The sequence below is a fragment of the Hemicordylus capensis genome, chromosome 7 (genome assembly GCF_027244095.1).
Source record: "Hemicordylus capensis ecotype Gifberg chromosome 7, rHemCap1.1.pri, whole genome shotgun sequence".
Taxonomy (NCBI): Eukaryota; Metazoa; Chordata; class Lepidosauria; order Squamata; family Cordylidae; genus Hemicordylus; species Hemicordylus capensis.
Genome location: NC_069663.1, coordinates 20,032,563 through 20,103,704, shown reverse-complemented (window position 1 = coordinate 20,103,704; position 71,142 = coordinate 20,032,563). Strand labels below are relative to the sequence as shown.

General features: G+C 47.3%; 3 protein-coding genes across 3 annotated transcripts in view; all 3 read left to right on the top strand.

The window, feature by feature from the left end:
• Positions 1–4,763, top strand: part of LOC128333108 (sulfotransferase 2B1-like) — a 9,071-nt gene extending 4,308 nt beyond the window's left edge. The window contains exons 4-7 of the mRNA XM_053268196.1: positions 442–574; positions 2,721–2,815; positions 3,315–3,495; positions 4,654–4,763. Of these exons, the coding sequence (XP_053124171.1) occupies positions 442–574; positions 2,721–2,815; positions 3,315–3,495; positions 4,654–4,763 (519 nt within the window). The remainder of the gene's footprint in view (positions 1–441; positions 575–2,720; positions 2,816–3,314; positions 3,496–4,653) is intronic.
• An 8,925-nt stretch (positions 4,764–13,688) lies between these two features.
• LOC128332827 (alpha-tectorin-like) lies at positions 13,689–24,959 on the top strand. The gene is made up of 8 exons (XM_053267587.1): positions 13,689–13,745; positions 14,992–15,026; positions 17,325–17,377; positions 18,322–18,366; positions 19,147–19,277; positions 19,642–19,923; positions 22,088–22,225; positions 24,381–24,959. The coding sequence occupies exons 1-8, from the start codon at positions 13,689–13,691 to the stop codon at positions 24,957–24,959; spliced, it is 1,320 nt and encodes a 439-aa protein (XP_053123562.1).
• A 9,422-nt stretch (positions 24,960–34,381) lies between these two features.
• Positions 34,382–39,030, top strand: LOC128332826 (alpha-tectorin-like). Its single transcript, XM_053267586.1, has 4 exons — positions 34,382–34,543; positions 36,064–36,345; positions 37,138–37,275; positions 38,848–39,030. The coding sequence occupies exons 1-4, from the start codon at positions 34,382–34,384 to the stop codon at positions 39,028–39,030; spliced, it is 765 nt and encodes a 254-aa protein (XP_053123561.1).
• Positions 39,031–71,142: the final 32,112 nt, after the last annotated feature.

Below are 71,142 nucleotides of genomic sequence, written 5' to 3'. Positions count from 1 at the left end.
TGCCAGTCAGTGTAGACAATACGGAGCTAGCTGGTAGGGATGTGCGCAGAACTGGTTCAGAGGCCTTTTATGGGCCCCCTTTGTGCGCCCCCTTTCCTTCCAGGTACTTCCAGTCAAGGGGGCAACGGGACAGCAGGAAGGTATGCTGCTGCCCCAAAGGACTTTAAAATAACCCAGCGCCGGCAGGAGGAACAAGTGGAGGGAGGGGTAAGTGCACCCTCCCCCAGTCTTAAAGACAGACACAAACATCCCACCTTCAAACATCCCCCGCGTGATTCCATGCACATCCCTACTAGCTGGACCCATCGTCTGACTCTGAATGAGGCACTTCTTGTGTTTCTATGCTCCTGAGAAAGAACTGCATGCTGTTTGAAAGCTGGGGGTCCTGGTGGTGGTTTCTATCCTACCTAAATCAAGCCCAGGTCCCTGCTTCTCCTGCAGATTATCTACACCGCACGGAATCCCAAGGATGTGCTGGTTTCATCTTACCACTTTGGCAAAGCCTTGAAAATAATTAAGGATCCTGGATCTCTGGAAGAATTCCTGGAGAAGTTTCTGAATGGGAACGGTTTAAGTAGGCACATCTATCTATCTATCTATCTATCTATCTATCTATCTATCTATCTATCTATCTATCTTCTAACTCTGTGATTGGCAGCCTATGGCACGTGTCAAAAGTTGAATGTGAAATGATTTTGAGTGTCACTCATAGAGTTGTTCTTGTAATAGTAAGCATGAATTGGTGAATATGGGTATATTTTTATAGGGACATAGGGACATTAGAACCTGCTGTATACTGAGTCAGACCATTGGTCTATTTAGCTCAGTATTGCCTTCACAGACTGGTAGTGGCTTCTCCAAGGTTGCAGTCAGGGTTCTCTCTCAGCCCTATCTTGGAGAAGCCAGAGAGGGAACTTGAAACCTTCTTCTCTTAAGAACATAAGAACAGCCCTGCTGGATCAGGCCCAAGGAAGGCCATCTAGTCCAGCATCCTGTTTCACACAGTGACCCACCAGATGCCGTTGGGAGCCTACAGGCAGGAGTTGAGGGCATGCCCTCTCTCCTGCTCTTGCTCCCCTGCAACTGGGACTCAGAGGCATCCTGCCTTTGAGGCTGGAGGTGGCCCACAGCCCTCTGGCTAGTAGCCATTGATAGACCTCTCCTCCATGAAGTTATCCAAATCCTTCTTAAAGCCATCCAGGTTGTTGGCTGTCACCACATCTTCCCAGAGCATCTCCATCCCCTCTGGAGAATATCTTACAGTGCTCACCTGTGGTCTCCCATTCAAATGCAACCAGGGCAGAACCTGCTTAGCTAGGGGGACAAGTCATTCTTGCTACCACAAGACCAGCTCTCCTCTCCGATAGAATGGACATATGGTAGGAAAAGACTTGTAGACTCCCAAAAATGATCTATCATTCAGCACAGAAGTATATAGAAGATGTTATTTCTTATGAAGAACAACTTGAACTTTTATGAACACTTGGAAAAGTCTATCAAAACAGCAAACATTACCGTTAAGCTGTTGTGTTTACACACTTAGTTAATATCATACTGTTCTATTGTTCTTATGTTCATATTTCTATTGTTATTTGGAGGTCATATCTTATTGATGTGAATGATTTATTCATATTACTGTGCACATGTTTGTTTCACTTTCAGTATAATCTATATTTATATATATTCAGTTACAGAGATGAGCAGTATCTAAAATACATGTATTTTGAAATTCATATTTTCAAGACTTTTGTATTTTGTATCTAAAATACCTTTGTTCGGGTATTTTGTATTTTTAAAATACATTGCCGAAATCAAAATACATCAGCCAATATTTGCTTTAGTTTTTTGCTCCAGGAGCTACTTTTTTATTACAAGCAAGTCGCCCATCAGCATCAGCAAGCTCCATTATTGTGGATTTTCCAGGGCCACACAGTTCACATTTTGCTTTCACTTTCTCGCCTATCTCCTCTTAACACTGTGAAGTACTTCCCATTTTGCCAAATTGCCTTCACTCATTGTTGGTTTCTAAAACACCAAGAATCAAATATCCAATACTGGAAAACAACCATTCTTCACAACCACTTGATGTTAGACTAGTATTATATTTAAACAAGGTGTTCTAGTAAGAACTAATCAGCCTACTTCACTTTCAGTCTAACATCAAGTGGTCGTGAAGAATGGTTGTTTTCCTTTGCTGGGATGATTCACAGCCTCAGGAGGCAAAACTTGTAATCCTTGGAAAACTTGTATTGCTTAAAGGAAATGGAACCCAGCATGGATACATAAGGAATATCTTGACATAGTTTCCTTTTTTCAGGCATTGCATTTTGTATTTTAAGAAGTGTTTTTATTGGTGGTTTATCAAGTATTTTGTATCTAAAATACTTTTTCTGAGTATCTTGCCCATCTCTATTCAGTTATATTTTTCTTTTTTGTTATATCATTGGATTTGTTGGTTTGTTTTTTCGTAAGATTTCAACATTGCCACCCCGAGGCTTTGGAATTCGCTCCCTGCTGAAATCTGAGCCACTTCATCTCTGACAGCTTTAAAAGTGCTGTTAAGACTAGAAATGTGGAGGCCTAGAAGAAAACCAAAGATAATTTTTCCCAGAATAAGATTGAAAAAGCCTTCCCCTGCCCTCCCCCACTCTCCCCTCATCTTCCCATCTCCACATTGCCCATCTAACTTGTGACTTTCCACTTTGGCATTCCTTTTGTAGTGGCCTCTGGGTCTTGGTTTGACCATGTGAAAGGCTGGCTGGAGATGAGAGACAGAGCCAACTTCTTCTTCAACACCTACGAAGAGCTGCAACAGGTAGGAGTCCAGTCGTTTCACACACCTGTTGATAGCTTATGGGTTGGCTGCCTTTGTGTTTTGACAATGTCTCACACCTTGGTCTAGTTGCCTCTGAGCATGTGCAGAGCACCCTTCCTTTGTGAATACAGTGTTGGCTCACCAGTCCTGATGTGGCCTAGGATCTCGTATCCTGCACCTTGCTATAACGCTGCTGTCTGGATGCTCATTGTGGTGCTGTGCTGGCTAAGAGGCAGCCTGAGACGAGAAAGCTGCCAGTCATACAGCTGAGGAGGAGATGCTTGCCTCCGAATCTTGGCCATCAGACTTGTGTCCAGAGTGGCGGCTTGCTGGGAGACCCAACATGCATGGATGCCACCTGGTCTGACACATGGGGCCATGCTACACAGTGGCACCAATCCCTTCTGCATGAGTCTTGTGAAAGGGCAGATCTCCACAGAGCAGTGCAGTGTTTGGATTCCCATTTGGAGCCTTTGACTTCTGCTCCTGTCCTCCCCAGGACCTGCGAGGCAGTGTGGGGAGGATCTGCCGCTTCCTTGGTAAGGAGCTGAACAGCCAGCAAATTGACTCGGTGGTGGAAAACGCCTCCTTCCAGAAGATGAAGGGCAACAAGCAGTCTAACGGTGCCCATATATCTGACACTGTTATGGACCACACCAAAGGAAAGCTCATGAGAAAAGGTAAAAGCAGAATCTCAGAGGTGCTTGGCACTTGTGCCTGTGTGTTTGTGTTTTCATTGGCAGGAGCTCAGGGAACAGGAAGTGGTCAGAATGATGATGGGGAATCCAAGGTTACTGTATTTACCCAAATAGAAGGTGACTCTGAATGTAAGACAGTGCCTTAAAAGAGAGGCTAAATACCTGTATTTACCCAAACAAAAGAGGAATTTGAATATAAGACCACCTCTACTCCATGTTTCATAGGAAAGAACTGGAAAAAACCTCATCTTAGATTCGAGTAAATACGCCATAGGCCTGTCTTACACTATCCAGTTTCTAAGGTTGCCTCAGGGTTATTTCCTGAGACCATTCTCATGTGCACTAGGGTGGCAAGCCTTTCCATCTTTAATCACCCTGACACAGGCAGAACGTCTGCAGGGAAAGTTTCCCCCTTCCTTCACCTGCAAGCTACTCCCAGTGCTGTAGGGGAAGAATGGCAGTTCAGTCCCTCAACAGCAGAGCAAAAACAGTTTGGGGTGAATTCAGCCAAGCAAGAGGTCCGGAGACAGTTCTTTAAGTTTGAAGAAGAACAAGGATTTATTTACAAGTTACAGAAGATTAGGATAGCTGAGCTTAAGGCTGAAAGGGGAGAGAGACGAAACAAACAGCCATCTCTGGAGAGACAAAATGTAGAACTAACCTTGGAAGAACAGAGAGGAGAGGAGTCCAGGACTCCTATCCATGACACTAAAACGCCCCCAGTGGTCACTATAAGACACTGCAGCTGAGAGCTGATGCTGCCAGGGTCCTAGCTCCAACAAGTGCCCTCCCAGTAGGGCCATAGATTGCAGGTTTCCATTTGGCAAATCTGCAGAAAGGAGAAAGAGAGTCCATGACCACGTTTTGTTAGATCAGACCAAGAGACGATTTGGATGGTGTGGGTGCAGATGACTTGATAGGCACCTTCAGATTTCTGGAGTGGGGGACAGAAGTATCCATTGTGTATAGACGTTGCATGTAGCAGAAAGATGTGGGCATTCCTACACTCAGTGGCATGTGTTTGGAAACAGACCTTTCTGGAGGTCTCTTGCAGTGGCAGTGTGCAAGAGGAGAGGTCCATAGAAGGAGAGGTGGCCAGTCATCTTTTTGGTGCTAATGGTCCCTTTTGGGGTCTTTCAGGGATCTCTGGGGACTGGAAGAACTACCTGACAGTGGCACAGAATGAATACTTTGACCGTATTTATCAGGAGAAAATGCAGGGTGTGAAGATGACCTTCCCTTGGGACTGAAGAATGCCAGATATTTCCTCCTGTTCTTCTCTGTCTCCACACTCATGTTCTTCCATATCTTCTCAGTCTCTTTCATCTGATCCACATGTGTCCTACCATGCAGCCACACCCTGTTAGGATGCATCCAGACATGCCTAATTTCAGCACAGAGTCCACTCTGGGAGCAGCTTCGACACGTTTACCACCTTCTCCCCGATACAGGAGCAACCTATTTTCCATGATGAACAGAAACCTGATTTGTGGTGATTGGCTGACTTCATATCTAATTATGGTTTTGTACAACAGCCCTGATTGGTTGCCCTGTTAGTCCCAAGACACTTTTAGTCCCCGAGAGGAGAGCTGGACTTGTGGTAGCTAGCACAACTTGTCCCATTAGCTAAGCAGGGTCTGCCCTGATTGCATTTGAATGGGAGACTACATGTGAGCACTGTAAGATATTCCCCTTAGGGGATGGAACCACTCTGGGAAGAACATCCAGGTTCCAAGTTCCCTCTCTGGCATCTCCAAGAAAGGGCCGAAAGAGATATCTGCCTGCAACCTTAGAGAAGCCTTTGCCAGTCTATATAGATAATACTGAGCTAGATAGACCAATGGTCTGACTTGGTATATGACAGCCTCCTATGTTCCCATGTTCCTATGTTCCTAAAGCCACCACACCCACCACCACACCACACCCACCACGCAATCAGATGCACTGATTGGTTTGCCCCTGTGTCAAGTGGAATGCTGTTTGCCTTCTTCTCAGATTATGATTCTACACAGCACCTTTAAACATCATGTTGTGACCTCCCTCATCATCGCCAAGGGGTTTTCACAGTTTAAAAAAAAAAAAAATGTGGGGGGGGGGGTGTTGGGGGGGGGAGTTAAGCAGTGGCAAAAACCAAAACAAAAAATCGTGCTGGTGTTTCAAAGAAATACCAAAAGCAACGTAGAAGTCCAAGTAGCAAATCAAATATTTCTCCAACATGTAGAGAATGCCCCTCCCCGTGGCCTCATGCTGAGGGGAGGGCGATTTGTGCCAGTCCAAAAAAGCAGCCTCATTGGCTGTTTCAAAGAAAAGGGGCGGGGCTTCCGCTGCCCTCCGGCGGCGCCCGCCCCGAAGCTTCAGTTTGGGCCCGGCTTTCCCCACCCTCCTATTCCCTGGTGCAGAACGGGTCTAGTGACTGGTCGCCTAGGGGCCGAGTAGGAATTTTTTACCCCCAATGCATTGGCCACTGTTGGGATTTTTTCCGCCTACTCTGTTCTGTGGTCAGGTGTATAGCTTAGTTAGGCAGGTCACGACTGAACAGGAACAGTGCGGGTTGGGGGTAATTTCAGGAATAAGCTTTGGTGAGCACCTTTGAATAATTATCAGGTCGATTGGTCAATCACTCCCTTGTGGTTTGTGCAGCCCAGGGAGGTTGATTCACCATGACACCGGCTTCAGGAATTCACTGGCCCTTGGGCTGCGCGGTCCGGGACTGGCGAAGACCTAGAAGTATTCAGGCCCTCTCAGGAGAGGGGGTTGGCCTTGAAGGCGAAGGTAGGTTGTACCTGTTTCTTGCCTGAGCCAAGGTGTGTCGCCCTTACAGGTTTGGGAAAGGATGCTGGAATCCTAACCCAACCTTAGCAGACCCGCACTGTGAATTTAGGGAGTTTTATCACCTATGGGTTTGCCAGTCCGCTTTACTTTAGTTAAATAAAGTCGTGGCCCTTTACCCAAAGAAATTTGTGTCCGTGTCTTTTTTGGGCTTGGGGTCTGGGCACAAAAGTATTTAAAGGAAGTAGTAAAAAAAATGTGTGGAAATGAATCATCTGCAAACAATACCAATGGATCAATCAAGCGACAGAGACCTGAAATTGACTTAACACCATTCTATTACAAGATAAAAATACACAAATAATTATTTTGTCTCTGGATTTTATAGGTGGTGCTGCAAAATGTCTCATAGCAACAAACCAATTAAAAAATAGCTAGTACTTAAAACTCTGGAACCAAAAGTATTTTGACCGGAGCTCTTCATCTGTGACTCAAATTCCTGAAAGAACAAAGAGTCCTGTGTCACTTTAAAAATTAACAGCTTGATTACACACACACATACACAAACAATAAAAAAAGCTGCTTGGGTCTGACTGACTGACATAAAACTCTAAGACCAAACCACAAATGTGGGAAATATGCCATTTTCGCAGATAGGTTCCAGGCTCCTCCTAGAATACCAAAATAAAAAAATTAAAAAATGCATTACTTTCCTGGAAAATTTGGGGAAAGTCTCTTATTGAAAAGCATAGGGAATTAGATCTTATAGAGCTAGGAAGCCTTGAGTCACAGACAGATAAGATGGCCATGAGCTTGCAAGTTTCAAGCCCTCATGAACTCCCTCACTGACTGACATGAAACTCCCAGACAAAAGAATAAAAGAGAGAAATATGCTGTTTTTTCAGGTAGGTTCCAGACCCTGTCCAGATCACACACAAAAAAAACCCCAAACCCCAGAAAAATCCATTGCTTTCCTAGAAAATCTAGGAATACTTGAAGTTCGGGGGAGGGGGGTCTGTAGGTGCAAAACAGTTAAGAATGGGATGGGGCCGTCGCTCAGTGGTGGAGCATCTGCTTTGTGCACAGCAGGTCCCAGATTCTATCCCTGTCATCTCTAGATAAGACTGGGAAAGACACTGACCTGAACGCATGGAGGCCGCTGCCGGTCAGTGCCTAGGCCTGCTCAACTTAGCCCCCCTCCAGCTGTTTTTGGACTACAACTCCCATAATCCCCAGCCACAGTGGCCGTTAGCTAGGGATTATGGGAGATGTAGGCCAACATCTGCAGGAGGGCCGAAGCTGAGCAGGCCTGGACATTACTGAGCTAGACAGATCAATGGCCTGACTCAGTAAGGCTATTCACACGAGCGAACAAAACTAGGCTAAGGGAGCTCAGCCTGGTTTTGCTCGCTCGTGTGAACCACCAGGATTGGACCCGATCCTGGAGGCTATGCGGTGGCAAACCCGCCTATGTAGCCTCTTCGTTAAATGAGGTTAAGTAACCTAGCACTTCCTCAACCTCATTTTTAGCCTACTTTCCAGTAGGCTTATGAGATCACCCGGCATTCTGTGTGTGTGTCCGTGTGTCCTCCTCTATCAACTTCGCAACGCCTGGACCAATATGAATCAAATCGGGTACAATTGTAGGGACGCGTAGATTGTGACAATGTCAACGCCTCAACGGCGTAGATTGTGACAATGTCATCCAACCCAATTCAAGATGGCGGACACATAAACATTTGAGGTACAAGTGGGCTAACTTGTGATGATGTCATCCACCTCAATCCAAGATGGTGGACACATAAACTTTAGAGGCGGAAGTGGGCTAACTTGTGAACAGCTTAACCAATTTGAACCAAATTTACTACAGCTTTAGAGACACATAGGGATGCCCAAATGGCATGGTGTGTGATGATGTCATCCACTCCAGTTCAAGATGGCAGCAGCATGAACCTCTGAGGTGCAAGTGGGCTAATTTGTGGACTAACTGATTTAAACCAAATTGTGTACAGCTGCAGTGACTGACACACACGGACACTACAACTGCATAATATTTGATGATGCCATCCACCCCAATTCAAGATGGCAGATGCATAAACTATGGAGGCGCAAGTGGGCTAACTTGTGAAACACTGAACCGATTTGAACCAAATTTGCTACAGCTGTAGGGACAAATAGGGACACCTCAACAGCGTAGATTGTGACAATGTCATCCACCCCAATTAAAGATGGTGGACACATAAACATTTGAGGTGAAAGTGGGCTAACTTGTGAGCCGCTTAACCGATTTGAACCAAATTTGCTACAGCTGTAAGGACACATAGGGACACCTCAATGGCGCAGAATGTGACAATGTCATCCAACCCAAGTCAAGATGGCAGACACTTGAACTTTTGGGGCACATGTACACTAACTTGAGGATAGTCTAACTGATTTGAACCAAATTTGCTACATAGAGATGTCCCAACAGTGTAGATTGTGATGATATTATCCATCTTGATCCAAGATGGTGATGTGTGAACTTTTCAGGCGCAAATACACTAACTTGAGGACTGTCTGACCCATTTGAGCCAAATTTGATACAGATGTAGTGAGTGACACACAGGGACACCACAGTGGTATAGTCTGTAATAATGTCATCCACCCTGATCCAAGATGGTGGACGCATGAACATTTGAGGTGCATGAAATCTAACTTGTGAACCTCGATTTGAACCAAATTTAGTCCAGTTGTAGAGACAGTGATTGGAAAGTAGGCTGGTTAGCTCTTACTAGAACAACTTGTAATGATTGTGTGTCTGCCATGGCTGCTTGCAGCCGCGGCAGACACACTTAGGGGGAGGGGGGCTCCCAGTAACGCATCATGCACTCATGCAGTGCATTATTGGGGCTTCGGAGGGGGGCACCCCATGGCAGCCCTTCCCTGAGCCCAACCCCCAGAGCGGCTGAGTGAAGCACAGGCAGCCCGTAGGACAGCTGCCGCTTGTCTGGGTGGGCGATCTGCCCGCCCAGGAAGGACAATGCAATTGTCTGCGGGGAAGGTAGGTAAAACCCCCGCAGACCTACCCAGAGTGCTTCTCACTGATTGTGCGAAGAGGCTCCAGTATAAGGAAGCTTCCTATGTTTCAAACTTTTGCTGTCGGAGAAATAGCTGTGATTGAAGAATCTGTCTCCTGGTGAGCTAGTGTGCTTGTTTGTGTATGTATTCTACTACATTTAGATCCTGCTCGTCCTCCAAAGAGCCCAGAGCAGAGTACATGGTTATCTTTATCCTCACAGCAACCTTGTGAGTAAGTTAAGCTGAGAGACATGTTATTGGCCCAGAGTGAGTTTCATGGCTGTATCAGGATTTTGCACTCGGGCCTCCCTGGTCCTAGTCTAACACACTAACCACTACACCACACTGGCTTCCCATGAGGAAATCGAACCCCAGTCCTCTATAAACTAATGAGGAACTGCTATGCCTGGCTTGATAGGAAATTGGCTGAGCCACTGAAAATTTGTTTTCCTGAATTCTATATAAAAAGTTGGTTCTGTTTAGCTATGGATTCTTGATTCCGAGGCAGAGATCTGAGTCATTAGAAGCGTTCATGTGACAGCAAATCCCAGGGGTGTGGCAGGATCCTGTTTGCAAATCCAGCCTGCCACATTGGCAAACATTTTGGAGTACCAGGTGAGCAGAATGGCCAAAACATACAGAGACCAGCCCCTGTATGCTCACTTAATCCTGGCTGATCTTCTTTCTGGGCAGAAGTAAGCAACTGAGGATTCATGGCTAATCCACATCCACTTTTCCCACTGTACCCTGTCCCTGGTCTCAACAGCCTCTTGCTTTCTTAATGGGAATTCCCAGGTTTGTATCAGATGATTGGCAACTCAAACTTTGGGATTATGCATCAATGGTGAAAATTACTGCATATACTAAAAATAAATCTGAAGATTTTTTTCTTTCAGACATGGGAACCATTTATTCAATATAGCATATCGCAGGCTTTGGTATCTCATCTGAGATTTGGTTTTTCTTTGTAGAGAAATGTAAGGCAGACTGTTGTGTATCGGTAGTAGGAGCATCAATTTTGTTATTGTTATTGTTAATTTTTTTTTTTTACTTTTGCAGTTATATATTTTTCAGAGTAGCAGGGGAGAGAGAAGTTGATTGAAGGAATTCAGGTTGATATATACACATTGTCATGAGAATCATTGCATTTGCTTTGTTTGATTATTTTATTTTTTTCCTGTTTTCTTATATCTCTTGTTTGTATTTCTGATAAAACAATAAAACATATTTAAAAAGGAATTCCCAGGTTCTTTCAGGGGTTGTATCATCATCATGCATTAGTGCAGGCTTTTGGTCTAAATTGCAGCTGGAGGCTCAATATTTATTTATTTATTATTTATTTATTAATTATAAAAAAATTTATACTGCCCTTCCAAAAGGCTCAGGGTGGTTGGTGTGTGTGTGTGTGTGTGTGTGTGTGTGTGTGTGTTTGTATACTCTGTGTGTGTGTGTGTGTGTGTGTGTGTATAGAGAGAGAGAGAGAGAATGAGAGAGAGAGAGAGAGAGAGAGAGAGAGAGAGAGAGAGAGAGAGAGAATGAGAACGAGAGAGAGAGAGAGAGATTTGCAAATCACCCAGGAGATGTATTATCACACAACCCAGACTGAACAGGTAAGTCCTGTAGGTAGGCATGTTTACTCTATGCGGTCATTCACACAATCAAAAACTGTGTTCTACCCTGGGCTTGGGAGCTGTGTGTGCTCCCAATTTTCAGTTGTGTGGAAGCAAGGTAGGAGGAAAACCTGGGTAGAAGTGATTGTGTGGAAGCAAGGGAGGAGGTTCCCAACATGCTTCCACACAACCAAAAATTGGGAGCAGACACAGCTCTCAAACCTGGGTAGAACACAGTTTTTGATTGCGTGAATGACCTTGTGGTGTTCAACAATCATACACTCTAAGAGGAGAGAAGGAGAGCTGGTCTTGCAGTAGCAAGTATGACTTGTCCCCTTAGCTAGGCAGGGTCTACCCTGGTTGCAGATGAATGGGAGACAAGATGTGTGAGCACTGTAAGATATTCCCCTTGGGGGATGGAGGTGCTCTGGGAAGTCTGTGTAGATAATACTAGCCAGATGGACCTATGGCCGCTTCTTACATTCCTAAGCTGCCTTTTACCAAGTCAGACCCTTGGCCCATCTAGCTCAGTATTGCCTACCCTGACTGGCAGTGGCTTCTCCCAGGTTGCAGGCAGGAATCTCTCTCAGCCCTGTCTTGGAGATACTGCCAGGGAGGGAACTTGGAACCTGCTTCATGCAAGCCTGCAGGTGGTCTTCATGCAAGCCTGCAGAGCAGCCCCATCCCCTAAGGGGAACATCTTACAGTGCTCACACATGTAGTCTCCCATTCAAATGCAACCAGGGCAGACTCTTCTTAGGAGAGGGCACAATTCATGCTTGCTACCATAGTTCAAATCCCCTCTGGTATGTTCCCCAGACTATGGGAAACACCTATATCAGGCAGCAGTGATATAGGAAGATGCTGAAAGGCATCATCTCATACTGTGCGGGAGATGGCAATGGTAAACCCCTCCTGTATTCTACCCAGAGATGCTCTTACCCCTGGACTTCAGGGCCAAAGTCCAGGACCTCCACAGCCCCTGGTCCTCTGCAAATCATCTTTAGTCCATCCCAGGTGGTGTGGTTGCCCTATGGAGCATGATGATGCTTAATTTCCAGGAATGTGGGGGTGGGGCTCCAAAGGTCTTGACGCCTGGGCTCCAAAATCACCTAGGTACACCTCTGATTCAACCAAAGACAACCACAGGGCTCTGTGGTCGCCACGAGTCGACTCCGACTCGATGGCACACTTCACTTAACTTTTACCACATGGCCAGCTCTCCTCCCTGGATTCCATAGCAGCACTTCTGCTTGAGTTTGGAGCCATCCCCAGCTGTCAAACAAACATGCAACGGGAAGAAACTGCAGGTCACTGGACTTCCTCTGTTTGGCCCTCGCTCTCAGGCCTCTGCCAGAGGAATGTAGTGTGGATAGCTAATATTGATTCAAGAGGGCGGGGATGCAGCGATGTCCTGGGGCAGGAGCGGGAGGAGGGAGCAGTCTGTCTTCGTAGTACATGCAGCGGGATGTCTTAGGCCAGACGACGTCCACATTAAAATAATCAGAGCTGGTGCATTTGCTGCCCCCACACCTTACAGGCTTCCGGGCAAAAGGCAAAGTGCTAGTTATAACTTATAAAGCCCTAAACAGCTCAGGCCCTGGGTATCTAAGAGAGCGTCTTCTTCATTCTGAGCCCCACCTCCCATTGAGGTCATCTGAGGAGGTCCATCTCCAGTTACCGCGAACTCAGTTGGTGGCTACACAGAGATGGGCCTTCTCGGTCGCTGCCCTGAGATTGTGGAATGGGCTCCCTGCGGAGATACGATCCTCCCCATCTCTGGCATTTTTTTAAAAAAAACATCTGAAAACTTATCTTTTCACCCAAGCTTTCTCAGCTTTTTAAAGATGTTTTAATTTTATGGTTGTTTTCAAACTGTTGATTTGTTATAACTTTTATATGTGTTTTAATTGTTTTATGTTAACTGCCCAGAGATGAAAGTTTGGGGGGGGGGTATATAAGTTTTTAAAATAAATAAATGATTATGTACATTTTATATCTCACTCTTCCTCCAAGGAGCCCAGAGCGGTGTACTACATACTTACCCGAGGGGTAAATGGGGAAGGCCAGTTGGGAGCTGAAGAGGACGCACCACTACACCCCTGCCACCTCCGATGTTTCTCCTCCACCTCTGTCACAGCCTCCTCTAAAAGTACAGGATAGGCCGCTTTCTCTCTCCACCCCACCCTGCGCCTTTAGCATATTATTAAGGATGCCCCCTTTACTTTTAAAGGAGTATCTTCAAGGATTCCCCTTTACAAATATCCGTGGGGGTAGGACTGGGGGCGGGGCGATTCGACCTTGGACTGCCTGAACCGGGCCAGTTTGATTCGAACCACAGCTCGAATCAAGCCAGCTTGCACACCCCTGCCATTTTGTGGCTACAGGAGACCTTGCAAGACTGACCTAATTGCCTGCAAGGGTTTCTTCTTGCTCCTATCCCAGTTTCTTCTAGAATTAGAATGGATTTGCTCTTCCTTCTGCCCTTTTTTGAACTTGAGCTTCCAAGTAGGGACTGTGTGCCTTCTGAAATAAATATATACAATGGATTAAGGATGGATTTAAAATATCCTTCTTGCCATTGGGTTAACTATCCCCCTGCGGCATAAAGCCAACTCTGTAATGTGGAGGGAGGGAGGGAGGGAGAGAGAGGAGGGGCAATTGTTACAAGGGCAGGTTGGGTGTGGGAAGCCTGGGGGTGGGGGGGTTGTATATAAAAGCAGCAGATGCTCAGCAAGGATGTTGGAGTCAATCCTTGGAGACGTTGGAGACGCCAAAGTCGAGAACAGTCAAAAGGTGAGTGAGCCGAGGGCAAAGGCAGATGGGGGAAGATAAGGGGACAGTTTTGCCCATATCCATATCCAAATCCCATATCCAGCCCATATCCATATATATCTCCATATAGGAAAGCTGGTCTTGCGGTAGCAAGCATGACTTGGCCCCTTAGCTAAGCAGGGGCCACCCTGGTTGCATATGAATGGGAGACTAGAAGTGTGAGCACTGTCAGATATTCCCCTCAGGGGATGGAGCCACTCTGGGAAGAGCAGAAGGTTCCAAGTTCCCTCCCTGGCAGCATCTCCAAGATAGGGCACAGAGAGGTTCCTGCCTGCAACCTTGGAGAAGCCGCTGCCAGTCTGTGAAGACAATACTGAGCTAGATAGACCAATGGTCTGACTCAGTATATGGCAGCTTCCTATGTGCCTATGCTCCTGTGTTCACATCCAGCCCATATTCACATCCATATCCATATCCATGTCCAAATTGACTGCTGTTTCTTGGTTTTGAGAAGGGGTTATCTGAGCGGGGAAGCAACCTGCCTAGAGAGCAGGAGGCTGTTGGGTCGAATCCCCGCCGGTGTGTTTCCCAGAATATGGGAAACTCCTATATCGGGCAGCAGCGATACAGGAAGGTGCTGAAAGGCATCATCTCATACTGCGTGGGAGGAGGCAATGGTAAACCCCTCCTGTATTCTACCAAAGAGAAGCTCAGGGCTCTGTGGTCGCCAGGCATCAACACTGACTCGAAGACACAACCTTTCCTTTCCTTTATCTTCCGGGTAGGGATGAGCAGGGGCGTTGCTAAGGACTTGCGAAACCCATGGGGACTTGGCCCAGAGCCCTCCTTTTGATAATGAAACTCATTTCACATAGAATATATATAATATTAGAATACATCAGGTATGAAGGCGGAAGCAGCAAAGAGTTAGGTAAAGCCAGGAGTTACCTCCCCTGCTCTGTGCAGGTGCCTCCAGTGCTGTGCTTCCTTTCTGGAAGAGGTCATGGAGGAGGGAGGTGGCTGGTCAGATTCACGGCTCTGACCCATTCCAGCGGGTGGGGCGTGCCCCATTTGTCCAGCCTCTAATGATGCCCCGGGAATAACCCAAGTTCTTGCAGTGCCTGAAGCCCAGCACAAAGTGCTGCCTTGCCCTATGCTCCCGGTGGGGGCCAGTCTCCCGTTCAGAACCAACCTCTGCAAGCATAGGGGGCAAGGAGGAGGGAAGGTTGCCAGCAGCCTCCTCTTCCCTCCTTGTGCTTCTTGCAAGCTTTGCAAAGAGGAGAGCTTTCAATGCTTGCGAGGGTCAGATCAGTCCCAAAGAGCAACCCCAACGCCCTCCCGACTCTCCAAAAATCTGCCACCCGAGGCAAGTGCCTCTCCTTGCCTCATGAAAGGGCCGCCTCCGCTTCTGCGGGGGGTGGGGAGTACAACTGGCACTTGGGTCCCAACTTCCTAATAAAAAGGGGGGGATCAATTGTTCTGTCCCTCTTAAAAGAAACTTGGGGGGCTGCTGATTTAGATAAACAGCATCATTCCTGTTTAATAGTCACACTCTAATTGAATCTGTTCTCCTCCTCCTCGTTTCCTGGGATGCTGTTGGTCATAATGCTATTATTTGAGAAGGGAGACGCCAATATGAAGATTTCATTTGCCTTCCTGCTACTTCTGCTGGGTAAGCTGAACCAAGAGAGCGATTCGGTTCTTAACTGCAGCAGGCATTTGGACAAGAGAGAGAGAGAGAATCTCAAGCTCATGGGGCATTATTCTGGGGTGTGTTGATGTACGTGAGCTGCTACAAACCTTGTTAAAATGGCCGGGGCATCATCCAGGTAGCCAGGATGGGGTTCTGGTCCAATCCATAGGACCAAGTGGCCTCCTAGGTCACTAAGAGACCTCAAAGGGCTGATTACATTCATAGGGGACAATCAGGTGACTGACATTTAAAGCTTCAATCAATCTTTATTGGTACGGACACAGACCAGTACATAAGAAGAGCCCTGCTGGATCAGACCCAAGGCCCATCTAGTCCAGCATCCTGTTTCACACACTGGCCCACCAGATGCCTCTGGGGAGCCCACAGGCAAGAGGTTATTCACAAATACATACCAAATATCCACAACAAATGTAGACCAGTTTAGTTGTCCTGACAATGTCACAAGGAATTCTGGAAGAGTGACTGGCAATCAACATCAGCCAAATGAAAAGTGTATGAATGGTCCACAGACCTTCAATCATGACAAATTCTCAGTGTCCCCATTCAAAACAATGACCCACCAGATGCCGCTGGAAGCCTGCAGGCAGGAGTTGAGGGCATGCCCTCCCTCCTGCTGTTACTCCCCTGCAACTGGTACTCACAGGCATCCTGCCTTTGAGGCTGGCGGTGGCCTATAGCCCTCTGACTAGTAGCCGTTGATAGACCTCTCCTCCATGAAGTTATCCAAACCCTTCTTAAAGCCATCCAGGTTGTTGGCTGTCTCCACATCTTGTGGCAGAGAATTCCACAAGTGGATTATCTGCTGTGTGAAAAAGTACTTCCGTTCGTTGGTCCTGGATTTCCTGGCAATCAATTTCATGGGATGACCCCTGGTTCTAATGTTATGTGCGAGGGAGAAGAATTTCTCTCTATCCACTTTGTCTACACCATGCATGATTTTATAGACCTCTGTCATGTCTCCCCACGGTCGTATTTGTTCTACACTAAATAGTGCCAGGTGTTGTAGCCTTGCCTCATAAGGAAGGTGCTCTAGGCCCCTGATCATCTTGGTTGTCCTCTTCTGCACCTTTTCAATTTCTACAATGTCCTTCTTTAGATGTGGTGGCCAGAACTGTACACAGTATTACTGATGTGGCCGCACCATAGTTTTGTATAAGGGTATTATAATATTAGCCATTTTATTTTCAATCCCTTTCCTAATGATCCCAAGCATGGAATTGGCCTTTTTCACAGCTGCCGCATGTTGAGTCGACACAGTAAATTTCAAGCTGACAATTTCAAGCTTGACAATCAGGCTTTCGTTCACTAAGAGACCTCAAAGGGTTGGGCAAGCTTCATTACATTTAAAAGTGACAATCAGTTGACTGGCATTTAAAGATTTACATTTAAAGCTTGACAATCAGGTGACTAACCAGGAAAGTGGACTTCTTTTAATGTGCTGGAATCTGGAGTCTCCTCTCCACTCTTTTTAAGCTATTTGTGCTCCATGTACTCACCCAAGTTGCAAGTCTAAAAATGGACCATGCAAACATTATTACTCTCTCAGCTCCTCTCTGTTAAGTGGTGGGCAGTTCCAGGGGTGTGGTGCTATTTGGATTCTGGTTTACCTTGGAGGAGAGATTATGGGAGTTTTATGGTGTCTTTGTAATGTTGGATTAGTTACATTAGATAATTTCCAGGGATCCAGGAATAATTTCCAAGGAAGAAGGTTGAGCATTAGATGCTGGAAAGCAGAGCACTTCAAAAAGCATAGCAACAGGTTACATGAGAGATCCCAGACTCTGATTCCTGAGATGCTTCAGCCTTCTGCTTGGCTTATCCACCATCACCCATCATCTCTCTGTGTCTCTGTCTCAGAACTTCTTGCCTGCTCTTTTCTCTTGCAGGGATCAAAAACAAACACCCCTTGTAGGGAAGGTGGAGGTGGAATTTGGGATAGGTAGGGCCCTATCTGACAGGCTGGGGTGTGTGGCCCTTACCAAATGTCTAATAGAATCTCCCTTTGGAAGGTGATAGCAGAGCTGTTGATAAACCACTTAAGAGCCCTCAAATTAATCTTGTTTACAAAAGAGTTTGTTAGCCAGCTAACAATCCCAATTCACAGCACTATTTTCCCCTTTGATACTTGCTGTTTCCCACATCATGGAGTTCCCCACACCATTGAGCTTCCTCCAGATGTTTCTACTCATTCCAACTTTCATGGAAAACAGCTTCCCTCTCCCTTTCCCCAACTTTTTGCTCAAATTTTCCCCTTCTCTCTTTAAGGGAGTTATAGAGTTTTATTTTACCTGGATGTGCTCAGAATTTAGGCTGTTCCAGATGCTGAAGAGTCTTCAGCATAAATTATCACAAGAAATAAAACAAGAAATCCACACAATATATGAGGACGTTGTGTAATATGCTGAGCGCCATCTGTTGGCAGTCTGTGGACAAACTTTTATTCTAATTGGGGAGGAAGCATAGTTTATTCACAAATGCCACACATTGTCAGCAGATGGTGCTCAGTATATTACATGAGATTATTTTGTGTCATGTGGATTTATCATTTTATTTATCATCCTAATTTACACTGAAGTTGGAGTATATCACCATCTGGAAAAGCCCTTTGCATGCGGTTACTTGTATACACTGATACCTGAGCTGTCACAGCAATGCCATTAAGGGAGGACTTTGGAGCTTTTGGATACAATGGGAGCATGCTTTGACCCATCAACACTGTAGATGTCCTGAATCAAGGGTGTGGAATTGTCTTCATCCTGCATCCACAGTACCTAGCCAGTTCCAAAATACTTAGCCAGTTCCCAAATAACTACCTAGCCAGTTCCAAAATAGGATATCCATCAGGCATAAGATTCACATTTGTGTTTCTTCTCTCTGCTACAGGTTCAGCTCTGACCTCTCCAGTGCCTCAAGCAGATCAAAGCAATGGTAAAATCTGGTGTGCACATGGGTGTGGGTGGGCGGGGTTTCTCCACAGGAGAGGTCTTTCTTGGCATCTACATTATGCATGTAATAATGGACTTGTAGCAAACCCTTTCTACAACCTGGATAAACATGCACATCATTGCTGAGAATACTGGACATGATAAATGGGGCTGATGTCAGGGGTAGACTAATATGGACACTGGCCATGGACCCAGGGTCATCAAAGGGCCAATGGCTGATCCCTGAGGCCTGGTGAATAAAGCTGGTGGTCACCAGCACAGCTTCTAAAAAGTCCTTTAATGTGTTGGTTTTACCATCATGGTAAGCTCCCCCCAAATCCTTGTGGAGCCTTGCCTTACTGGCAATGGTAGCTCAGAGTGGTCTTTAGCAGCCATGCTGGTGGCTGCCATCTTCCTTTACCCATAATGCAGTGCTCCTGCCCTGCCATTGCATACATAGGTCCAAAAAATACTGTATGTCTCTGAATCCAAGGCTTCGGTTTTCTCCCAGTTCTTTGCTGTTAGAAATGGGGGAGAAGGATCCTTCTGGGTAAATACATTTAACCTCTGTTTGTAAGGGGGCATCTAAATTCAGATTCTTCCATTTGGAAAGATACAGTAGATAAAATGTAGCATTCCTTCCAGCCATAAAATCTGGGAGTGCTGAATTTTACATCATCTCATGATCTTCCATGGTGCCACATAATGGCATTCCCTTTTTCATGTGTTTTTGCCAGAACTGAGGTACTTTTGTTCTAAAAAATCTTCTCTACCTTCTCTGCAGAACACCTTTTGTATCCCTATGGTGAAGCCGAGGGAGACAGGCTAAATCCCAAGGATGATGATGGAACTTCACCAGAGATTCCCATTGCGATGACTTTTACTTTCTTCAAAAAGCCTTACCACAGTCTTTATGTACGTATGACTCCACTTGCCATAGAGATAGATGGACATGTAGGCTGAAAACAAGAAGAACGATGCATATCCCAAGACTAGCTCAGACCGATGGAGAAGCTGCTGCCAGTCAGTGTAGACCAGGGATTCTCAACGTTGGGTCCCCAGATGCTCTTGGACTTCAATTCCCATAATCCCTAGCCCCAGTGGCCTTTGGTTGAGGATTATGGGAGTTGAAGACTAATAACATCTGGAGACCCAATGCTGAGAATCCCTGGTATAGACAGTACTGAGCTAGATGGACCAATGGTCTGACTCAGTAGAAGGCAGCTTGCTATATTTCTGTGTCCCACTGCTTGCAGTGTTGCTTTCTGCCCCATCACAGGTGAACAACAACGGTGTGATTTCCATGTCTGTGCCTGTCCCAGAGTACACCCCCGAAGCCATCCCCCTGACAAATGGAAAAGCCTTTATCACCCCCTACTGGGGGGACGTCAACAATATTCTAGGAGGTGACATCCTTTATCGGGAGATAAATAAAACAGAATTACTGAACAACGTCACCCAGGACATCAATGAATATTTCCCTGAGATCCCTTTCACTGCCAAATGGGCCTTTGTTGCCACTTGGGACCATGTGGCCTATTTCGGATCCATCTCCGAGAAGGTAAGTCTCTCACAGTCTAAAGAAAGCCTGTTTAGGCATTAGAAGTGGTTGTATGTTTTCAGCTTCAACAGATAACCAGCTGTGTCCCCTCTTGACAGGGACCTTGCAGCTACAGTGCCATGCATTTGGTGGCCTCCAGATTGGATTATTTCATTATGGCTGACATTGCCTTTTAAAAAATGTTTAGGAGCTGGTCCAGAATGAGGTAGCCAGATTGTTAACAAGAACTTGCCTTGGTCAAGCCAGATTTTCAAGTGCTGCACCCTCTACATCAGTGGTTCCCAACCAGGGAGTGCCTCCAGACGTTGCTGAATCACAACTCCCAGCATCCCCAGCTACAATTTATTATGGCTGGGGATGCTGGGAGTTGTAGTTCAGCAACATCTGGAGGAACCCTGGTTGGGAACCACTGCTCTACATCATAGAGGCAGCTGTCACTGCTGAATAACTCATAATCCTGGGAAGTATATGGGAACTCTAATGGTGTATCAGAATCTCATTGCTAAATACTGGCCAGCAGGCTTCCCTGTTGACAGGGGTTCCCAGATGTTGTTGACTACAACTCTTAGCATCTACAGCTGCAGAGGCCTTTGGCAGGGGATTATGGGAGTTGTAGTCATCAACAAATGCACCAAAGAAGGCACAACTGAGGGACCTTGAAGGCCAATGTGGTCACTAAGAGTTGACATTGACTTGACGGCACTTAATCAATCAATCAAAGTCATCAACATCTGGGCACCCCTCTTACAGGGAACACTATTGGCCAGTTCACACACCAATGGTCCACTGTATAATTACTGGTCTCCATTGTTAAAGGTGGAGGGCTATTGTGGTGTAGTGGTTAGTGTGTTGGACAAGGCAGGAGAGAAGAAGGGTTGCCAATGGCTGCAGGGCAGGCTGCCAAGGCCACCGCTGCCAAACATGCTACCGCATGCCGGTCATGTCTCATGCTACCCCCATGACAGCACACAAATGCAGGGGGAAGGGGCATGGCCAGGGTAGATTAATGAGCCCAGCCTCCGTGGTAGGAGGGATCACAGTGGGGAGAAGGAATAATGGTGTGGGGGGACAAGGGGGTGCCCTGGGAGAGTGAGGGGGCACGTTGGTAGCACCCAGACCCTCTGTGGCCCAGGGACATTTGTCTCCCCTCCCTGCTTCATTATCCCTTCACACTGGGAAGTGAGACTACAGAGATCTGAGTTCAAATCTGTACTCGGCTATCAAGCTCACTGGGTGTCCTCGAGTCAATCACTCTCTGTCTCTCTCTGTCTCTGTCTCTCTCTGTCTCTCTGTCTCTCTCTCTCTCTCAGCCTAACCCACCTCCCAGGGTTGTTGTGCGGATAAAATGGGAAGGGAAAGAACCGCATAAATCACCCTGAGCTCTCTGGAGGAAGGGCGGAAGATAATTAAATATCTTATTCAAGCTAAGAACTATCTTATTAAAGATAATTAAAGCTTCAATCAAGCTTTTTAGTTAGTTGGTGTTTCTATGGATATTTTAATCTGGTTTTATGCTTTAACAGTTACATTCTTAGTTTGTTTCATTCTTGGTTTGCTTTATGCTGTAAACTGCCTAGAGACTTCAGTAGTGGGCAGTATACAAATTAATTAATTTGTGGAGAGGGTGGACAGAGAGAAATTTTTCTCCCTCTCTCACAACCAGGGGTCACCCCATGAAACTGAAGGTTGGGGAATTTAGGACCGACAAGAGGAAGTACTTTTTCACACAGCGCATAATAAATCTATGGAATTCTTTGCCATGGGATGTGGAGATGGCCACCAGCTTGGACAGCTTTAAAAGGGGCTTAGACAGATTCATGGAGGACAGGTCTATCAGTGGCTACTAGTCTACTGGCTGTGGGCCACCTCCAGCCTCAGAGGCAAGGTGCCTCTCAATACCAGTTGCAGGGGAGCCACAGCAGGAGAGAGGGCATACACATACCTCTTGCCTGTGGGCTCCCCAGAGGCATCTGGTGGGCCACTGTGTGAAACAGGATGCTGGACTAGATGGACCTTGGGTCTGATCCAGCAGGGCTGTTCTTATGGAATTAATAATAATAGCATGGAATTAATAATAATAGCAGAGAGCTCAGGTAGAGACGGAGAGAAATGGGACATGGGAGCTCCATCTTGACCTCACTTCCTTTGGTTATCATGGTTCTAGCGAAACACCTTCCAGGCCATCTTGACTACTGACAACAAAACTGCCTTTGCAATGCTCAACTATGGAGACATCCAGTGGACTACTGGGGCAGCGAGTGGTGGAGACCGCAGCACAGGCATTGGGGGAATCCCGGCCCAGGTAGGTCCACTCCATGCACCGCTTGGCCAGGTTCAGAGTCAGGCTGCAAATGATCAAGACTAGGCCAGAGACCAGACAAATGAAGCAGCAGGGGAGTGGGTATGTATGTTGCTCCAGCACTGATTGGGAGCCAATTGGAGGCTTAAGCAAAGCATGTGTCGTATCTTCTTCTAACTGAGTAAAGAGACAGCTCTTAAAGTGGTGACGTTCATATATTTAGCAGGGGGAGAGCAACTAGCCCCATCCACCCCCAGCACAGCATCCCTCCAGTGGCTGTTGCTGGTGTCTATCTTATGTTTCTTTTTAGGTTGTGAAAAAGAAACATCCTCTGGGGACAGGGAGCCATCTTATTTATTATTTATCTTATTTTTTCAATGTTTTGTTGGAAAGCAGTCTATAAATAACTGTAGTCATGTGTGTGAAGCCCCATCTCCCTGGAAGATAGGGCAGTTAAAAGGGTCATGCTTTATCTCTCCCTGGCTAACTGAGCAAAGAGGCACCTTTTAAAAGTGGTGATTCTCTTTATTGAGCAGCGGGAGAGTAACTGGCCCTATCTGTCCTCAGCACAGCATCTCTCCAGTGGTTGTTGCTGGTGTCTATCCTATGTTTCCTTTTTAGACTGTGAGCCCTTTGGGGACAGGGGACCATCTCATTTATATCTATGGAAACCGCTTGGGGAACTTTGGTTGAAAAGCAATATATAAGTATTCGTCGTATATAATATTAGTAGGTGAGGTCCTACAGAAAAAAGTCATTTGTGTGGATTACACATCTAAGAAGTTAAAGAAGTTAAAGATAGGTAATAGAATCTATCTATTTATTTCTCAAAGATGTACCCCTGGCTAATCCCATGCGTGGCAGCTCTTGCGAGAGTTCGCGAGCAGCTGTTGATTAGTCACTGGGACGAGGGAGAAAATGGCAGTAGTGCTGGCCAGCCAGGGGGGCGGAAATGATGGTGGAGGCTGGCAAGCCACCAGAGAAAATGGCGGCCAGGCTGGCTGGCCATGGAGGGAGAATGAGCTAGTGGGGGGGGGGGATGAAATGGGGCTGAAGCGGGGGAGACTAGGGGCACAGATGCTCTGCGCCAGGTCAGCTAGTTCTTTATTAATGTATTTGCTAAAATGAGGTAAAAGAACAGTTTGAAGAAGAGAGGTGGGATGCCTCTAAATACCTGCTGCAGGGGAGCAATAGCAGGAGATGGGGTATGCCCTCACCTCTTGCCTGTGGGCTTCTCAGAGGCATCTAGTGGCCCCCTGTGTAAAACAGGATGCTAGACTGGAGAGGCCTTGGGACTGATCCAGCAGGGTTGTTCGTATACAATTTGTAGGAATTGCAGACATTATTCATTTTATTGAATAATTACCGTATATGGTAAATTTGAATCATAGTAAATGTGAATCTGAGAAAGATCTTCTGCTTCTCTGGGGCATTATGTCATTTGGGGTAGCCTCATAAAGTGAGACAGTCACCTAATGGTGCAGCGGGGAAATGACTTGACTAGCAAGCCAGAGGTTGCCAGTTCGAATCCCCACTGGTATATTCCCCAGACTATGGGAAACACCTATAAACCGCCTTGGGGTTTTCTTTTAACGAAAGGCGGTATAAAAATGTAAAAATAAATAAAATAAATAAATAAATAAATATATCAAGCAGCAGCTATATAGGAAGATGCTGAAAGGTATCATCTCATACTGCATGGGAGATGGCAATGGTAAACCCCTCCTGTATTCTACCAAAAACAACTACAGGGTTCTGTGGGGGCCAGGAGTCAAAATCAACTTGATGGCACACTTTACCATAAAGTGAGGTCCTAAGCTGTAGCTTACTTAGCTTGTGTCTAAATCTGGCACTACTGTGGAGGAGTCATCAAAATAAGAGGATGGATGTGGAATTGACCACAGCATGAAGGCCTCACTGTCCCTCAGAGGGTTTCCTCTGCAGAAGTTTCTAGCAGGGTGGCTGTGACACTCCTTGACTCCTGTGGTGGGCCAGGAATCCTCTCTATTGTCTTTGGACTCCTCTTCTGTCCGGAAGTGGGGATATGAGTCTTGGGTGGTGATTGGTAGGAAATGTCTGCGGTGTTCCCAAACGGTCTTAAGGGTTGCCGTAGCATTTGGATATTGTGCACACGTGGTTTACGTTGTGTTTATTTCAGTGTGGCTTCAACACCGGGGATGACAAAAACTATTACAGCATCCCAGGATCCCGCACCCCTTCCATCATCAACATTACAAAAACTAGCAATGTCCATGTCCCCGGACGCTGGGTGTTCCAGGTCGATGATTTCAAAGTGACTGGAGTCCCTGAAGAGCTTCTCCCTAAGGAAGGTATCCATGGCAATGAAGCCAACTCTGAGGTAGAAGGCCCACATACGGAAGCTAATGAGATTGTTCCTGTAACGAGCGCACCTGAGGAAGAAGTACATGTCACCCATGGCAACAAAGCCAACTCTGAGGTAGAAGGCCCACATACAGAAGCTAATGAGATTGTTCCTGTAACAAGTGCACCTGAGGAAGAGGAACCACACGAGGAACTAACTACCCACGGCAATGAAGCCAACTCTGAGGCAGAAGTTGACACAAATGGCAATGAGAATGTTCCTGAAACATATGTCCCTGAGGAAGAAAAACCAGAAAACAATGAGCATGGTGGACTACTGGTCAATGAAGACAACTCAAAATTTCCTGAGCAAGAACTACCACCAATAGAAGAGAGTGATGAGTGTGATTGGTAAGTATGACAAACTCAAAGGGTGAAGGCTGGAAGTCAACCAGCTTTTCCTAAGAGTCAGTTCCTAGTCACCCTATGAAAGCAGAGATCCCATGTCATTAATTTTTTTCTTAACAGACATGCACCATTTCCCCCCCACTGGGCAGGATCCAGACTAGTTAGTCATAACTATGTACCACCAAAACCAATGGAACAAATTAGCCATCACTAACTTAAATCCCATTCATTTCAGTGGCTGATACACCACACAAGGATACATCAACCCAGTAACATTGTGTGCACACAAGTTATGCAAATTGCACAAACACAAGAATTGTGCAATGATGTTACACAAGAGTAAGCACAAGTTAGAGGTGCCTTGATCTGATCAAATATTCTTTCCAATGAAAACCTTCTCTCTTCCCTCTTCCTCCTATTTTAGATGAAACCACCTCAGACTCAGAAGACCTTCAGATGGCCCATCAGAGAGAAACAGCCAGGATATCATGTGGAACAATTCCTCCGCTGCTCCCTAGAGGCAGGGATCCCTCAGCAATCACAGCTTAAATTGTAGTGTAGAAATAAAAGAGAGCTCTGGTATGGTCATTGTGCTGTGTCTTTTGTGAGGCAGGGAACTGGGAGATTCAAGGGTGGCTCAAAACATCTTTGTGTCTGAGAACACTCCCCCCCCCCCATCTTAAAGCAAGGAGAGAGATGCAGAAGGACATCTCGGGGACATAGGATGCTGCCTTATACCGAGCCGGATCATTGGTCCAGCTAGCTCAATATTGTCTTCACAGACTGGCAATGGCTTCTCCAAGGTTGCAGGCAGGAGTCTCTCTCAACCCTATCTTGGAGATGCCAGCGAGGGAACTTGGAACCTTCTGACTTCCCAGAGTGGCTCAACCCCCTGAGGAGAATAAATTACACTGCTCACACATTTAAGACTCCCTTTCAGATGCAACCAGGGCAGACCCTGCTTAGCAAAGGGGACAAGTCATGCTTCCCAGCTCTCCTCCCTTGGGGGCCCACTGGTGACCTAATAAATTGCTGCCTGAGGGTGGCCACCTCACCTCGCCCCATGGAAGGGCTGCCCCGGGAGAGAGATTCTCTTGTGGGGGGACTTATCTATGTGTTTATAAGCGGGAGAGAAAATTAAAAATGTGTTAAGAGAAAGCCATATTACCGGTGCCTGCTTGTTCTGAGGCACCTGTGCATATCCTGGGGTGCCAGCCACTGCCTTGGGGAGCAGTCTGGATGTTGTTCTGGTGGCAGGGGGGGGCCCCAAGGATGAGCCATCCTCTTCCTTACCTGCCAGTGGGGCTAGGCTGGGAACCAAGGAGCGGGATCCCTGACAAGCGTGTCGGGCCATTGTTGCTCCCACGCCTCAAGAAGACACGAGTGTGTGGTAACAAAGGGCCACAATGTATTGGTCAGAACCGAGGCAGAGGTTAATGGTCTGACTCGGTATATGGCAGCGTCCTATGTCCTATGCCTTCTGCAGCCAAACCAGGTGCTCTGCCTCTAAGCTGCAGCCTGTCCCCCACATAAATTCCTTATACCATCTTGGACCATCAATGCATTTTGCTCAAGATTGTCTACACTGACTGGCAGCAGCTCTCCAAGGACTCAGGCAGGAGTTTTCCCCAGCCCTACCTGGAGATGCTGCTAGGGACTAAAACCTGGACCTTCTGCATTCAAGGCATGTGATTTACCGCTGTGTTATGGCTCCATTCCACAGATGTAAGCTCTTTCTCCCAGTTGCAAGGGCTTGTCCAGCATGACGCCTTTGAGCTTCCCAGAACCGACACCGCTCATCCGTTTCAGGATAGACAGAGAGGTCATTCCATCCTCCAAAGGAGCCAGCACTGAGTGACAAACGACTCTACTTACCTTTTCTTCCATGCTGTGGCAGTATAATGGGGACTAGGATGTCCTGAGGCCCCACAGGGGATGAGAACAATGGTTCGGCTGAAAGAGACCGATTGCACATCCGCCTGAGGACGGGGAGCAGAGACCACTGCCAGTTAATGGTTAACTCTCTCTGCTCTTCCTCTCCCTGCCTCACCTCATCAGGGGTTAAGAGCACCAGGACTCTGTGGGAAATTAGCTGCCGGAGGAGAGCTGGTCTCTTGGTAGCAAGCATGACTTGTCCCCTTAGCTAAGCAGGGGCCACCCTGGTTGCATATGCATGGGAGACTAGAAGTGTGAGCAATGTTAAGAGATTCCCCTCAGGGGATGGAGCTGCTCTGGGAAGAGCAGAAGGTTCCAAGTTCCCTCCCTGGATTCTCCAAGAGAGGGCTGAGAGAGATTCCTGCCTGTAACCTTGGAGAAGCTGCTGCCAGTCTGTGAAGACAATACTGAGCTAGATAGACCAATGGTCTGACTCAGTATATAGCAGCTTCCTATGTTCCTATGTCCTCAGACAACCCAGCTCTGCCACCATCAAAGTATTGCTAGAGGGACTGCCAGGATCCAGGTGGAAAGGACGCTTATCCCCTTAAGGGATTGCCAGGATCCAGGTGGAAAGGACTCTTATGCCTTTAAGATCTGAGTAGATCCACCCGGAAAGCTGCAAGATGGAGGTGTCTCCACTGCATATAAATTGGTTTAACTCATGCCAGCTTGAATGAGTTAATACCATGCCTATCTAGCCTGGGGCTCCCTATCTTGTGATCAAAGACCTGAGATCATTTGATTCCTAGACAGGCTGCCACATTTTTTATTTTTTATTTTTGCTCCTGATCCTGTGCACTTAACAGCAATCCAATAGACAGTAGGCAAGTGGGTGAAGCTCTCTGTCTATATGGTCAACCCGACGAATTCCAGCCATGAGCATCAAGTAAACTCTTACATATTGAAACTGCAGCTTCTTCTTCCTCTTCCTCTTCCTCTTCCTCCTCCAGGTGGAACCCACAACAAAGTTGTGACAGATTTCTCTCCAGAGTGCTATTTGTCCATCAGAATTCTCAAATGCTCCACAGAACAAATGGGCATTTGAATCAGGAAAGCAGCATAGATGAAAGGGGTAAAAAACAAAACAAAAAACCCTCTCTGGATGCCATGGTCCGCAGGTCCGATCCAAATCCACCTACCCCCAACGACTCTATTTGCCCTTTAAATAAAATATGAAAAAAATTATATATTGGATTTGGCTGCAGATCTTGGATCGAGATCTTCCACAGTCTCATACAACTGGGCCCTTTGTTCCTCCAAGGAATCAGTTCCTGATTGTTCACATTCCCCTGCTTGTGACAAGACTCCCACACATCCTTTGGGGAAGTTCAAGATCTTGTTGTGTCTCCTTAAAAAAAATATATCCCCATCAGCTTTAGCCTACTTTAAGCAGTAAGGATAAGGGGAAACACTCACCTCTTCCTTAGCACTACTGCTAGCCTCCATTAGTACCAGGGCAGCTCTTCCATGAAGCAAGGTGAGGCAGGTGACTCAGAAGGCAGATTATTGGGGTACTGGCAGCAAGGTGGTAAGAAGCCCCCTGGTTTTTAAAAAGTTAGGAGGAGGGTGCACACAAGAGGGGTGGAATTTTGCACCCTGCCTCAGCTGCACAGAGACATAGGAACATAGGATACTGCCATATACTGAGTCAGACCATTGGTCTATCTAGCTCAGTATTGTCTTCCCAGACTGGCAGCGGCTTCTCCAAGGTTGCAGGCAGGAATCTCTCTCAGCCCTATCTTGGAGATGCTGCCAGGGAGGGAACTTGGAACCTAGATGCTCTTCCCAGAACGGCTTCATCCCCTGAGGGGAATATCTTGCAGTGCTCACAAATCAAGTCTCCTATTCATATGCAACCAGGGCAGACCCTGCTTAGCTATGGGGACAAGTCATGCTTGCTACCACAAGACCAGCTCTCCTCTCTGCCTTCAGACCTTCAGCCTCCCCCCCATTAGTATTGCCCTCTTTCAGTATGATTGTGCCCTTTGCCACTATTTCTTTAAAACTGCCCAGTTTAAATATTGATGCCCAAAGACTGCCAGGGATTTGGCTGGGCTGCAGTGGGGGAGATGGAGAAAGGCAAAAGAACAATACAGCCATGCCCAAAGAGAGTCCAACACAGGCGGGGCTGAAAAATGGATCTATTCATTGCTCAGGAAGTGTGCAGGATTTATTCAGCACCTCCTGTGAGATCAGGTATAAAACTCCTCCACGCTGTGGAAGATCATGTAAATAAATAGGAGGGGACTGGAACACACTTGGGAGGATTTCTCTCTGAGTGCACTGATGGGCATATGGAAAAGACTTTAAGGACCTGGTAAGGGAAAAGAGCTGGTCTGGTGGTAGCAAGCAGGAATTGTCCCCTTTGTTAAGCAGGCTCCACCATGGTTTGCATTTGAATGGGAGACATGTAAGCATGGTAAGGTATTCCCCTCTGGGGATGGGGCTGCTTTGGGAGGAGCATCTGCCTGCTTGCATGCAGAAGGTCCCCAGTTCCCTCCCTGGCATCTCCAAGATAGGGCTGAGAGAGACCCCCTGCCTGCAACCTTGGAGGAGCCACTGCCAGTCTGTGTCTACAATACTGAGCTAGATGGACCAATGGTCTGACTCTGTATAAGGCAGCTTCTGATGCTCCTATGTTCCTACCTTTGGGATGAAATGAATTGTGGGGCAGGAGAACTTTCTCGTTTGCTGTCAGCAATCCCAAACTGACATTTCACATTATGTGCCTTCAGTGGGAAGCCCATCTGGTGCAGCGGTTAAGGTGCGGTTCTGAAACTGAGGAGGCCTAGGTGTGAAGCCCCACTCATCCCCAGAGATCACTGGGTGACCTCTGGGTCTGTCGCTTTTCTCAGCACAGGGAAGTTGTGGACATAAAATGAGAGGAGCTATATGTGCAATGCTGAGCTCATTGGTGGAAGGGTGGGTCTAGAAAAGACTGTCAAATAATAATCTCCATCTATGGCAGCTCTTGAATTTGAAGGTTCGGGGCAGGGAAGGAGGTGTAAGTGTATCAAGTTTTATTTCTTCTCTCTCCTTCCTCCCCCTCTCAGCAGCCCAAGTACTGCAGCTCCTCAGACGAGGCGCCAGATGTTGCCTTGCCCCACAACCCTGGGGGAGGCCACCCTCCTTTCAAAACTGACCCTTGCAAGCTTTGAAAGTGGAGCAGGGAGTGGGGAGGAGGAAAGGTGGCCAGCGGCTTCCTCTTCTCTCCTTGTATTTCTTGGAAGCTTCACAAAGAGTGTGAGGAGAGACATAATTTCCTTACAAAGCTTGCCTGGGTCAGATCGATTTTTTAAAACTGCTCCAAAAGCAGCAGCCAGGAACATTTTGCCACCCTGCTGGTGCTCCAGTAATCCACTGCCTGAGGTGACCACATCACCTTGCCTCATGAAAGGGTTGCCCTGCTTTTTTCTTCCTTGCTTTCTTGCTTGCTTGCTTGCTCCCTCCCTCCCTCCCTCCCTCTCTTTCTTGCTCTTTCTTTCTCTCTCCCCCCTTTCTTTCTTTCTTTCTTTCTTTCTTTCTTTCTTTCTTTCTTTCTTTCTTTCTTTCTTTCTTTCTTTCTTTCTTTCTTTCTCCCTCCTTCTCTCCCTCTCTCCATCCCTCTCCATCCCCCTCTCTCTCTTTTCTCTCTTTCTTTCTTTCTTTCTTTCTTTCTTTCTTTCTTTCTTTCTTTCTTTCTCCCTCCTTCTCTCCCTCTCTCCATCCCTCTCCATCCCCCTCTCTCTCTTTTCTCTCTCTCTCTCTTTCTTTCTTTCTTTCTTTCTCCCTCCTTCTCTCCCTCTCTCCATCCCTCTCCATCCCCCTCTCTCCCCCCTCTCTCTCTTTTCTCTCTCTCTCTCTCTTTCTTTCTTTCTTTCTTTCTTTCTTTCTTTCTTTCTTTCTTTCTTTCTTTCTTTCTCCCTCCTTCTCTCCCTCTCTCCATCCCTCTCCATCCCCCTCTCTCTCTTTTCTCTCTCTCTCTCTCTCTCTCTCTTTCTTTCTTTCTTTCTCCCTCCTTCTCTCCCTCTCTCCATCCCTCTCCATCCCCCTCTCTCCCCCCTCTCTCTCTTTTCTCTCTCTCTCTCTCTTTCTTTCTTTCTTTCTTTCTTTCTCCCTCCTTCTCTCCCTCTCTCCATCCCTCTCCATCCCCCTCCATCCCCCTCTCTCTCTTTTCTCTCTCTCTCTCTTTCTTTCTTTCTTTCTTTCTCCCTCCTTCTCTCCCTCTCTCCATCCCTCTCCATCCCCCTCTCTCCCCCCCTCTCTCTTCTCTCTCTCTCTCTCTCTCTCTCTCTCTCTCTCTCTCTCTCTCTCTCTCTTCTTTCTTTCTTATTGTAATGCAAATACTTGTACAAAATGCAAGTGGCAAGCATCATCTTAGAAAGGCATTGCTCTTTTCTCTCACACAGGAGGGAATGCCTCTCCTCATAAGATGCTTCTCCTATGACATCTGCACACCAAAGAATTATCCTTGCTTCAGAACAGTTGTTTTTTAATCCAGTCTTTAAAATTCATTTTAAGACCTTATACGTGTTCATTAAATACAGTATGCTTAACAGTGAGGAAGGAAATGTAAATAAAAGAATAATGATGACAATAATTACCATAAAGTTGTATAACAGAAAGAGAACAAGAATATAAATATCTACACTCTAATTAGAACTATTTTAATGCATGTGTAAAGTTGGTGCAGATTTCATTGCTAGCTTGATTAATCTACTAAGATTTCTTGAACTGAGGAGCAGCCTTCATAGATCGAATTAGGTAGCCACATCTCCAAACTAATATCCTCAGCATGAATTTTACAATATCAAATCAGAATAAAGTTGTTAATTCCTAGGTCCGTAACACAGCTTCTGATATAAGCGAAGGAGAAATTAGGCATAATGAGACCCTTGTACCTCCCTCTGCTCACAGAGTTTCTAGCAACAGGTGAGTACATCTGATAGCTCTTTCCTTTCATAGTTTTTTTAAAAAACCAAATCTATAAAATAGAATTAAAGAAAGTAGCTCTAAGGTCATGAAAAAAGGATGTCTTCACAGCTTGGTGACAGAGCCTCGAAAGAGGGATTTAAGTGGCGATCAGCTTGGATATCCAGGAATGGCCTCTATGTTCTGATAGTGTGAGTCAGATGCTTGAGGCTTTCGTGGCTTGTCAACTGGGGATATGATTCTTGCTTAATGTGATAGGTCCTGGGTTCAAATCCTAGACAAACCCTGGTTCTAAGCCTAGACAAGGAGATGGAGCGGCTTGAGGGAGGGGCAGTGATAACATCTCTATGCACCCAAAGCAGAGAGACAAATACTGACCCCTTGTACACACCCTCCTCCCTTTATTTATTTATTTGAAATATTTATGCCCCACCCTTCCAGTACACTACTGCTCAGGGTGGCTCACAACAATAAAATAGTTGCAGTGTAAAATAAAATGAATAAAATCAATCACATTCCGTAAAGAAGTTAAAAGAGCAGGCTAAAACCACAATCAGAATTAAGTTTCAAAGTAAAAGTTATTTTAAAAGCTAAAAATTGAGAATTATAAAAACTGAAAACTAAGGAACCTACCCGATGTAACCAAAGACGAAGTATTAAAAGGCCTCTTCTAAAAGATGTGTTTTAGTTGCTTTTTTTAAAAAACACTGAGGGAGGGAGCATGGTGAAGCTCTTCAGGGAAGGTGTTCCAAAGCGGGGGGGGGGGCTACAACTGAAAAGGCCCTGTCTCTAGTCCCCACCAACTGGATCTCTATTAGTGGCGGGGCCATGAGCAGGACCTAAGATGAGGAGGAGAGGGCCCTGGCAGGTTTTGAAGGGCCAATGAGGTCTGACACATCTTTCCCTTTCTTTAAAGCCGGGCAAAGGAAGCCATCTTGCTACCTTATTGACATCCCAATAATCTGCTGCCAGACCCCACCGCATTGAAGGTCTGACCTTGGGAGGGACCATGGTTCAGTGGGAGAGAATATGCTTTTCCTAAGGTCTCTCTGGTTCAGTCCTCCAAACAAAAGTCTCTCCAACACCAAAGCTGAGCTCGTGCTACTTTCCCCACTAATCCAGTTCTAACTTTAGCGTTGCAGATGCTGTCCTTGGAAGGAAGAGTTGATACAGGTAGGCTCAGTAATAATACAGGAAAACGCACTGGAAGACTCCTCAGCAATGGTGTATCTTTGTCTTGTGAGGATGCGAAGAATGGAAATGTGTATTGGTAGAGCTCAATTATATCTTTGTTTGCTCTTGGCAAAGACGGCCCTAGCTTCAAATTGGGGATACCTTGATAATATGTGTCTGAGCGCATGCACTGATCTGCCCCATTGGACCTAATTTGCCTTCAATGACTTCAGATTTGAATAGGCATTCCTGATCATGAATGAAATCACAAGGATTTCAAGAAAGTACAGCACACAGCTGCCATAGGTTGTTATTTTCCTCCCTGGGAGAACTGGCCCCATACTCCATGTATTTTGTTTGTATACAATGCAATACCCCATGTATTTCATCCGTGTACACACTGAGAGGCATACATACTTCCTAGGATAAGGAAATAAAGTTGTGACATTGTGCTTTACAAATCCTATTGATGTCACAGAGATTGTTGATAGTTCCTGGACTTAATAATTAAATTGTTCTTTAAAAAAACAAACCCCTAGCATCTTTTAAAATTGTTTTTTTCTGGATGTTTATTGTCTTATAATGAGGTTGTATCTTGCCAAAGTTAGTCATAACTAGTGTTCCCTGTAACAGGGATTCCCAGATGTTATTGACTACAACCCCCATCATCCCCAGCTGCAATGGTCTTTAGCTGGGGATTATGGGAGTTATAGTCAACAATATGAGGAAGAGAGCTGGTCCTGTGGTAGCAAGCGTGACTTTTCCCTTTAACTAAGCAGGGTCCTTAGCTAAGCAGGGTTGCATATGAAAGGGAGACTAGAAGTGTGTAAGATATTCCCCTTATGGGATGGAGCCACTCTGGAAAGAGCATCTAGGTTCCAAGGTCCCTCCCTGGCAGCATCTCCAAGATAGGGCTGAGAGAGATTCCTGCCTGCGACCTTGAAGAAGCTGCTGCCAGTCTGTATAGACAATACTGAGTGAGATGGACCTATGGACTCAGTATATGGCAGCTTCATTCAGAGAGAGAGAGAGAGAGAGAGAGAGAGAGAGAGAGAGAGATCTGGGAATCCCTGTCAGAGAGAGAACACTGATCAGGACTGAGCACCATTGAAATCAATGAGAGGAGTTCATCGTAACCAACTGAAGTTCCAATCATTTCAATGGGATTTGGTCACAACTAACTTTCCTAGGATACAAGCCTATTTATTTAATCAATTTGCATCCTATTTTTAGATTAAAAAGACTGATGTGGATGTCAAAATGCCACAAAATAACAAGGTTGCAAGATTACATCGTCCATTCATCATACACCTACCTCTACAAATACGAATAGTCCTAATATTTATATACTGCTTTTCAACCAAAGTTCCCAAAGCAGTTTACAAAGATATCAGTGCTTAAATACCCATGACTTCAGTCTCTTTTCTGAACTCTTCAGACACACTCCTATATCCATATGGTCCCAAGTTTCAGGACAGAAGCACCCCAAAGGCAGATGACGGGGCATCTCCTCAAATCTCGATCTCTGAGTCCTTCTACTTCTATGCCAAGAGATACCAGTCCCTTTACGTAAGTGTCATCCATTAAAGATTCATATCTAGGACCCAAATCCATGGGATTGCGTCTGCCACATAGCCCCATCCATTTTCAGCAGAAAACCCCCACTTAAGTTGAATAATGTAATTGCATTTAAGGTGGACTGAATGCCATTGTTGATGTAGGTGGACTTGCTGTTGGGAAGCAAGCAGAGCAGAGCTACTTAGTATGTGAAATCCCAGACAGACGAGCATTTGTACACAGATCAAGGACCTCCATATGGGGAACCAGATGTCTTGCACTGTTGCTTTAATGGTTTTCTTACTCCAGATTAATGGATCCCCTCAGTTCCATTCTGTAAAAAGAAAGCTGTCAAGTTGGTGTTGACTCCTGATCACCACAGAACCAATTTTTTTAAAAAATTAGATCTGTTTTTATATTTTAACATAATATTTTAATTGTGTAATTTTTATAGTCTTGTTTTAATTTTTTCTATGTGAACCACCTTGTGATTGTTTTAATGAAAGGTGGTATATAAATTTAACAATATATAAATTTAACAATTAAAAAAATGTGGTTTTCTTGGTAGAATACAGGAGGGTTTTACCATTGCCATCTCCCACTCAGTATGAGATGATGCCTTTCAGCATCTTCCTATATCACTGCTGCCTGATATAGGTGTTTCCACCAGCAGGGATTCAAACCAGCAACCTCTTGCTCCCTGGGCAAGTGACTTCTCCCCTGTGCCATTAGGTGTCTTCCACTCTGTAACTGTTGCAAATTAACAGCATCTTTTCAGTTCCTTTTGAATTTGTGCAGGACTTCTAGATTTCGGGATGCCAGGATGGATTTTGTGCATGCACTCTGAACTGCGAAAAATTGAATTAAATACCCTACCAAAGATAATTGCACCATTATACTATGGCAGCCCAAGCTTGCACAAGACCAGGTACCGAGGTGACCTTCTACCTCACTTTTAGCTCGGGTACAAAACCTGGGAGCCACCTAATGGCACAGTGGGGAAATGACTTGATTAGCAAACCAGAGGTTGCCGGTTCAAATCCCTGCTGGTATGTTTCCCAGACTATGAGAAACACCTCTATCGGGCAGCAGCAATATAGGAAGGTGCTGAAAGACACCATTTCATACTGAGCGGGAGATGGCAATGGGAAACCCCTTCTGTATTCTACCAAAAGCAAACCACAGGGCTCTGTGGGTGCCAGGAGTCAACACAGACTCAACAGCACACTTTAGCTTTACCTTACAGAACCTGGGCTACCTGGCGGAGGAATGCTGGGATTGATCTGGGCGGTTCTCACAACCAGCCCTACCTAGCTAGTGTTGCTCTACCCAAGTAGGACTGGTCGTGAGAATGACCTCACTGAGTGAGGAACAAAGGTTGCAGATTAAAAAAAAGTTACAGGCAGCAGGGCATCATGTCTAGGCCTGACTGAATCAAAATGAAATAAGGAAAGATGGAGTGGTTTATTTTCCCCACTAGCCATCACATGGCATTAACTAGGCCAAATGGATCTCCGCTTTCATCCCCATAGGTGAACAATAACGGGGTGTTGTCGTTTGGCAAGCCTGTCAGCCAGTTCACCCCGGATCCCTTTCCACTGACTGATGGCCGGTCCTTTGTGGCTCCGTTCTGGGCTGATGTTGATAACCGGATCACTGGCACGGTGTACTACAGGGAGAGTCAAGATGAGCAGCTCCTGCAGAGAGTCACAGCTGACATCGATGCGTATTTCCCAAGTGGAAAATTCACGGCTACCTGGGTCTTTGTGGCCACCTGGGACCAAGTGGCTTTCTATGGATCCCTATCCTCCAAGGTAGGCACCTGCAATCAGTCCTCTATGATGGACCACCATTTCCTATTTCTATTCCATAGGAAGATAGGAAGCTGCCATATACTGAGTCAGACCATTGGCCCATCTCACTCAGTATTGTCTGCACAGACTGGCAGCGGCTTCTCCAAGGTTGCAGGCAGCAGTCTCTCTCGGCACTATCTTAGAGATTCCAGGGAGGAACTTGGAAACTTCTGCATGCAATTCTCTCTGAGCCGCCCCATCCCCTGAGGAGAATATCTGGCACTGCTCACACATGTAGTATCCCATCCAAATGCAAACCAGGGTGGTCCCTGCTTCACAAAGGGGACAATTCATGCTTGCAACCACAAGATTCTCTCTTCTCTATTATTATTTTTATTTATAACTCACTTTTCAACATAAAGTTCACAAAGTGGAGTCTGGGGCGGGGGGCTGAAGAAAGTGGTTCCCTGTCTCCAGGACTCATACAGGCGCTTCACATGATTGCTGTGAAGCACCTCAGTGAGGTCTGTGGGGAGAGCCGGCTTAGCCCACTCTCCCCACAGATGATTGGCAGTAGAGCCCTGGGCAGCCAGATCGGCCGCCCACACAACTGCTAGCTCTATCACATCTGAAGCCCCCAAGGCAGTTAACGACAAGATAAAAACGGTATAAAACATCACGAAAACACGGCGACATGAAAAAGATGCTCTCCCCCTGCTAACTAGAGGGAATCGCCGCTTTGAAAGGTGCATAATCTGGAATGTGTTGCTCTGTGCACCCACAGATGATGCATGTGGCACCTATTCTGTCTAGGTTAACACATTCCAGGCTGTTTTAACCTCCAATGGGGAGCTGTCTTTCGTTCTGCTGAACTATCAGGACATCCAGTGGATATCAGGACAAGCAAGTGGTGGAGATGCTCACACCGGCTTGGGGGGCACACCTGCTCAGGTAGGTCTCACCTACAAACATATACTGAAATGGTCGTCTGGTGCTATTTATATGCTGTTTACCTTGCCCAGAACTAAGAGGATATGTTCCTAAAGGAGACACTTTAACCCAATGACTGTGACAGTGCAGACAGGTGGATTGGCCGGTCACAATGATGTCTTTTGGCCATGAAAAGGTAGAAGTGTGGTGATTAAACTCCCTAAATTGCAACATGTGCAAATACAAACTAAAACTCACAAAAACCTTGCCCTTTATATCTACACTCATATAACCCAAGTGTGGGAGAGGAGTCAGATGGGAGAGCACCACTGACCCAGACACCTGGTGATCTCTGCTATTGGGCATCCCCGCCCTGGATGAACCAGAACAACCCCAATCTGTAAGCCCACCACCATGATTTAAGGATGTGGCCTTTCCAACATCCTCTGATTCAGAGGAATCCTCCAAGGACCTCTCAATCATGATGGAAGCCTCTAAGTGCCTGCAAAATTGGGCTAGGTCCCTTTAAAAGGCAAACGCTTATACCTGGAAGGGGTGGGGCCAAGTCACCCTGCCTGAGCCAGCTGCACAATCCAGCAGTACAATGAGAAACACCACAACCTCCCCTTTTGTTGCAATACCCAGCTTTGAAATCAACTGATCATCTCTGTCCATGGTCCTGATCTGTTGCCCTGGGAGCTGTCCAAGTGCCAATTCCAAGGATAATGGAATCAAGCATGTTAGTTACCATTTTTTAAATGACTATAAAAGGAAATGTTGTGCCATCGAGTCGGTGTCGACTCCTGGCCACCACAGAGCCATGTGGTTTTCTTGGTAGAATACAGGAGTGGTTTACCATTACCTTCTCCCGTGCAGTATGAGATGATGCCTTTCGGCACTTTCCTATATTGCTGCTGCCCGATATAGGATGCCATAAGCAAACTTTTCAAACTGATATTATATATACCTACTGGCAAGAGAACATCTACCATAAAGCTATATTTTTGTACAAAATCCTTAAGCAGTATAGATAAATGGTGTCTGAAATGTGCAAAACACATTGGTAATGGAATCAGAATTTTTGCTTCTGATTCTGTTGCTGACCTATTTTGCACATTTCAGACACTATTTATAATATTTAAGGGCTTTGTTAAAAATATGGTAGGAAATGTTCTTGCTGGTAGGTACATATAATATCAACTTGAAAAACTGCTTATGGCTATAATCATTGCAAAACTGGTATCCCGCCTGATTCCGTTACCATTGTAATTGCCCCAAGGTCTGGGGCATCCTAGTCCTTTCAGCATCACCTGGAGCAGGACAACTTTCGGCTGCCACCCCCCATCAACCCGCTATGGTTCTTGTAAACAAAATGTCATCCATTCCTAGTCTATTAGTGAAAAGAGAGTGTTCCTAACTTGATTTGAAGCCATTTGCTAGCTTTGAGAACAATTGAATTCACTGGCTTTGCCAATTCCGCAGTTCCTAATACGTTATGCAACAGGAGGAAGTGAAGGGTTCGATAGCAAGGGGGACTTATAAACAGCAGCTCATCTTTTCTTCTTGTTCCTTTCCCTCATCTTTTCCCCTCAGGCTGGATTTAACAACGGAGATGCCGAAAACTACTTCAATATCCCTGGATCTTGGAGTCCAAGCATCATTAACATAAGCTCCACAAGTAACATTATGCGTCCTGGGCGCTGGGCATTTGAGGTGGATATTTTTTATGTGCCCAATGGCTGTGTGTTCAAAGGTACCTGGAATACCCCTCAGTAAGACCATGATCTGTGAGGGAGCCCAGAGAAAGAGCTATCTATCACTCTAGCTATGACTCAGCATCCTTTCTTTCACAGTGGCCTCTGGGACATCCATGATCAGGATGTGAAAGCAACTGCCCTCTCTTGTTATTTGTCCCTAGTACCTTGGTATCCAAAGGTATACTGCCTCTGAATATGGAGGTTCCATTTATGTCTCATAGCTGAAGGCCATTGCTAGACCTGTCCTCCATGGATGCTTTTCATTTGCCCCAGAAACAGGAAGCAGCACGTTTGTCTTCTTGCTGCTGCATTGTGGTCCCTCTTTCCTGCTGTCGCTAAAAAATATCGGCCATTTTCACGCAGGAGATGTGTTTAAAGTGGCCCTTGCTTCCATTGGCATGTGGCCAGAATGCTCCATTCAATTCCTTTATTACGACCGCAGACCAGCACAGGCCAGAATGCTCATTTGTATGCCAAATGCCCATCGTTTCCTCTTCCCCAAGAACAACAATCAGAAAGAGCACTAGGGTACTCCAAAGGGAATGGAAGGCATGCACAAAACTGTCCATTATCTTTTAATGCCTGAGCCTCGGGCGGCGGGAGGGACTTGGTGAAATGGCACAAGACCTGATGATCCTGCCTGCAGACTTAGCGCTCGTGTTCCTGCTCCCTAGCAAACTACCTGCCTGCTGGCGCCACCTTCTGGAGGGAATCAGACTGCAGTCAAAAGTGCCAATGTATCCCAGACGATCACACGGTGAGATGCCAGAGCGGGAGCTGCTCAGAGGATGAGAACTGCCAGCCAGCCTTCTGGGACCATGTGTGCCAGCCCATTCATCGGGTATCCTGCCAGGTGCTGGGTGGACAGCACCTCACCACCTTTGATGGACAGCTCTACCGCTTCCAAGGCAACTGTACCTATGTGCTGTCTCAGCTGTGTGCCCCTTCGCACAAGCACAGCCAGGAGTATTATCGGGTGGAGGCAGAGATGCCCGGAGCAGCCCCAGGTGAACCATCCATAGTGCGTGTACACATGGCTGTCTATGGCCAGGATATTACCATCCTTACAGATGCCCCTGGGTATGTCATGGTAAGTCATCCGGGTTCAGGGCCTCAGGATTCAGCCCTTGAGTGAAAGCTGCTGTCTCCACATCCCCCACTCTTGCAATATTCTCTATTATTCCTTTCTCTCTCTCATTTATGTCCTTCATATGCATATTTGAATATTCAGGGGATCTGAAGGACGTAGGAACATAGGAAGCTGCCTTGTACTGAGTCAGACCCTCGGTCCATCTAATGCAGTATTGTCTACACGAGGGATTCTCAACCTTGGGTCCCCAGATGTTATTGGACTTCAACTCCCATAATCCCCAGCCCCAGTGGCCTTTGGTTGGGGATTCTGGGAGTTGTAGTCCAACAACATCTGGGGGCCCAACACTGAGAACCCCTGGTCTACACTGACTGGCAGTGGCTCTCCAGGGTCAGAATCAGGCAGGGATCTTTCCCAGCCCTACCTGAAGATGCCAGGGAATGAACTAGGGCCCTTCTGCATGCAAAGCAGATCCTCTCCCACTGAGCGGTGACCCATCCCCACCTCAAATTTAGTCGAGGTAAGAGTCAAGCCATCACTTTAATTCTGCTTATTCCAACGAACCACTTGTTAGATCGATGGGAGGAAGACCCTTCTTCCGGCGGTGCTTTCCGACGGCAAAGTCCGTGTGCGTCAGAGTGGATTCTCAGTGAAGATCACCGTCGATTGGGGGGTGGAAGTTTCCTATGATGGAAATCAACACGTGGAGGTCGTTGTTCCTGCCAGTTACCATCATGCCACCTGCGGCCTCTGCGGAACCCTGAACAGGGACCCTTCGGATGACTTCGCAACCCCACGTGGTAATATGGAGAGATCCGCAGCTCTGTTGGCTGCAAGTTGGCAGGTGAAGGATGCCGGCTATCAGTGTGGGGGCACCCGAGAGCTCTCGACTTGTCCTTTCGCAGAGCTGGCCAATCATTCCAGCCCAGAGCACTGCGGCATCCTGAAGATGTCTCCGGGGCCTTTTGCAGCCTGTGTAAAAGCTCTGCCTCTCGCCAGTTTCATGGAAAGTTGCACTTACCGTCTTTGCATGTCTGGAGGCAACCGGACGGTGCTGTGCAGAATTCTCCGGGCTTATGCTGAACGGTGTCAAGCCGCCAACATCACAGTTGGGCAGTGGAGATCAGACACCTTTTGCGGTGGGTAAAAGGGAAAAAAATCAACCAATCACCTGTGAATCCCTGATTTCTAGACTCTAACCAATCAAAGTTTCCAGAAGGGTTACATCAGGGCTGCTCAGCTTGGGCCCTCCTGCAGACGTTGACCTACAACTCCCATAATCCCTGGCTATTGGCCACTGTGCCAGCCGGTTCTGTGCACACCCCTCCCATTCAGTTGTGTAATTCTTCCCTTACATTCTGAAGCAGTAGATTCCTGGAGGGCTTTATTATACAGACCAGAGGAGGTCAGGGGAATTGATAGCAGAGAAAGAGCTAGGCATAGCTCTTACATAATTATTTCTTCACCTTGCCCATCCTTTCTTGATCAGGAGTCACGTGTCCGGAGAACAGCCATTTTGAACCTTGTGCCTCAGCCTGTCCGGCAAGCTGCCTGGATTCCACAGCCCCCTTTTACTGCACTGAGCCTTGTAGGGCTGGTTGTGCTTGTAACAGAGGCTACATTTTGAGTGGAGGAGCCTGCGTGCCCCTGGACCGGTGCGGCTGCACGCTGAATGGCGGGTATTACCGAGTGGGCGAGGAGGTCATCCTGACCAGCAACTGTAGCGAGAAATGCTCCTGCAGGCATCCTTCTCACCCTATGGTGTGCCAGGACCACGTCTGTGGGGCTCTGGAGACGTGCAGAGTTGTGGATGGGGTCCTAGGCTGTTACCCTGAGACGTACGGTGACTCCTGGGTATTTGGGGATCCCCATTACGTCACATTTGACGGGGTCACCTTTGACTACGACGGAAGCTGCAGATACACTCTGAGCAAATCCTGTGGCCCATCTGGCCAGCTCCCTGACTTCACCATCAAAGTAGAGAATGAACATCGGGGATCCGTGGCAGCATCATGGACACGTCGGGTGGAGTTAGAGGTCTATGGGGAGCACGTTGCTATCATGGCACGGCAATATGGCAGAGTCCAGGTAAGCAGGGCTGCCGGAAGGGGGGAATTCGGCGGGTGGTTTCCCAGGTCCCCACACCCTATGGGGCCCAACCTTGCAGCTCAGCAACTAAGACACCTTTAGCTCTGGCAGGACTGGATCAATATTGATTCGTCAAGCCCTCTGTTTTATGTAATGGATGAATTCGGACATTACGGCTCTGTTTTCTGTTTTAACAGTTTATTACTTGTTTGACCACATTTGCTTTTATGTAAAGTTTTTGTATTTGTATAATTCAGAAGTGCTTTGGCAGACCTGCTGTTCAGCCTCCATGGAAGTAGCTTCCTCATTTGAGGTTCATCTGATGTCATAAAATATTATTATCTTGCATAATGTGTAGCAAACATGCCATTGTTTTCTGGTCAAATGACCATAGCAATATGGGCAAGGATGTGGTGGTGCTTATTATTGAATAGGTCCCTCCTAGAGGTCTGCGGTTCAACCACTAATGTGCCACTGAGCTCTATTAGACATAAGTGTGGGTTATGCATTGAGAAAGCCACACAAATAGATAAATATTCATTGGAGTCGTAAAGTGGTTTCTTCAACAAAGGGCCTTTGACTGATGGTCCAACAGAATTTTGGCTTCAGCAGCCTGCCAACTGGGCCAAGAGTCACCAGAGAAAGTGGTGATTCCCTTATATTTAGCAGGGGGAGAGCAACGGGCCCTATCCAACCCCAGCACAGCATCCCTTCAGTGGCATTTGCTGATGTTTCCTTTGTGCTTTTCTTTAGACTGTGAGTGGGGATTCCTCCAAGGGATAGCAAATGGTAGAGGGTGTCTCCCACCCCTCAAAAATAATGCCCACTCCCCTTTTCGTTTCCCCCAGCCACCAGACTGGGACTTGACAGCAAAGTATCAGACATACAGTCATTGATTATTCTGGTCCTATAACTTAAATTAATTGTTTTAAAAGGTCTCCCCTGTTTTGTTTTTTTAAAAAGCCACATTTACTCACTACTCTACCCCAGGACAAGCTGCAGAAGTCAATGCAGCCAGGTAGGTCGGAGACTCATTAATAATCTTAAACTGCATTAATTACATTACCTCTATCGGTATTTAACGAGGTCATTAGCACAATCAGAAACTGTGTTCTACCCGCATTTGGGAGCTGTGTGCTCCCAAATCTCAGTTGTGTGGAAGCAAGGTCAGAGGAGAACCTGGGTAAAAGTGATTGCACTGACTTCTGCAGCTTGGTCTCTCAGCCTTATCTGAAGATGCAAGGAAGGGAATTTGGAGCCTTTTGGATGCAGGCATGCAGGTGCTCTTCCTAGAGTGACCCCACCCCTTAAGGGGAATATCTTACAGTGCTCACACATGTAGTCTCCCCTTCTAATGCAAACCAGGGTGGACCCTGCTTAGCAAAGGAGACAACTCATGCTTGCGACCGCAAGACCAACTCTCCTCCCATTATATATATATATATATATATATAACGTATGTTTATACTGCCCCAAACTTATGTCTCTGGGAGGTTTACAAATAGTCAGTTTAATAATAGTTGTTTGTTTGTTTGTTTGTTGAATTTCTATACCGCCTAGTAATCTCTAGGTGGTGTACAGAATTAAAACAACAAACATAACACATTTAAAATTCATAAAAAGATGAAATCATAATAGATACAAACACATTAATAACACATTAAATTTTTAAAAAATTGAGTCTCAGTTGAAGGCCCCGGGGAAACACGCACTAATAAAGATATCATGAAAAAATAAAGGTACCATCATGCCTCTCTTTCCCTGATAGGTGAATGGTGTCATGGCCAACCTGCCTGTTGTCCTTGCAGCCGGAAAGCTCTATGCCTACTTTGGTGGCTTCTCTGCCATTATCCAGACTGATTTTGGCCTCTCCATCTCCTTCGACTGGTCCTACACCTTGTCAGTTTCCATTCCCAAGAGCTATGCTGGCTCCCTCTGTGGCCTTAGCGGAGACTTCAACGGGAACCGGAGCGATGATTTCAGGACCCCCAATGGCTCCCTGGTCGACGATGCTGTCACTTTTGCCAACAGCTGGAAGGATGCCGACTCCCCTTTCCACTGCACAACCGTCGGGCCACCGGTCACGTGCAGCGAGGCCGAACTCGCCCAGTACAGATCTCTGGGCTCTTGCGGACTCATCCATGACCCAAGTGGGCCTTTTCAACTCTGCAGTGACCCTGCTGTTGCTCAGGTCCATGTGGAGAACTGCGTGAGAGAGATGTGTGTCATGAAGGGAGGCCAGAAAACTTTGTGTGAGGTCCTGCGCAGTTATGCCCAGCAGTGCCAGAGGCGTGGAGTCAACATTCAGCCATGGAGGGAGGTCGCTGGCTGTGGTAAGCAGCTCCCAGCTAACACCATTAAATAGGATGACAAATAGTTCTGGCCACTGAAAGCGCGCCGAGATGTTTTCAGAGCACTTCATCTATGTTTCCTCATAATCCTCATGACAGCCTTGCCAGACAGGCTGGGATTATTATCCCGATATCGCAGATGGGCGGCTGGGAGATGGCAGCCTGCCAGCAATCCAGTAAGCGGAGATAAGAAGCAAGATTTGAACTCAGGACTTCTTATAACTTAGCCTCTTCACCACTGGGCCACATGTTAGCCCAGGCCATGCAGAGGCTCATTGCGCAGGTGCGGCGGCCTCCAAAATGGCCATCGCACCAGAGGGGGGAGGCCCGGATGGGCCGAAGAGCCAGCCGAATGGCCAATTCGGGTGGCAAGGAGGGGGAGGGGAACACCCACGGACCCCCCTGCCACCTAGGGAAAGTCCCCCGGAGGGGGTAAGTGAAGAAAAAAATATTTTTAAAGAATCGCAAAACCCCGGTGGGGTTCAGTCCAATGTCAGACCAAACAGGGGGTGGTTCGGTTCAATCCCGAACGGTCGAACCGAACCGGTTCGACGTCAAACACATTCGACATCGAACCTGTTTACACACCACTACTGTCTGTCTATCTATCTATCTATCTATCTATCTATCTATCTATCTATCTATCTATCTATCTATTCACAAGGATCCTGGTTAAAAAGGTTAATCAGGATTAGTGAGCCCAGCAGAGCTGAGTGTGAGAACCCAGAATTTCAGGGCAATCATCATCAAACCACTCTAAACAATCATCATCAAACCACTCTAGTTAGTTAGTGAGCTCTGTGGAGGTGACTGGAACCTAGTTATCTATCCTTAACTAGGACAGATAACTAGGTTTCAATCACCTCCACAGGGCTCACTAATCCTAATTAATTTACTCAGCAGGATCCTTGTGATTGTGTGAACCCTGTTTGTCTGTCTGTCAGTCTGTCTGCATGTGTTTCACTGACACACTTACTTTAGTCAAAGCATTAGCCATAGTCCTAAGGCTATGCAAGCTTAAGAATGTACAGAACTGATTCGTATACATTTGAATGATTTCGGTGTATTCTACTTGGATTTTGAATGAGAAGACAACAGGTGTGATCATCATCCTTGAATATTCAGGCTTCTGTATCTTCAGTCATGGGAGAGGGAGCTTCCTTTTCTAGGAAATCTCCCTGAGACCTTATGTAATGTCAGAGCTGGCGTGCTGACCAATAACCAGCGAAACCTGGGTTCAAATCCTCACTCAGCTATGAAGCTCACTGGGAGACTTCCACACTCCCCAATTCACAAACAAAAAGCAACCACCAAGACAGGAGCTCCCCCTCTCCAGACAATGAGATTAGTTTCTTTAGTATTTTCTTATCTCTATGTCCTCGGCATTCTATAAGGTCCTGGAAGCCCACCCAGCCATTTTGGAAGTTTCACATTTCCCTTTTTCTTTTCATGTACCCATGTGTCTACATCTGCATATCTGAGAAGTCTCCTGAGTATATTCTCCCTCTCACATAACACTATCCTCCCTCTCACATAACACTAGAACCAGGGGTCATCCCATGAAATTGATTGCAGGGAAATCTAGGACCATCAAACGGAAGTACTTTTTCACACAACGCATAATCGGCTTGTGGAATTCTCTGCCACAAGATGTGGTGACAGCCAACAACGTGGATGGCTTTAAGAAGGGTTTGGATAACTTCATGGAGGAGAGGTCTAGCATCAACTACTAGTTAGAGGGCTAGAGACCACCTCCAGCCTCAAAGGCAGGATGCCTCTGAGTACCAGTTGCAGAGGAGTAACAGCAGGAGAGAGGGCATGCCCTCAACTCCTGCCTGTGGCTTCCAGTGGCATCTGGTGGGCCACTGTGCGAAAGAGGATGCTGGACTAGATGGGCCTTGGGCCTGATCCAGCAGGGCTGTTCTTATGTTCTTATTTTCTTATGAGTATGTAGATACCATTGTCTTATTTCGGTGTGGCTCTCTTTTGCTTCTAGACTGACAGGCACTCCAATTTAATACTATGATTATTTGGACTTCTGCCTTCTAAGGACCTTTGTGCACATTTCTTTCAGCATTCACCTGCCTCGCCAACAGCCACTATGAGCTCTGTGGACCTTCCTGCCCTGCTTCTTGCGCCGACCTAGCAGCGCCTCCCAGCTGCCGGACGGAGTGTGCAGAAGGGTGTCAATGCGAACCTGGGTTCGTGCTGAGCGTCACCAATTGTGTGCCTCGCGAGCTGTGTGGCTGCACCCACAATGGACGCTACTACCAGCCTGGGGAAGTTTTCTGGCTCGGGGAAAACTGCCAGAGTTTCTGCAGCTGTAACAGTTCCATCCATGAGGTCGAATGTGCCAGCACATCCTGCAGTTCTGGAGCCCTCTGTGATACTCAGAAGGGGTTTCATGGGTGCCTTGTCCTGTTCGAAGGGATCTGTTGGGCTTCCAGCTTTCTCCACTATATCACATTCGATGGCCGGCATTTTGACTTCCAAGGCACCTGCAAATACATCCTTGCCGAGTGGTGCGAAGCCTCCACTTCCGTACCCTTCTTTAGGGTTGAGGTGAAGAATGAGAAATTACTCGACAGACCTTGGTCGGAGTTGTCAGAGGTGTTCGTTCAGGTGAAGGCATATCAGATACATCTGCAGAGAGGACCCTGGGGGACGGTCAAGGTAAGGAACACAAGGCCATGCTCTAGAGCAGGGCTGTACTCTTTTTGGACTATAATTCCCAGCATTCACAGCCACAGTGGCCAATAGTCAGGGATGATAGGATAGGGATGTGTGAGTGGGCTTGAGGTCGAGCCAACTCTTCATGACCCAGCCATGCAGATGGCCAATGCGCATGTGTGGTGGCCTCCAAAATGGCCACTGCCAACACAGAGAGGCCCGTAACTGTCCAAAAATGGCCCGAAACAGGCTGAAAATGACTGGGGGAGGCTGGTGGGGGGGAGGGGGAACCTCAGGAGACCCCCCTCCTGTAGCTGCGGCATCACCCCCCCAAGCCCCACAATGGCAGTAAGTCCACCATTTTGTTTCAATAAATGTTCATCCCCTCCCCACCTGAGTTGGGCCCAAACTGGTTCAGACTCGAGCCAGACCCAGCCTGGCTCTAATGTGCACAGAACTGGACCAAACCCAGTTCAATTCGAGTTTGGTTCTACTCAAACTGAAATGGCTTTTCCGGTTTTGTGCACACCCCTATGATGGGAGTTGTAGACCAACATCCGCAGGAGGGGCCAGAATTGTGCAGGTATTGCACTGGAAGCTGGTGGTATTGCACTGCTGTTACCTCTTTTCCAACTCTAGGGTTGTAGACCTGGTCAAAAACCACAATGAGCATCCATGATGCCAGCCGCTCCAGGTGACTCATGTACTAGGGTGCTATTTCAGCCCATGGCCATCACCACACCCGAGTTAATTATATGTGATGTATAATTAAATGCCTAGAGAGGGAGATTTGGGGATCTACACAAATTTGAAAAATAAAATAAAACAAATCCATTGTGCTTGCTTGCCCTGAAAGTCCCAGATTGTTCAAAGTCCAATTGCCTACCACATCAACATACGAATATGAATACAATGAATATTTATCTACCACTTTTCAAAGTTTTTCAAAGTTTTTCAGAGTTTTCACTTTTCAAAGTCCAATTGCCCACCACACCAACATACGAATATGAATACGATGAATATTTATCTACCACTATTCAAAGTTCCCAAAGCAGTTTACGTAGAGATAGATAGATAGAGTGGCTCCCTGTCCCCAAAGGGCTCACAATCTAAACAAGTAACATAAGATAGACATTAGCAACAGCCACTGGACGGATGCTGTGCTGGGGACGGATAGGGCCAGTTGCTCTGCCCCGGGCTCAATAAAGAGAACCACCACTAAAAAGGTGCCTCTTTGCTCAGTTAGCAGAGGATAATTCTGAAGATGGTTCTTGAGTGAGAGTAAACAATAGGGTGGTCTCTAAAGGCCAGTGTGACTTTACGTCTAAAAAGATGCTGCTCTGGATACTAAAGGTAAAGCTAAAGTGTGTCGTCAAGTCGATTTCGACTCCTGGCACCCACAGAGCCCTCTGGTTTTCTTTTGGTAGAATATAGGAGGGATTTACCATTTCCTCCTTTCAGGAGATCATGCCTTTCAGCATCTTCCATATCACTGCTGCCTGATACAGGTGTCTCCCATAATCTGGGAAACATACCAACGGGGATTCGAACCAGCAGACTACAGGTTGACAAATGTGAGGTTTGCCCTTGACGATCCTGTAGGATGACCCATCTCTCCAATTTTGCTTCTTTCAATCAGATCGATGGAGTCACTGCAAACCTCCCAGTCAGTCTCGATGGAGGCGACATCGTCATTTATCAGCATGGAAGGTATACAGTGCTGCAAACAAGGTTTGATCTCATGGTGGGCTACGACCTGTCCCACAGCCTCTTTGTCAGCATCCCCCCTCGATACCGAGGTCGAACCTGTGGGCTGTGTGGTAACTTCAATGGAGACGCAACGGATGACTTTGCGATGCAAAATGGCTCCTTAGGGGAGGACGTCTTCACGTTTGCAGCGGCCTGGAAATCGGAGACGGTCCCTGGCTGTGATAAGGATGACTCTGTCTCTTACCCTGAATGCCCAGAAGGGGAGCAGCTCATCCAGGCAAAAAGCGAATGCTGGATCATCCAGGATCCCTTTGGACCATTTGCCTCCTGCCTCTTCCAAATTGACCCTGAGCCCTATCTGTCCCATTGTATATTTGACCTCTGCATCTCCCCAGGGAACAGCAGTATCTTGTGCCAGTCCATTGAGAAATTTGCAGCAGTCTGCCAGAGAGCAAATCTAAACATCTCAGCCTGGAGGAGTGATGATTTCTGCAGTACGTATCTCGGGGCTGTGTTGCACACAGGAGCGTTGCTAGTTGCTTTAAAAGATGCAGGGCCCAGGCCCACAGCCTTTTGATAATTAAACCCAATCGTGTCTCCTCTCAAGTAATTACATATGTTTTTAAAAGTCTCTAATAGTACAATACAGTGGGATCTTATACAGGGGAAGTACCTAAAGTGGCACAGCAGGGAAATGTTTGACTAACAAGCAGAAGGTTGCCGGTTCGAATCCCTGCCAGTACTAAATCAGGCAGCAGCGATACAGGAAGATGCTGAAAGGCATCATTTCATACTGCGTGGGAGGAGGCAATGGTAAACCTCTCCTGTATTCTACCAAAGAATAGAAAAGAGGCTAAAAACCAAGGCCCTTTCATGAGGCAAGTTGAGGTGGAGGCCTCAGGCGGTGGATTATTGGGGCACAACAAAATGTCCTCCACCACCCACACTGGAGCAGTTCCTCCTCCTGGACTGAATGGACACTGGTGAGCTTTTCAAGGGACTCTGGGGAAAGGGAGAAGACTACGCTAGTCTCCTCATACCCCTTGCAAAGCTTGCAGGAAGCATTAGGAGAGAAGAGGAGGCAACCTTCCACTGCCAGTCTGGGGAGACGATATTGAGCTAGATGGACCAAAGGTCTGACTCAGTATAAGGCAGCTTCCTGTGTTCCTATGTTTCTGACCCACCTTCAAGGCTTGCCAGGGTCAGTTCTGAAAGTGGGCTGACCCCACCAGGAAGATGGGCAATGCTGTGTTTGGTGCCTCACCTCAGGCACCACATTATGGCCATCTCCTGTCCAATCGCCTTCTTTCTCAGCAACCATCCAATCACCTTCTTTCTCACCCCCCCCTCCGTCCCACATAGATCTTGAGTGTACTGCGCACAGTCACTATGAGCTCTGTGGCCAACCAGCACAGGATCTCTGTTCTGGAACCTGGCTCCAGGTGTACTCTGGACACACATGCTCTGAAGGGTGCTTCTGTGACTATGGCTACTTGAAGAGCGGCCCGCAATGTGTCCAACCTCCGCAGTGTGGGTGTGTGCACGATGGACGCTACTACAAAGTGAGTCACTGATCCCATCAAAGCTAAGTTTCATATAGTGTATATCAAGAATGCTATACTGACCACTAACTGAACAAAGAGACACCTTTTAAAATGGCAATTCTCTTATATTTATCAGGGGGAGAGCAACTGGCCCTATCCAACCCCAGCACAGCATCCCTCTGGTGGCTGGTGCTGGTGTCTATTTTAAGTTTCTTTTTAGACTGTGAGTCCTTTGGGTGCAGGGGGGCCATCTCATTTATGTATCATTTATTTTTCTATGTAAACTGTTTTGAGAACTTTGGTTGAAAAGCTGTATATAAATATCTATCGTAGTAATAGTAATATAAAGCCACCTAATGGCGCAGCGGGAAAATGACCTGACTGGCAAGCCAGAGGTTGCCGGTTCGAATCCCCACTGGTATGTTTCCCAGACTATGGGAAACATCTCTGTCGGGCAGCAGCGATATAGGAAGATGCTGAAAGGCATCATCTCATCCTGTGCGGGAAATGGCAATGGTAAACCCCTCCTGTATTCTCCCAAAGACAACCACATGGCCCTGTGGTCGCCAGGAGTCAACACCGACTCGATGGCACACTTTACCTTTATCTCTTTATTTAGCAAAAGGAGAGCAACTGGCCTTATCCACCATCAGCACAGCATCCCTCCAATGGCTGTTGCTGGTGTCTATCTGATGTTTCTTTCTTTCTTTCTTTTTTAGACTGTGAGCCTTTTGGGGATAGGGAGCCATTTATTTTATTTTATTTTATTTTATTCTTTTTATAAGAGGAAATGGACCCTTTGGCTTTGATGGCCATTCTCCATTTGTCTTTCACTTACAGGTTGGAGAGCACATCTGGCTTCCTGGGTGCACTCAGAAATGCATCTGTGGCCCCTTTGCCACTTTCCGCTGCTCCACATCTAAATGTGACCCGGACCAGCAATGCATCATTAAGAATGGGAGGCAGGGCTGCCACGGTCTGCTAACCACCTGCGTCGTGACAGGGGATCCTCACTACTTTACGTTTGACGGGGCGGTGGTGCACTTTCAGGGCATCTGTGACTATGAGGTGTCCCACACCTGCAACGTCTCTTTCCCAGGTTTCTTCTTCCGAATTGTGACTGCGAACAGACGTTTCCGGAATCCCAGGGTTTCCTTTGTGTACCGGGTGGAAATCTGGTTTTCGACAGGCAGCTCCAGTGTCCACATTGTCTTAGAGAGAGGCAAAGCTGTTCATGTGAGTAGCAACTGAGTGTCCATTTTGATCAGGGTGCCACACTTTTCACAGGTCCGATCTGTGTATTTATCCACTAAAGCATTCATTAGAGGATGGCAGGGTGTTGTTGTTTTTTTATGAGTGGCCTTGAAAAAAATTTGTTAATTTGTTGTGGTGCTGCAAGAGGAAATGGAAAATCAAGTATAATAGACAAATAGCATTTCCCCCTTATGTGAACAGAAATTGTGCAATACGATCCTTATCCTGAGTTAACCAGGTAAGTCCCACTATTTTCAATGGAGCTTACTCCCTGGTAAGTGTGTTGAAAACTACATTGTAGCATAGATCAGGCTTCAGTATCTTAAAAAGGCTGCTGTGTTGCCTTTTTGTCAAGTGCACATTTATTTAAATATATTAATTGATCAGTTGATTACCATATTTATCTGAATAGAAGACTCCTCTGAAATTAAGACATCCCCCTGATTTCTAACATCAAAGAACATGATGGGGGGGGGACCTAGTCCTGGATTTAGGTAAATATGGTAGTTAAAAAGCCTGTTCCCGCAATTAATCCTGTTTATTATTACCATCCTTCTTTGGGGTAGATTTGCTGCAAGGTACCAGGCATGTACCGGCCCTTAAAATGAATGTTGTTGAGGCAGGGGTCTTTCCAAGTACTACCTGGAAATTCCAGGGACTGAATCTTCCGCATGTGAAACAGATACTCTACCCAGTGGCATAGGAAGTTTGGTGGGGGCTGGGGGACAAAGTCTGACTGGCAGCTCCCTTCCCCAGATATTCCTTCATGCACGCATGGTGTGCCTCTCCAAGCCACGCCCCCTGCATCTGATGTCAGATGCAAGGGGGCGGGACCAGTGCTGAGAACGGGGCTGTGAGAGCCCCAGCAGAGTTTCCTTTCCCCTGTCAGTGGTTGGTGGGATAACAGAAAGGGAGCTCCTTTCTAGGGAAAGGAGGGGCAGCACTGCCACCGCCCCCTTACATCTGATGTCAGGTGCATGGGAGGGGCCAATGCCTGGGGGGAGGGAGAATCTATCCCTCCCCAGCCAGTATGAAATGCTGGCTGGACAGGAGAGGGGCATGCCTTGCACTCCCAGCCAATGAATGCTTTGCTCGCCTGGTAGGTGTGAGAGCGGCCAAGGGGGCGCCCTGGCTGAGGGCAAGGGGGAACCTTGGGGGCCTGGGGACAATTGTCCCCTGTTGCTCAATGGTTGGTACATCCCTGACTCTACCACTGAGCTATGGCCTGAGTCATGCCAGGCCATGCAGAGGCCTATTGTGCAGGTGTGGCAGCCTCCAAAATGGCCACCACACAGAGGGAGAAAGACCAAAAACTGGCTGAAGAGTGGCCGAATGGCCGATTTCTGGAATAAGAGATGCTGGCTCAGGGAGGGAGAACCTCCACAGATCACCCCACCACCACTGTTTTGGACAACTCCCCCAGAGGGGGTAAGTTAAACAAAATTAAAGGAAACCTCGTGAACCCCTCCCCTGGACTGGACTAAAGTGGGGGGATTTGAGGGGGTCCGGTTCGGGTCCAGTTCAGACTCAAACCAAACCGAACCAGCTGGTTCCATGCACACCCCTATTGTCTACACTGCCTGATAGCAGCTCTCCAAGGTTTCAGGCAGTGCTCTTTCCTAGCCCTTCCTGCAGATGCTGGGGCTCAAACCTGAGGCCTTCTGCACACAACCATGTGAATGTGAACCTGTGTACAGGCCCCCTCCAATGCAAGATGCAGATAGGAAGTGTCCTACTGTATATGTGTTGAACACAACCTGTGACAAACTACTGTTCATATGTACAGATCTCTACATATGTACACTGACTAGGGCCTAATATTCTCAAGATACCAGGTTGCAGAGAACAGTCCAGGTTGCCTGAAAAAGCTGGATTTCTATAAGCCTGGGGTAACACTAGCAATAATGAGCTAATGGGTCAGCCACGCTTTCAGAGAAAATATTAGAGAAACCCCTTTCCCTTCTTTTGGGTTCAGGTCAATGGCACAAGGACCCCATTACCAGCCCAGATAGAATCCATTGCTTCGATCTTCAGACAAAGAAATATGTTGACTGTGAGAACAAAAGCCAACGTCGAGATCCAGTTCAATGGAGCCAGTAGTGTGTTCATCCGTGTAGGGTCCGAGTATCAAAACCAGCTGTGTGGAATGTGTGGAAATTTCAATGGTGACGCCACAGATGATAAAGTCCTTCCCGGTGGGCAGAAGGCTCTCAATGATGCTGAGTTTGGGGACACCTGGGTATCAAAGCACAGCCCCATCAGGTATGGATAGTTATTCCCAAGAGCTAAAATGCCTTTGGAATGGATTTGTTATTCTGTGGTACTTGTTCTTGAGGGAAGCCCAAGATTCTCCCATTTTGCTGTGCTATCTGTCTGCATAATTCTCTAAGATGTACCCATGGCTAATCCCATGCGTGGCAGCTCTCGTGGGAGTTTGCGAGCAGTTGCCGGGAGAGGAAGAGGAATGCCGGAAAGCAGGAAGGGTGTGGGCGGTGAAATCGAGGCTGATAGGGAGCGGGGGAGAATGAACTGGGGCTGAAGAGAGGAGGGGAGAACAGCTGAAGGGATGGAGATGAAATGAAGATGGGGCAGGGAGCCAGATCGGTTGCAGCGGGGGGAGAGACAGGGGCACAGATGCTCTGCACCAGGTCAGCTAGTATTTATTTATTTATTGTACTTGTGTATCACCTCATATGAAACCTCTGGGTGGTTTGCAATTAAATCCCCATAACAATTAAAACCTAAAATCGTATAAAACAAATTAAAATACCCATCAATAAAACTTTAAAACATTATAAACTAAAGGCCTGATACAACAGGTGTGTTTTCAAAAGGGCCAGAGAGAGGGAGGTTCTGATTTCATTTGAACAAAAAGATTTTTTTGGTCCCCTGCTCACTGAGCAAGCAACAAAAGTTCCCAAAGCAGCTCACACAGATAAATAAATAAATAAATCTAATGGCTCCATGTCCCCAAAGGACTCACAACCTAAAAAAGAAAAAAAAGATGGACACCAGCAACAGCCACTGGAGGGATGATGCTGTGCTGGGGATGGATAGGGCCAGTTGCTCTCCCCCTGCTCAATAAAGAGAATCACCACTTTTAAAAGGTGCCTCTTTGCTCAGTGAGCAGGGGACCAAAAAAATCTTTTTGTTCATCCTCTGAAATTTAATTGCAGTCGGTCATCTTAGGTTTTAATGACTGAAAACCAAACCTGGTTCGAACTGGTGTTGCTGATTGATTCGTGTTACTGTATCATTTAATCTACTGCTTGGAGGAACACGATCAGAAGCATGGTCTCGACATTTCAATGAGTAAATGAGCCAGTTTGACTCTTTGTTTCCAGATCCTCTCTTGCCTTGTAACTGTTCCTCGTATTATACTTCCAGGTGTAAGAATGACACTGGGGACCTCATCCTTTGTCCGAGACGACATGAATTTGAGCAAATGTGTGCCGTCTTAACCAACAGTTCTGGGCCTTTCTCGCAGTGTCACTGGCATGAGAATCCAGATCCCTACTATGCATCTTGTGTCTATGACCTCTGCCAGTACGGACTGGGCAACCGCATGCTGTGTGCAGCCATCAAAGTCTACGATGAGATGTGCACCATGGTTGGTGTGAAGGTGCCGAACTGGCGACAGGCGTTGGGATGCAGTAAGCAGACAGTTTGGGGTTTGCTTTCATTTCAGAATGCCAGTAGGCTGTGCTGATCCTTATAACACACCTTATAACACAATGAGTCTGTTCTGACGACCACAGATTCCTGGGTAGAACAGGGTTAATCCAGGAATCCATGGTTTTCTGGAGCAGGGATTCTCAGCGTTTGGGTCCCCAGATGTTATTGGACTTCAACTCCCATAATCCCCAACCGAAGGCCACTGGGGCTGGGGACCCAACGTGTTACTCTGGGGACCCAACATTGAGAACCCCTGGTCTGGAGAACTAGGAAGCTTCCCAACCCAGAAGCTCCGAACCTGAGTAGGCCAGATCTGCTACCCAGGCTAAAAGTGAGGTAGGAGATGAAAAGCATAGGAATATAGGAAGCTGCCATATTCTCTGAGTCAGACCATTGGTCTATCTAACTCAGTATTGTCTTCCCAGACTAGCAGCGGCTTCTCCAAGGTTGCAGGCAGGAATCTCTCTCAGCCCTATCTTGGAGAAGCCAGGGAGGGAACTTGAAACCACCTGCTCTTCCCAGGGTGGCTTCATCCCCTGAAGGGAATATCTTGCAGTGCTCACACATCAAGTCTCCCATTCAGATGCAACCAGGGTGGACCCTGCTTAGCTATGGGGACAAGTCATGCTTACTACCACCAGACCAGCTCTCCTCCTTTTCCAGCCTTCCTTCTTTTCTGTTCGGGTCATCGGCAGCACCGGAACGTTTTGAACTGTTGCTGTGTTGGTGGCGGCCATGTTTACCATAGAGGTCAATGGAAAGCCAGGCCAGGCCGAGATGAGCTGCTGTAATACTGAGGGCTGCCTCTCTGCTGCTCAAGCCATGCATTGTGGGATAGGTGGAGGCTTCAGCTCCGAATTTCAGCAATGTGGAACACCGCTGTGGTGTTTGTGTGGGTGTGTGAGCTGCAGAGCCTAAATGAGGTTCTAGTTGTCTTGGAGGCATGAAGTAGGAGCATGCTTTCCATCCCTCCAGCTCATCTGCATATAGACACGAGAACGGGCCCCTTACATAGCTTACAGAGGCAGTCTGTGTGAAGCTTCTGCCTGTACAGGTTCAGCCTACTTCAACCTTCTTCAGCTCAAAGTGAAGCACCATCTAGGAGGGATCAAAGTGGGATTGCAGTGAAGCAGATTGGGTAAAACCCTTCAGCTCCATCCCACCCTAAGACTACTTCTCCAGACCAGCAAGGGCAGGAGGCAAGTCCCCCTCTATCCTGCCTCTGTGCTCACCACCACTAGCGAACAAGCAGTCACCTTCCACAGCCTGCCATTTAAAAGGACTTTCTCAGCTTGACTTTTAAATGGCATAACTGTTCCTGGGATTTGTAGTCTTTTCTGAAGCTGAGGCCATTGCTGCATTGCATGTTCCAAGCATGATCTTACTCACCATAGAGATGTTCCTGAAAGCTTCCACACGCCTTTCCTATTATGATCTTACACACACCAAGCAGGGGCTTTGCACAATTTTCACATCGCCATCTGGTGGCCAGCAAGTGGCACTGTGAAAATCATGTGAGATCCCTGCTCGGCATGTGTTAGGAAGGGGTGCAGAAGCCTGTAGGAGCACATGTATGGTGCATAAGATTGCACTTGGGAACTTGCACAAAAGCTTTGCAGATCCTGCTTTTTATGGCCATATGGAAACCCTCTAAGCCTCCCTGCTACATCAAGCACCCAATCCAGACCTTGGTTGGGCAGATGTCTCTGAGACTGGAGAACAGATCTTAATGCAGTGTGCGCACAATCAGATGCCATTCCAGTAGGCGTGAAATGATACACTGCATTAATAAAATGGCTTTCCTGCTGTGGGTGCTTGCAAAACAAGCCTAATTTTCTCAGTGTGCATTGCACATAATTTCCCAAATGGCACATTAGTGGTGATGGAGATAGTTAGAGCCTGACAGTTCAGATAGTTTTTGTTTCCGTGGGAAAGAAGTAAAGGACTACTGTATGTTAACCCATGGTGGTTTCCAGGTTTTTCACCAGTGTGTGGGTAGCTTAATCCATTTAAAGTCCTGCAAATATACGACTTCTTTGTGAGCAGCTGGGTCAAATATAGTTTGGACACTTTCCCTTGTGCCTCTGCAAGTCCAAGAGCTAGATCAGGGTTTCTTAACCTTGGGCCTCCAGATGTTGATGGGCTACAACTCCCGTCATCCCAGCCATCTCCATTGTGGCTGGGGATGATGGGAGTTGTAGTCCATCAACATCTGGGGGCCCAAAGTTAAGAAACCCTGAGCTAGATTTTTTTAAATGGAAGCTGCAGTGCAGGTAGGGTCAAGCAATGTTCCTAATGGGACCAGGCTGGCTCTTCCTGTGTCTACAACCCTGTGCCTGGTGGAGGAAAGGTGAGCCCTCTCACACTCTTGCTGCTTCCCTGCCTGTATTCCCTCCCCTCCAGTGTTTTTCTTCCTGCCAAGCAGTGTCCCCTCTAACAGGGATTCCCAGATGTTGTTGACTACAACTCCCAGAATCCCCAAGCAAATGCCCTTATAGCTGGAGATTCTGGGAGTTGTCGTCAACAACATCTGGCAATCCCTATTAGAGAGGACACTGCTACCAAGCTACCTTCCGGCATCCATGCTAAGCTGAGGGGAAAGTACTGGAGGGGACAGACTGCAAGATGTGGTGGGCAGAAGGAGGGCTGGAGTGGAGCTATAATTGGGCAGATGTGTTCAAAGAACCCAAGCCACCCAACTCCTGAGAGCCGCCTGGCTTGCCGCTCCCTATTTTCTTCGTTCTCTCCCTCACTTGAAGTGAGGGAGAGAATGAAGAAAGCACCCAGCCGGCAACAAAGCTGGGTGGGAAATGAGTCACAAGGGTCACGTGGGCCCTTCCATGTGCTGGCCATGCCCACCCTCCATGCAACGTCAAATTCCAACCGCTTTGTTTTAATTGCATCTTTCTTTTTTGCCAGCTTTCACCTGTCCGCCCAACCAGTACTACGATTTCTGCGGTACGGCCTGCCCGGCAACTTGCGCCAAGCTCGACGCGCCCACCCAGTGCAGAAAGCCCTGTGTGGCCGGATGCTTCTGCCGAGAAGGCTACGTCCTGAACGCCGGAGTCTGCGTGCCCCTGAGCCAGTGCGGCTGCACGCTGAACGGCCGCTACTACCTGCTGGGAGACGAAGTGATCTTGGTGGACACTTGCAGCCGGAAATGTGCCTGCAGGCAGCCGGCCCGCTCCATGGAATGCCAGAACCACACTTGTGGGCCTCGGGAACTGTGCAAAGTTGTAGATGATATCCGGGGCTGTTACCCCATGAGATTTGGCAGCATGTGGGTATACAGCCACCCTCATTACTTTACTTTTGACGGGCTGGGCTTTGATTATGCAGGAGCCTGTAAGTACACCCTGGCCAAGTATTGCGGCCCTCCGGGGAAGCTTCCGAGCTTCGTCATCAAGGTGCTGAATGCCCACAGAGCCTCCATCGCCGTGGCTTGGACGAGGCAGGTGGAGCTGACCGTTTATGGGCAACATATCACCATCGCAGCAGAGCAGTATGGTCAAATGCAGGTAAGAAGGTTGTGTAGGCAGCCCCTGGCTCCTGTTGGGTTACAGATAGGAAGCTGCCATATACTGAGTCATTGGTCTGTCTAGCTCAGTATTGTCTTCACAGACTGGCAGCAGCTTCTCCAAGGTTGCAGGCCGGAGTCTCTCTCAGCCCTATCTTGGAGATGACAGGGAGGGAACTTGGAACCTTCTGTATGCAAGCAGGCAGGTGCTCTTTTCAGAGCGGCTCCATCCCCTGAGGGGAATATCTTCCAGTGCTCACACTTCTAGTCTCCCATTCATATGCATCCAGGGCAGACCCTGCCTAGCAAAGGAGACAATTCATGCTTGCTACCAAGTCACCTAATGGCTCAGCGGGGAAATGACTTGACTAGCAAGCCAGCGGTTACCAGTTCAAATCCCCACTGGTATGTTTCCCAGTGAGTTTCATGGCTAAATGGGGATTTGAACTTGGGTCTTCCCAGAATATTTCCTTGGGAGCTGCTGTCTCCCTCTCCCTCCCCCCCCGCCCCAATTCTCTCTCTCATGACTTCATCTCCCTTGTACCCTAGGTAAATGGCCTTCTGGTCAACCTGCCTCTGATCCTTCCATCAGGAAAACTCTACGCCTATTATAGTGGCTCCTCCATCATTGTCCAAACGGATTTTGGCCTCTCTGTTGCCTACGATTGGTCTTACTATGTATCCGTTGTAGTGCCTGAAACCTATTCTGGCTCCCTCTGTGGCCTGGGCGGAGACTTCAATGGGGACCCCAGCGATGACTTCCGAACCCCCGATGGCTCCATGGTCCATGATGCCATCGCTTTTGGCAACAGCTGGAAGGATGCCAGCTCCCCGTTCCACTGTACAGCTGTCGGACGCTCCACCCCCTGTAATGAAACCCACCTAGCCCAGTACAGGTCTCGGGCTTACTGTGGAACCATTAGTGATGCAAATGGACCGTTTCGAGAGTGCAGCAGCCCAGAAGCTGCTCAGGCACACTTGGAGAACTGTGTGAAAGACATGTGCGCAACTCAAGGCAGTCGCAAGACTCTTTGCAAAGCGCTGCGCAGTTATGCCCAGCAGTGCCAAACTCAGAATATCAGCATTCAGCCATGGAGAGCAAGTACTGGATGTGGTAGGTAATTTTCAGCAGAGAATCCCTATTAAAGGTACAGGGAAGTGTCACAATCCACCCACAGGATTTCTGATCAAGTGAACAATGTATTGAGCAGAGGCTTCAGCTCCTGGGTATCTCAGCTTTCTGTTTAGAAAAGCAAGTTTCTAGCCCTCATGGCCGTGAGAGGTGGACAATGCCTGCTATACTCTTAAAAGCCAGACGATTGCTGTCTAATATTCAGAGGGAGCATTAATGCCTCATTTTCTCTTTTCCATGACAAGCAGAACCATAATAAAGGATGCCAAACTGCACAGTGAATTATGGGTTGTAAGAGAAATTGTGCACCTCTGCGCTATTTGCATGATGTGTACAGGTTGCAAGATTTGGCATATGGATTATTTTAGCACAGTGTATACACATTCTGAACTGATACTATTCAGTTGGCAATTGGGTTTCTGAAGAACTGGAAATGTATTGGGCATTTCTGGAATTTTTTGACCTAAGATAAGAATGTTCATGGTTGTATCAGAACAAAGGTCCGGAACTAGCATCCTGATATCTACAGTGCCACCCAGATAGCTCTGGGAAGCCTAGCAGCAGGCCATGTAGGCAAATATTCCTCTCCTACTGTGTCAGCCACCTAATGGTGCAGCGGGGAAATGACTTGACTAGCAAGCCAGAGGTTGCCAGTTCAAATCCCCACTGGCATGTTTCCCAGACTATGGAAAACGCCTATATTGGGCAGCAGTGATATAGGAAGATGATGAACAGCATTATCTCACACTGCACGGGAGATGGCAATGGTAAACCCCTCCTTTATTCTACCAAAGACAACCACAGGGCTCTGTGGTCACCAGGAGTCAACACCAACTCGACGGCATGCTTTGCTTTACTGTGTCAGGATGTGAGATCCCAGAACTCCCAGGTGGAGTGGAGAGTCCAGAGGGTGAAACAGAATGGTAGACATCAGTGACTCGGGGCACATGATGACCCCATGTTGCAGGCTATGAAAACCCAGCCATCTGCTGAGAACCACTGCTGGAGCAACATTCCTCTATTACCCTTCCTAGCTCCTGGTTAGCTCTGGCTGTAGTACTGACATGCTGCCTTGGGAGCTGTCCAGGGTGCTGAAGTATCCCTGGTCTTTGCCTAGGAGGAGATTGTGGTGCTGCCTGGAGCCAGAAACACTGCTGCTTCCCAGCATATTCAGAGGCATCTTGCCATCATGATACTGCATATAGCCATCATGAATAGTAGCCATTGATGTACCTGTCCACCATGCATTTGTCTGGAGCCCATTTTAAAGCATCAAAGTCTGTGGCCATCATCACATCTTGTGATACTGAATTCTATAACTTAAGGACTCAAGTTGTTTGCCCTGAATCTACTGCTAGTGGATTTCATTGGGTTAATCCAGGGGTTCCAAAACTCAGATCCCCAGATGTTCTTAAACTACAACTCCCATCATCCCCTGCCACAATAGCCATAAGTCAGTTCTTATGGGAGAAGGAGAAGAAATTTTCCTCTATCCTCTTCCCCCACACTATGCCCAGATGTTCTTAGACTACAACTCCCAATATCCCCTGCCACAATGGCCAGAAGCCAATTCCTAGTATTATGAGAGAAGATGAAAAATCTCCCTCTGTCTTCTTCTTCCACATTATGCACACTTTTAACAACCTCTGCCATGTTCCCTTCTTAAGCAACATTTTTTCTAAACCAAGTCCCCATTTTAGCCTTTCTTTTGGGTAACCTTTCTTCTGCGGACAAAATGCTCCACCTCATGGATCATTTTGGTTCCCCTTTTGGGCACCTTTCCCAGCTCTATAATTCCAACACTGTTGTCTCATCTCTGATTATCAGGATATGTCTGTCAGTGATGGGACAAACAGAGAAGAGAGTCTATTTTTGTCTTCCCAGCATTCCATATTGGAAACAAGCCTTTCAGACTACAAAAAAAGAACAGTTTAAATTCTCACCTTCTGTTTTTTAGCCCTTCTGCCTTCCACCAAAAAAAGCACAGGGCCTGGAGAATATACTATATCTATTACTGGGAGAAAGCTTTTAGTTTGCTAAGTGGTGCCCAGGTTTCATGTTTATCCTCAAAACAACCTTCTTGGAACAAAGCAGGAACTAAAGTATCACAGAGAAGGCAGGCCAATGTCTGTGGTACCACTGGGGGCATTGTAGAACTCTTGGAAGGAAGTATATAATTGTGTGATGCATGGGGATGATGGGAGTTGTAGTCCAACAACATCTGGGGACCCAGGTTTGAGAACCCTTGGTGTAACTGAATAGTTAAATTCAGTTAAATTTCCATATAAGCAATTATTTGTTTCACTCCTACTTTTGATCCTTTCCTCCACCATTTTTGCTCAAAAGCCTCTCTTTCTTTCAACCTTTAAAGAAGTGGCCAACAGCCAGACTAATGCTGCACTTGCACAACAAACAAGGTTGCACATGCGCAGGAAGCTGTAGCTGTGTGCAATGGCCACCTTGCGCTACTGCGACCTTGCACACAAGTTCCCTGCAATGTAGATGGGTGGATGAAGAGGTTGCCCAGCAGGGGGTGTACCACAGGTTATGTGCCTCATTGCGCACACGCAAGGATAGTTGTGCTAGCACAACAATAATCCGGAACGCAAACTCCAGATTTCATAGAACTTGCCTCACAATATCCTTGCACATGTGCAATCGCAGTGATAGTTAGGATATCAGAACATTGGGGATGGGGCCATAGCTTAGCAACAGATAATCTGCTCTGCATGCAGAACATCCCAGGTTTCTTCAATAACATTTCCAGACAGGGCTGGGAAAGACTCTTGCCTGAAATCTTGGAGAGCCACTGCCAGCCAGAGTAGACCAGACCAAGATAGATGGATCTGGAACTCAATATAAGGCAGTTTTCTACATTCCTTTGTCAACCTGTAAATATCCTATGTGCTTTCCACCCCCTAGAGTTGAGCTGCCAACCACATAGCCGGTATGAACTCTGTGGATCTCCTTGCCCTACTTCTTGTGCCAAGCCAATTGTGCCCAAGAGCTGCCAAGCTGGATGCCTAGAAGGATGCCAGTGTGAACCCGGGTTTGTGCTGAGCGGCACCAATTGTGTCCCTCGGGAGCAGTGTGGCTGCAGTTACGAGGGCCGGTACTACCGGAACGGGGAGCTGTTCTTCCGGGAAGGAGGAAGTTGCCAGAAGATGTACCGATGCAATGGATCCATCCATGCCATTGATGCGGTTGGGTCCTTCTGTGGCTCTGGGCAGTTCTGTGGTACTCAGAAGGGGGTGTACAGGTGCCACACACAGCCAGATGCCATCTGCCGGGTTTCGGGGTTTCTCCACTACACCACCTTTGATGGGCGGCAAAATAATTTCCAGGGCGCCTCCAGATACGTCTTGGCGGAACGGTGCATGGAATCCAAGTCCTTACCCTCTTTTAGGGTTGAGGTGAAGAATGAGAAACTGCCGGGCAGTCCCCTGGCCATGACGTTGGAGGAGGTGATTGTGACGATGAACAATATTCAGATCCAGTTGGAGAGAGGACAGCGTGGGACCGTCAAGGTAAAAATGCAGGGTTAATGTTGGTGGGAAACCATAGGCAAGCCAAGAGAGTCTATATATGCTCTTGGGAAGTGCTAATTGGTTCATCTCAGATTCCACCGATTAAGATATAATAAATCACCATGACACCTGGAAGATACATGGCCACTGCAGCCACTTTTTCTGCTGACAAGGAAATTGCTTGACAGGAAATTGCTTTTGAGTTTAATGTTTGACACCCCAGAGCAGCTTGCTTCTTCAGCAAGGAGTAGGAACCCTCAAGAAGACTCAGCGTTTTATATTATTTTCATCCCAGTCTCAGAAACCGCTGGCCCCATCCCCACCACCGCTGATTAGGCGTGTGCACGGAACCGGATGGCCCAGTTCGGTTAAAGTCTGAACCAGACCCAAACCGAACCGAGCCAGTTCGGTCCAGCACCTCCCAAAATCCCCCCCAGTTTGGTCCAGTCTGGGGAGAGTTCGTGATTTTTTTTTAATCACTTGCCCCCTCCAGGGGACTTCTTCAGGCCTTGCAAAGGCCAATTGCACAGGCGTGGCAGCCTCCAAAATGGCCACTGTGCTGGAGGGGGAAGGCCAGTGAGGGAGGGGAAACCTCCATGGACACCCCCTGCCACCTAGAGGAAGCCCCCGGGGTAAGTGATAAAAAAAAAATTTTTTTAAGGAATCGCAAACCCCCCGGTGCGGTTTGGTCCAAAGTCGGATCGACGTCGAAACTGTTTGCACACCCCTACCTCTGATCTGTGGCTCAGAGAGAGACCTGTCTTACTAGCAAGGCTAAGGAGCTGTCCAGCAGGGCAGAGACCAAGTTATCACCATGGCAGGGGAGTTGTTGCACTAGGGACTAAGGGTGAGGTCTTGCACCAATAACTACTGAGCACAAATAAAGCAGCGTTAGGACCAGGCCTGGTGCTCCATCCCTTCCTAGAGTGCCAACATGGCCCTGATTCAGATCGTAGATCCTTTCCAGCTTCCTCCTTTCAAGCTGAGCTCAGGGATGGGGGGCCTTTTGCTGCCACATGGACACTCCATCTTCCAGACTGGACTTGCTACCATCTTTGTTTCTAAGATCTCAGGGGTTATGCTGGAGAGTTTGGAGGTGGGCCTAGATAAGGGGCATAAAATCCCTGGATCTGCAACTGCCACAAGCATCTTCCTAGCTGGTGGTGTCAAGGGGTATGCCAATATATGCTGACACTCCTTGGATCCTGTATATTGGGGCAGGTGGTGGCGTCGTCTTCCTCCTCTGAGGTCTCTGAGGAGAGCTGGTCTAGTGGTAGCAAGCCTGAATTGTCCACTTTGCTAAGCAGGGTCCACCCTGGTTGAATCTGAATGGGAGACTAGAAGTATGAGCACTATAAGATATTCCCTTCAGCGGATGGAGCCGCTATGGGAAGAGCAGAAGGTTCCAAATTCCCTCCCTGGCTTCTCCAAGATAGGGCTGAGAGGGATTCCTGCCAGCAACCTTGGAGAAGCCGCTGATAGTCTGTGAAGATAATACAGAGCTAGACGGCCCAATGGTCTGACTCAGTAGAAGGCCTTGTGAGTTCTTGTGTTCAGTCTCATCAAGTTCTGAGCTGGTCCTGTCTGGAAGATGCTGAGGCATGACAACACCTGAAAGTGTACCAGGGTCCTTTTAAGCTTAGGGCCACTGCATGTTATAATCCAGCCCTTCCTTGTGGGTTCTGTTTGGAGGAATAACCTGGTTGTTGCAGTTTCCTTTCATATAGATTGGTGGAGTGGCAGCCAACGTTCCAGTGCAAATCCGGACTTTAGGAACTACCATTTATCAGCATGGTTCTTATGCAACTTTAAAAATGGGCTTTGGTCTGACTGTGAACTACGACCTGGACCAGAGTCTCTTTGTCACGCTGCCCCCTGAATACCAAGGACAGATGTGTGGACTATGCGGGAACTTCAATGGACTCCCTGGGGACAACTTGGCTATGCAAAATAGCTCCCTAGGGATGGATGCCTTGAACTCTTTGGCAGACTGGAGAACAGCAACCATTCCCAGTAATGTCACTAATTCTACTGTGTTTGAGGAGGAGGAACGACTCATCCGATCCAAATCCATGTGTTGGATCATCCAGAACCCAGATGGGCCATTTGCCTCTTGCCATGCCCAGGTTGATCCAGAGCCTTTTTTGACAGATTGTATTGTTGACCTGTACGCCTCTGCTGAGGACAGCAACATCTTGTGCCAATCCATTCAGACATATGTCGCAGTCTGTCAGAGAGCCAATGTAACCCTCTCACCTTGGAGGAAAGAGACTTTCTGTAGTAAGTAGAAACCAGGACCGACTCCTGATTTGAAAGGACACGGTACCCTTGGTGGGGCTTCCACAATGCTCTCCTCTAGGTTGATATGGAGAAGGAGAGGAGAGTCTTGTGGTAGCAAGCATGACTTGTCCCCTTAGCTAAGCAGGGTCTTCCCTGGTTGCATGTGAAAGGGAGACTAGACGTGTGAGCACTGGAAGGGATTCCTCTCAGGGGATGGAGCCGCTCTGGGAAGAGCCGAAAGTTTCAAGTTCCCTCCCTGGCATCTCCAAGATAGGGCTGAGAGAGACTCCTGCCTGCAACCTTGGAGAAGTCACTGCTAGTCTGTGAAGACAATCCTGAACTAGAGGGACCAATGGTCTGACTCAGTAGATGGCAGCTTCCTATGTTAAGGATGGGCAGCAAATGACGAAAGTGGTGGCAACAAAAGTGCTGGGCATCTGGAACATCTTATTTATGTATTATTTGTCTGTGTAAACTGCCCTGAGCCATTTTTGGAAGGGCGGTATAGAAATCGAATAAATAATAATAATAATAATAATAATAATAAACAACATGATGTGGCACTCTGACTCTTCCATCTTGCTCCTTCTGGTGCCATTTTGTTCTCCAAAGTTCTGAATACAAATACAATGAATATTTATACACTGCTTTTCCAAAAAAAAAAAAAAAAGGTTCCTAATGCGGTTTACATAGAAATGAATGAATGAAATGGCTCCCTGTCCCCAAAGGACTAACAATCCAAAAAAGAAACAGAAGATGGACACCAGCAACAGCTACTGGAGGGATGCTGTGCTGGAGATGGGTAGGGCCAGTTGCTCTCCCCTTGCTCAATAAAGAGAATCACCACATTTAAAAGGTGCCTCTTTGCTCAGTTAGCAGGGGAATAACATTTTTTTAAAAAAAATCCATGCCTGGTCAAAGCCACATTGCAATTCTCAAGTTGTCCAATAGCATGTCTGAGTTGGTTACAAGTGCCACATACTTAAGGCAACAGATGACCAAGCAGCGGTTTCCCAAATCAAAGACGTACCTGGGTGCAGTCAAGGGGAATTGGGTGGTTGGGATGGGATGGGAAAGGGTTCGCTATGTAACAGTTGCAATGTAACCAAAGGCTGCTACCTGTGAAAGGAAATAAATAAAGGGCAATTAGAAGAGAGGACACTCATACAGGGAGAAGGAGAGAGGAATTGGTGGGGCCAGGAAGCCAGGGTGTGGGACTTACCTCTTCATAACATCTAGCACAGGGCTTCTCAACTTCAGTCCTCCTGCAGATGTTGGCCTACAACTCCCATAATCCCTGGCTATTTGCCACTGTGGTTGGCAGGGGTGTAGCTATAATTGAGTGGAGGGGTTCAAAGAACCAGAGTCCCCAGCTCCTGTGGGGCCCCCAGCTCCTCCCCTCCCTATTTTATTCATTATCTCCCTTACTCCCAGGGGCTGCCAGGGAGAGAGGTGAACATGAGCCCCCTCTCCCCTAGTTACACCCCTGGTGGCTGGGGATTATGGGAATTGTCATTGAAAAATGGCTGGAGGTTCAAAGTTGAGCAGGCCTGATCTAGCAGAACCTCATATCCTGGTGTCTTCATAGGAATATAGGAAGCTGCCATATACTGAGTCAGACCATTGGTCTATCTAGCTCAGTATTGTCTTCATGGACTGGCAGCGGCTTCTCCAAGGTTGCTGGCAGGAATCTCTCTCAGCCCTATCTTGGAGATGCTGCTAGGGAGGGAACTTGAAACCTAGATGCTCTTCCCAGAGCAGCTCCATCCCCTAAGGGGAATATTTTACAATGCTCACACTTCTAGTCTCCCATTCATATGCAACCAGGGCAGACCCTGCTTAGCAAAGGGGACAAGTCATGCTTGCTACCACAAGTTTCCCTGCTCCGAACTAGTGACAACCAGTACTGTGTTGCGGGGCATGTTCCTTCCTCCTTGGCACTGCGTCTTTCATTTCCCATCTCCTTCTTCCTGAACAGGCCCCGACTGCCCAGCCAATAGCCACTACGAGCTCAACAGATCTCCCTGCCAGGACTTCTGCTTGCCTCCCTCGATGGAGCCCCACTGCCTTCCCACAGGCTCTGAAGGCTGCTTCTGTGACAGAGGCTACCTGCGCGGTGGGGACAGCTGCATCCCTGAGGACAGGTGTGGCTGCACACACAACGGCCTGCATTATAAAGTGAGGGTCCCCCAGCCCTGCTCTCTTTGTTCCCATGGTCCAAGCCCGTGAGCACCATATTGAACATTTTTAAACAATTGCATACAGCTTAATGTTGCACACACTGCATTGGCAACTGGAACAAACAAGCTGGGCGGGGCGGGAGGAATGACCCACAGGTGTCATGTGTGCTCCTGGTCCACCCTGTTCTGACTACCTCTCTTCATCTATCGTCTTGCTCTGCCCTGCACCCAGTAGGCTGATAATATACCCAGCTGGAGATTGAATTCCTCAGCCAGGTGGATAGGGAATTCAATCCCCAACCAGGCAAATTGCCATCCCACTGGGCTCAAGGTGGAGCAAGATGAAAGAGGGAGACAGGTAGCCAGGGTGGGGTGGAATTGGAGCATCACACACTGCACCTGTGGATCTTTTTCCGTCCCCCACCCCCAGCTCATTAATATTGGCCACCAATGGTTCACCACCTTGAGGTCAATAGACACAAGGCTTTCTTATCAATTCCGATCTGGAGAAATCAAAGGATACTTAGCATTTGTATCATACTTTTTGAGCTCTTACATGTCTTATCTTGGTGTCGTCCGTACACCAAGCCTGTCAGGCAAGCATTATCTGCATCTGATGAGAAGGGACTTGCCGAGGGGTGTCTAGTGAGTGAGTAGCAGAGGTGAGATTCAAAATGCGGAGGTCCTGATTTGTAACTTAGTCACTTTAGCTGCTGCATTACCCCAGTTTCTCTTTGCTTTGGGGTTTTCCCCACCCTCTCTACTAGCTCAGTTTGACTGGTTCGAGCTTGATTGCCAAATACCCCTTTGCAAGCACTAGAACTGGGTCAAACGGGTTTGATCGTTCTAGGTTTGACCCAGTTCTAGGTTTGACCCAGTTCATGGACTGAGTGGTTTGGCTCAAGTTCAATTCAAACTCAAACTGAACCTCCTGGACATTTCCATGCATACCCATAGTCTCCTGTGGGCTTGTTTGTGCTTAACATGGTTCACCTAGTGCAGGGTTGAACAACTTTGGCCCTCCAGCTGTTTTTGGACAACAACTCCCGTCATTCCTAGCCATGGGTGGCCAATAGTCAGGGATGATGGGAGTTGTAGTTCAACATCTGCAGGAAGGCTGAAGTTGACTGAACCCTAGTGAATTAATTTCTCTCTTACACTCCTGCAGATTGGAGAACGGGTCTGGCTTGCCCATTGCCACATGAAGTGCAGCTGTGAGGGCCCATCCGATTTTCGCTGCGTCCCAGCCAGCTGTAACCCTGGCCACCTGTGTAGCGTGAAGGACGGGAGGTTGGGCTGTCATAGGCAGTGGACAACGTGCACAATAACTGGAGACCCTCATTATTTTACCTTTGATGGGGCCGTGGCACATTTCCAGGGCACTTGTGCCTATGAAATCTCGAGGACCTGCCATACCAACCCTCGCTACTTCTTCCGGGTTGTTGCACAGAACACGAATCGTGGGAACTCCCGGGTATCTTTTGTGACCCGCGTTGAAGTTTGGCTGAAGAGTGGCACACTGGCTTCTCACATCATTCTAGGGAACAGTCAATTTGTAGAGGTATGTAGAAGCATGGATATTCACTGGAATGTTTCTGGAGAGGGTGGGCAAAGTATATAAATGTGGATACTAGTAAAATGGCTTGCAGTTTGCAAACATATTCATGTCTTCTGTCACTGTGGCTCTAGTCTTTTCCTAGCTGTACGAGGTCTCATGACCCATGCTGTCCAATGGGAGAGCTTCCCCACATTTTCCAGGGCATTAAAGCATTTTTCCAGGGTTTGTGGGGTGGAAGGAGTGTTTGGTAGTCTGGGCAAGGTCTGGAACCTACTTGCAAAAATGGCATGTTTCTATCTTTTGTGGGAGTCTAGGAGTTTCACGTCAGTCAGTGAGTCAGTGAGGGCTTGCAGTCTGCAAGCATCTTAATGTCTTATCTCGCTGTGACTCTAGTCTTACCCTAGCTCTGTGAGCTCTCATCCCCCATGCATTCCAGTGGGGAAGTTTTTTCAGATTTTTGGGAAAGCAATGGCTTTTTGTGGAGTTTTGCATTTGGGGGGGTAGTCTGGACAAGACCTGGAACCTACTGTGAAAAGAGTATGTTTCTACTTTTTGTGGTTTGGTCTGGGAGTTTCATATCAGTGAGTCAGTGAGGCCCAAGCAGCTTTATATTATAAATATACATAAAATATGTAACTCCACATTAATCCAGCCATGAATCCAGCAAGGCAAATGCCCCCCTTAGCCCCCACCTATAGCTGACATCATCTGACTAATGAAGCAGTTGTGGAAGGATGCTGCACTAGCATCTTGTGTTAACTACTTGTACTCTATAGCTTTAATTCCAGACTAGTGTTGCGCTACCACAAGCGTGCTTGTATTAGTGCAACCTTTGCGCAACGTTTGCACAAATGTTGCACAACATAGTTCTGGTAGCATGCTTCGTATGACACAAAGGGAGCTTTTGCACAAGAGCTCAGCTATAACACAGTTCTGAAAATTACCCCCACCCCCTGCCTTTTTAGCTCAGCCATGCAAACCTCTTGCCCTAGCACAACATTTTTTGTTGTGCAAGCATGCCATTAGTCAGGATGTCGGCCAGTTTCTGCTTTTCTTTCTCTAATCCTGCTTTCCTTTTTCAGGTCAATCAGGAGAGGGTGCAATTCCCCTACACCTTGGGGCCCCTGGGCACCATTTCCAGGATCCGAAATATGGTGACCATAAAAACCACTGCCAATGTGGAGATCCAGTATAATGGCCGCCACACTTTGTTTATCCACGTGGGACCAGAGTACTGGGGAAAGCTGTGCGGGATGTGCGGGAACTTCAATGGCATCCGAGGGGATGATAAAGTCCTCCCGCGTGGGGACAGAGCCCAGAACGACTCCCACTTCGGGAATGCCTGGAAAGCAGAGACCAGCCCAACAGAGTAAGAGCAGAAGGCATTGTGCGGACTTAGTGCTGAACTGAAATTGGTCACTGCAGAAGTTTCAGCACTGAATGTTTGGCCTGGCCTTCCAGGGTTTTTAAATAGTTGTAATTGGTTTTAATGTTGTAACCTGTTTTTCAGGGTTTTTAGATTGTCGTGATTGTTTTAATTACTATTTAATGATGT

Coding starts and splice junctions, on each gene's coding strand:
- LOC128332827 (XM_053267587.1), top strand. CDS start 13,689: ATGTTGGAGTCAATCCTTGGAGACGTTGGAGACGCCAAAGTCGAGAAC. Junction 15,027..17,324: donor AGCTTTCAATGCTTGCGAGG/GTCAGATCAGTC, acceptor TTTCTCTTGCAG/GGATCAAAAACAAACACCCC. Junction 19,924..22,087: donor TCGGATCCATCTCCGAGAAG/GTAAGTCTCTCA, acceptor TCATGGTTCTAG/CGAAACACCTTCCAGGCCAT.
- LOC128332826 (XM_053267586.1), top strand. CDS start 34,382: ATGACTTCAGTCTCTTTTCTGAACTCTTCAGACACACTCCTATATCCA. Junction 34,544..36,063: donor AGAGATACCAGTCCCTTTAC/GTAAGTGTCATC, acceptor TCATCCCCATAG/GTGAACAATAACGGGGTGTT. Junction 36,346..37,137: donor ATGGATCCCTATCCTCCAAG/GTAGGCACCTGC, acceptor TATTCTGTCTAG/GTTAACACATTCCAGGCTGT.